Raw genomic sequence first — 71,379 nt, 5'->3', positions numbered from 1 at the left:
CAAAATTATTTTCTTATTAAAATCAGGGACATTTCAAACACATCAATATGTTTTTATTGAATGAGAAATCCTTTTTCATCTGACCTCATTAGACACTAGTGCTGACATGGCAGTCCTCTGCTAGATACACGTATTGAGCTTGTGGCTTCATGCTTTTTTCCATTCTCCCTTTCATTGCTGCCTTCTCTCCTTTGTTCTTCAACGGGTTTCTGAACAGCAGCTTGTTTTTCTTGGCTGCTGCTCAGGAACGTGAGTTGACATCGGATCACTGGATCTCATCTTCTTTGATTTCAGACCTATTTTAAACCCATTAAAAATCTGAACCATTTGTCCTGTGTTGTTCCTTCTCCTGCCTGGTTTCCAGAAGCTCAGACATATTTAGGCAAGGGCAGTAAGGTGCCAAAATACCTCCCAGTTTGTGGTCTGAGGTTTGTCCTGGCTGTCCCCTCCCTTGCAGGGCACAGTGCTGTGAGTGCTGCAGTTACACAAGGGTGCTGGAACCCATGGCTGGACCACAGCACAAAAAGGGACCCCACGTTCCTGCTAGGGTTGTTAGAAACTCCCTCCCCAAAGCAGCAGGTTTCTGGGGTGTATCAGGGGTGGATGGGGTTCAGAGCTGTTGTTTCAGTCTGTAGACTCCTGTGGACATTTCTGTGCCAGGTACCTATAGCAGGGGTAGGATATCAGTGGCCTACAGGAGCAGCAGGAACTCATTCCCACCACCCAGAAGTGCAGTGGTCCGTGCGAACATGGGGAGAATTTTGTTACCCCCTTGCACTTGGAAAATCCACCCTTTGCCAAAGACAATGTAAAGCCTGGCTGCCAGACTGTTTCCCTGCTGAACTTCTCACAGCTTCCATCCATGGCTCTGCCTAAGTCTCACAGTCACTCCAGCTGTTAGAAATGTCTAAATTTATCCTTTATGAAATGTGAATAAGTAGTTCTTATCAGCTCATATGTCTCCAGATGTTTGGGGATCTCATCTGCCAGGAATGTATTTAGAATTTTGTCTGATGCCAAAATCACAAAGCTATAAAAAATATTCCCAGCCTTACTAACTCCTGGATCATTCTGAATTTTCCTCTTAAGCACTGCTTATCTCTCTTCATGCTTTTCCAGTGCTTTCTGGTTTTAAACCGAGGAAGAACATTATCTCAGTCATAACTGAGTCATTCAGTGTCCCATCTCTGAGAATGGCCAAGACCTGGTGAAGAGCCAAGTAAGCCCAGAATGGAAAGCTATGAAATTATTTGACCATAGTTAGAGATATTCCCCAGTGTTTAGTGTCTGTTCTGTGTCTTTAAAACATTCTTTATCCTGCCTATTGCTACAGACTGTTCATTCATATGCAACTATGTATGTGTTTATTTGCTTCCCTTGAAAGTCTTAGCTCTGCAGGTCAGCACATTCTGTTTTATGGTCTGTAAAGATACAGAAATTGGAAATGAGGAGTCTCTCATGTGTCTCACTCTCTCAGTGCTGTGATATTCCTATATTATCCATTATTATGGTTTTTTTATGGAGCTGGAAACCCCCTAAACTTCGTTCATTTCTTCTTTCATTTCATTTTTCCTGGGATTCAGTTATGATTTTCTTCTGCTCAGCTGTGCTGTGCACTGTACTGCCTCAAACAACCACACTATGACTCATATACTGTCAGTATACCATCAGTATTTCTCCCCAGTTGTTGTTCAGCCAGATCAGACTTAGTCCTCTGTTCGTCTAGCAGAGGTCTGTCCTCCCCCTTTGATTCCTCCTGCTCTTCTACGAATCCCTTCGGCATGTCAGCATCTTTCCAACAGTGGGGATCCCAAGGCTGCGAACAGCCCTCTAGATCTTGTCTAAGGAGTTTTTCTGTTATAGAAAAGGTCTAGGGCTTAAGAAACGTTTGCCTGTGGTGTTGGTGGGCAGTGAGCCCCATCCCCCTGGCATCATAAAACTCAAGCTAAAGGCCGAGGGTTTGAAAGGCTTAGCCATGCTTCCATGAGTAGGAATGCAATTTCCACTGGGACTGGGGCCTCAAATAGACAGAAGTGTTGCAAATCTGAGCATCCTGTCATCTGCTTTTTAGGCCTCTTGCCACTTTCTCCTCCATATTGCCCTGAGTGAGCTGTCTGTGCTCCCTGTAAGGGGATGGAGAGCGCTAGGTGCCCAGGAGTGGGATTACAGGGGTCAGGGCATTATAGATCCAGGACATGAGCTGGTAATTCATCATGCTAGATGGATCAGTAGATCAAAGCAGCACCTACTCCACGCACGTCCAAGGGTTTTTTCTTTCAACTGTGATGTCCCTATCATGCATATGGCTCACAGCTGCTTGAAGGACCGGTTGTTCATATGTGTCCCTGGGTGCTGGAGTGCTGCTGATGCTCACCTGGAGCAGCCCTCCAGTTTAGTAGCCTTCGAAGGAAATCTCATTCTCAAGTGCCGGAATTGCTCTGCAGATCCAACCAGTGAGCAATAAGTGGAAATTATCAGGGAATTTGTTTAGAAGCAGCAATACTACTCCTGCAGTGCCAATACAACTCCCATGTTTGTCTTTCAGAGGTTTTACGGGCGTAATGGTGGAAACATACCACTGCGTTGCTGGACTTCATTGTTTTCAGATGCTAAGTACAACAGTTACTTTGTCACTGCAGTGCTGTGCTTGTCCTGTGAAGGAGGGGTTTCCAGGCTATCAATGGACACTTTCCAAGAGGTCTAGACTCATTTTATAAAGACAGCACAAAGAGTGATTTTCTCACATTTTTTAGTTCTCCATATCACTTGGCTTTTGGACTCATGCTTTATAGCACAAAGTAAGGAACGTTATAATGACCCAGAAAAGTACAGTCTGTCATGCTTGAGCATTTCCTTTATTATTTGATTGTCTAATATTCTTCAGAGGTAATTTCTTATACACGATCTTATAATAATTTGGTAAAAAAGATATCAGCAGAAGGAGAATGAGAGAAGAGAAAGAGATGGGGATGCAGAGGGCAGGTATGAATGGCAGATCAGGGATGAAAAACAGACATCAAGTGTGGGCTACAGGGGTAGGATTGGTTTTGTGAACAGGAGGGATTAAAGACCATGATGGCAGGAAGCAAAGGATGGATCTAGGCTACAACAGGGAAAAGCAGAGAAAGTTTGAGAATCAAGAAGAACTGATAGTAAGGAAGAAAAGGTGATGAGATCAAGAAGAGACACAATAGAAATGAAAGGTCATTTATTTTTATTTTCCAGCCCAAACAGACCATTTTTTTTCACCTTAAAGTATATGGCATGTGTCAGCTGATCAGTTTAGGACAAGAAGAAAAAAAATTCTCTGTCAAGGCTTTCATTCACTGAAAGATACAGTTTGGAGTAGCTGAAAATATTTGTGGATTAGGCACATAGATTTGGCTATAACAAGAAATAATGTTTCGAAAATGCTGGAATAAATATTTTCATAATATCCACAGCAACTTTTATTACTCACCTGTGATAAAGGCAAAACTTTAAATTCAAGCAGTAATAGTATCAACAGTCTGCTACTGGTGTCATCACAGTGGAAACAGCAGTCCATCCAGGATGCATCCTTTGGGATACAGAAAACCTTGATTCAAGCCCTTCTTCTACCTGCAGGCATTTGCAACTCCTACCACACTGCTCTGGGTTTTGGTGGGTATTTTGGGGTGTGCTGCTTTTGCTTGCTTCCACTGACACTGTGCCTTTTTGCGTATACATTTACTTTGCACTTGGATATACATCCTTGTAGAGACAGGTCGATCTTCCTGGTGTGGTGCCCAGTGCACCAGTTGATAAAGTCTTCCTCTCATTCACAACCTCTCAGCTGCAGCAGGCTGCAAAATTTGCTAAGGAAATAAGTGAGCAAGAAAAAACACTGAGAACTATTCAGCCTCCAATAGCTGGTTGGTTAGGATGCTTTCCTGAAAAGGGGGTTTAATTCTGCCCAGGACTCAAACCAATACTTTACTGTTCATGGGTGAGACCATCTTTCACTCCTTCAAGATGCTTTGGGAACTTGGCATTTCAGTACGCTGAAAACAGCAAATAACAGAACTTTCAGGGATCATGGCCAGTAACATCTAAGCATATGAAGAAAGGTGCTCCAAAAGTCAATGATTTTCAGATTTTCATTTCAGGAGTAAGAAACTGGTACAATTAGTGTTGTTCCATTTGTTTAATGTGAGGTTGTCCAAGAAGAAAACCACCATATTTCTGATCAGAAGATGAACTGAAAAAACAGCTGCTGACTCAGTCTTAGGTAGTGGTTTTGATTTTCTGGAAAATGATGATTCCATGGCCTTGAGGGGCTACAGAAGCACTGTTACCCTCAGTGATTTCAGGGGCCTGCCATTCAGACAGCTTGGAAATCCATGAGGATTGACATTGTAATGTCTGCCAAGGACCTTCAGCAGTCTCAGTAAATGAATGAGCTGAATCTCCCCCACCTAAGCATCAAAAGCAATCATAGCTTAAAGAGTAGCTTTACCTAAGGCTTAACAGCAAACCTGGTGGGGAACAGAATCAAGAGCAAGAGCAAAAAGAGAGCAACCCCATCCTCCCCCACCCCCCAGCCATCTTTGGCATATCCCAGGCTACGTATACGTAGCAACTCAAACTCCTTCAAAAATACTCTAAAAATATCCCATTTCCCTGCTGAATTAGCATACCCTTGTGAGCAAGAATGTCAGGGATGTTTATAGAATGGTCTCATTTGTACAAACTAAGTAGTGTCTGGCTGGTATCTGTCCCTTTTTGTGTGCTTTTTCCTCCCCTTCCAAGTACAGTCACAGTATCAAGTAGTGGTACTTGAAGGAGGTGCCAGTTGCCCAGCAAAAGTGGTCTTCAGCCACCAGCTTTCAAATTTACCCTGCAAATTTCAGGCAGAATTTAAAGCAATCACTTAAAAAAGGCTTGCCTCTTGAAATGTCTTTATATAGAGAGTCCACAGGTCCTTGTTGAAAGACCTAGATGAACTACTGCACCTGGCTGCATGCAGATGTGGCAGCCCCTCCTGCTCTTACATAGGACGCAGGCAAAATGGGTGACGTCTCAGTAGTGCCCAAAGCCCATTTGCAGAAGTAACTTAGGTATTTAAGGCCTCCCAGCCCTATAGCAGCTATACTCTCTGTTCCTCCTGTGAATTTATCAGATCACCCTGAGCGAGAAGAGGCTGTGCAGAGTTAAGCTGGCTCAACTTCTCTGAGAGCTCCTCCTAAACCTCTTGGGTAAAGGCACGTGGCCAGCATGTCCTCTGGCAACAATCTGTCATTTTACTAGTATATACTGCAAAATGCCTCCAGACCCCTGTGTTCCTGCTGGATGTTGTGGAATCAGAGGGCCTCAAATCTGAACTGCTTTGAGGAGGATGGAGATCCCCCAGAGGACTCTCTCAGAGATCGGGCTTCTTTCTGGCCATGCTGATATTTCATGTCTTCACTGCTGCCTGCAGCATGGTTTAGAGGTACCAAAAGTAGCTGTAAACAAGAACTTAATAGAGGCTAATTTAGCTTAATTGCTCAATTTTCATCCAGAGCAAAAGTGATGAGGCCCCTGGCATCTTCAACATATGTCAGGATAAGGCAGCTGGGAATAGTGTTACTTAGGCTGGTTCCCTGGCTGTCTTCCCACTCTGTACGTGTTCTACATCCACGGACACACTGAACAACCAGGGCTGTCATATTTAACTACCTATAAAAAATGATGTTTAAAAGCTCCCTAGTGATCCAAGCTTGAAAGCAGCCAAAGGGTGACTAGACTAAAAGCAGACTCATATGCACGAGTTACATGAAGCTGTAGCTCTGCTATATTTTGCTGCCACAACAGTACAGACACAGCATGTTTCACATTTAAAGAGCTAAGTGATCTTCAGTTTCCACTTACAAGAAGGTAATTAATTTGACTACATGGTGTACTCCAGATAATTTGCTAGATGCGTGTCAGACATACAGAAGAAGGAATTCCCTTTTTAAGGTGTTTTTTCCACTATAAATTATGCCAGCACTCTGTGATACTCACACCCAGTAACCTGTAGCATGAAGTACAACTGTAATGAGTGCACCTAGACTAGCATGAGCTCTTTCTGGCACCAAGTCTTTCTACTGCATCCCAATGTGATTAGTTTTACCAGAAGTATTTTTCCTGCACATCAGTCTCATATAGGTCAAGGAATCATAAATATGAAATGGCCTTGTCCTTTGCCTATCAAAAGAGAGGAGATTATTGTCAGAGACCAGAAATAGCCATGATGTCACTCTGTGTGTACATCCAGCAGAAAACAAAATGTCTAGAGTGGGTGGAAGGGCTGCCAAGACCCCATAGCAAAAGCAACATCTGAGTGGAGATTTTGATACTAAGGAAAGGAACATGGGGATAGACAAATTTCTCTGACATGCTGGAGGTCAAGATTTTAAAGACAGCCTTGTGGTTTGATCAAGAATGTAATCTCTCTGTCCCATATATTATTCACACTCTCCTTAGCATATACAAATTATCTCAGATGTTTAATTTTCTGGTGGGGATACTTAAGTCCCCTCAAATAAAAAGATCATAGTAAGCACTTAAGATGCCACTGTGTCACATGCATTACTTTTTACAATTTACCTGCACAGTTGTTAATAAGTTTGCACAGGGAGAAATAGAACTGTAGACCAGTTCAGTCCCAGTCTGTGCCGTAAGAGCTCTAGCTCTCAGATATATAGTATGACTTACCTGAGCCCAAAAAGAGGCATGAGCAGCACACCAGGACTTCTCTGTGCCTATGTGCCTGCATGGGTATCCTCTTCTGTGCCCGAGAGGTTCCAGCACATCCAGGCTGCATTTTTCTGTATGGTTCTGTATGGTTCCCCATTGCCCACTCTGCCTGCCTTGCAAATCCATAAATGCTGGCTATAAAAGCAGCGTTTTGGACCCTGAGCCAACAGGACAAAAGGTGATGTTGAGCCAGCAGGACAAATTACACCTTTTTGCATCTTCCACCAGCACAAAAGGCATAGTCTGAGCCCACTGTCAGATCCAGTGCCTGGTGCTCCACCATATCTGTGCTGCCACATTCCCTTTCTCTTAGCAACACTATGTGACAGTGTCATGGTTTAACACCAGTCAGCAACTAAGCTGCTTGCTCACTGCCTACCAGTGGGATGGGGGAGAGAATTGGAAGAGTAAAAGTGAGAAAACTCATGGGTTGAGATAAAGACAGTTTAATAGGTAAAGCAGAAGCCACGCACGCAAGCAAAACAAAACAAGGAATTCAATCACTGCTTCCCATGGTGTCGTGGTTTAGCCCCAGTCAGCAACCAAGCACCACACAGCCACTCACTCACTCCCCCCTGGTGGGACGGGGGAGAGAACCAGAAGAGTAAAAGTGAGGTAACTCATGGTTTGAGATAAAGAGAGTTTGATAGGTAAAGCAAAAACTCCGCACAGAAGCAAAGCAAAACAAGGGATTCATTCACTACTTCCCATGGACAGGCAGGTGTTCAGCCATCTCCAGGAAAGCAGGGCTCCATCATGTGTAACGGTTACTTGGGAAGACAGCCACCATCACTCCCAATGTCCCCCCTTCCTTCTTCTTCCCCAGCTTTATATACTGAGCATGACGTCATATGGTATGGAATATCCCGTTGGTCAGTTTGGCTCAGCTGTCCTGGCTGTGTCCCCTCCCAGCTTCTTGTGTGCCTGGCAGAGCACGGGGAGCTGAAAAAGTCCTTGACCAGTGTAAGCGCTACTTAGCAACAACTAAAACATCTCCACATTATCACCGCTGTTTCCAGCAAAAATCCAAAACACAGCCCCATACTAGCTACTACAAAGAAATGTAACTCTATCCCAGCTGAAACCAGGACACATTGGCAGGCAGGTGTTCAGCCATCTCCAGGAAAGCAGAGCTTCATCATGCATAACCGTTACTTGGGAAGACAAACACCATCACTCCAAATGTCCCCCCCTTCCTTCTTCTTCCCCCAGCTTTATATGCTGAGCATGACACCCTAGGGTATGGGATATCCCTTTGGTCAGCTGGGGTCAGCTATCCTGGCTATGCCCCCTCCCAGCTTGTTGTGCACCCCCAGCCTACGCACTGGTGGGGTGGGGTGAGAGGCAGAAAAGGCCTTGACTCTGTGTAAGTGCTGCTCAGCAGTAACTAAAACATCCCTGTATTATCAACACTGTTTTCAACACAAATCCAAAACACAGCACTATACCAGCTTCTAGGAAGAGAATTAGCTCTATCCCAGCTGAAACCAGGACAGTTACTTTCACTCGCAAGCGGACAAAAGGACCAAGCAGCACAGCACTGACTTAAGACTTTGTGTGTCTGGGGATAATGGAGGGCTTTTTCTTAGAGCCTCATGGAAAGGAGCAGCATTAGCAGGAAGATATCTGGCAGTGGGCACCTTCCACCATGCTGGAGCTCACCTGACTGCACAGGTAACAGACTAGGACTGGTAAAAGCGACTGTGTGAGCAAAGTGATGCTCCAAATAGAGATTCAAAAGCAAAGAAATCATCACACAATTATCGCTAGTAAAAAAGCAAAGGAGGCAAGGAGTGGGTAAGGACAAAGGCCAAGGGTTTCCAGCTCAGCTTGACTTTCAGTGCCTGGTTTTTTAATGTCCCAGAAGAGGCACCAGGAGGCTGCACACAAATTGTGGGTATTCACACTGCATGTGTTCATTTTGGGTACCTGAAAATAGTGACATTGCAGTGTGCCTGAAAGCCTTGGTGGCAAGGTGGAACCATCAATCACCATCAAACCTTTCTGCTGTTTCCAGCATGCTGAAATCAGCAATTCATGTGCAATAACTGCTGTCACGGTCATGCTCAAAGGAGTAGTTTTTAGGCTGTTCTATGTTGCATCCAGCACATGCCTACTCCTCGATGATACTTGGAGACTTGAGTGGTGCGCACTGGTTGGGTTAACACTGTGAAGGATGGCCCGGAAGCTTCCTCTGAGTGAGATTAACCTGCAATCTGTGTTGTGAGCCTGAAGAACAGCCAGAGCAGGACACCCATGGGGCCCCACTTACCCAGTCATGCTCTGCATCTCCCAGGCAGCCACCAGGTGCATTCCCAGAGCATCCCTCCATGAAACAGCCAAAGGCAAAGATGGTGGCAGGATGCAAGGTCCACTGTGCTTATGGCTACTTAGAAGCCAGACTTTCATGCCAACATAGGTGCAATCGTTAGAAGAAAGGACCTTTGTGTGACAGAGCTAGTATCCTCCTCTGAGCCAGGGCTCTGCCTCCTTTGGGTTCTTCCTCATGTCCTAGCTGCAGACACTTTGTTTTCCAAAGAAAGGAGGGAAAATAGACCTTCTACAACACACTTTTCTGTCAGGAAAGCTTTCCCACCAGCACAGGACAGACATAATTTCTGTCATACTTTTGTGGAGTGTCTACTAGACAGAGGAGAAGGAGGAGGGCAGCTGGTCATGCCCCTGCCCTATCTGGCCGTGCTGTCACGCTCAGGACCATGGCTCCTTCCATCTTTGCTGCTCATTCACTGGCACAAACTCCCCATAGCTTCTGTGCGGGACTTTGCCCGCCTTCAGAGGCTGCGCTGTATGCCCTTCAGCGAGTCTGCTGGGCCTGTAGGGTGAGAGCCCTTGCATTACTTTCCAGAGGGACTTAGGCTCAAGAAGGGACCAATGCTCAAGGTACCTTTTAGGCCCAGGGAGGAGCTTTCTATTTCAACAGCTCATTCAACCAAAGTGCAATCATTTAGTCAATGTTTTTCCACATGTCTGCCAGTCATTTCTGGTTTTTTTTTTCAGTGGAGTCCAATGAGATCACGAAGCAATAACCTACTTTCTCTAAATGCTGCCTTTATTGCTGTGTTTGATAAAATGTCATTATTTAAATTGACCTGTAATGCCTGAAGTGGGTGATTTACAACTGCCTAACCCTCCCCAAGTTTGCCATGAAACCACTGCCAAATGCTTCTTTGGGCATTTCTAAACTCAATTTGTCAGATTTTCATTGCTCATCCTGTTATTCGGGCAGATGGAGGCACATTTTTCCGGTCTTGCTTTCTACTAATACCATCTTTCCTCCGCATGAATAGTGATTGTAACTGAAGGCTATTAAACCTCATTTAATTCAAATGTAATGTGGTTCTCAAACGGTCCTGCTGGGGAGGCAGGTTCAGCAGCAAGTCACTGGCCTGGAGGAAGCCCTGACTGCCCAGTGCCTACTCCTGACTTACAAAGTTACATTTTAAGCCCATTTTCTAAATTATTCTGCATTTCTGTCTGAGTGTCCCTGCAGCTGTCTCTGCTCGATTACCTTTCTGTAAGGTGTGCTGCAATAGGCTTGTGCATGTGCTTTGGCACCAGATTCCCATCGATGGGGTCACCATGGAAGAGCTGGATGCTGTGACAGTCCCCAGGGTGCCTGGCCTGCTCGGCAGCCCAGAGGTGAGGAGAATGATGGAAGGGTGATGCTCTGCCTCCATGCACATATTCATGCCAGCTGGCAGAGGACACCTCCTTCAGCTGCCCTGGACCCCAGCTTTGGGGGTTTGGCTCGCCTTACACCAGTGGTGAGGCAGAGCAATGCTGAGCATTATTTTCCCATCAGAAACTGAGAAACAGGATGCAGTACGCTGTGGCTGGCCTGGCATTTCTTAGAGATGAAAGATGTGCTGACCCTGATGCACTTGGTGGCTTTCCAGCACGAGGCAGCATCCGGACCAGCTCCCCATACATCTTGGAGGGCAGCAGAGAGGTGACAGCAGCTGTCCTTGCCTAACCCCTCTCCCTCTGCCCCCCAGCTCACTCCTCCCAGCCCCACATACCACTGCTGTGGCTGCTGCTGGCTGCTGGGCTGCCCTCTGGCACCTCACTCCCAGCTTTTGGGCCAGGCGCCAGGACTCAAACAAGAGCCAGCAAGGACCCGGGAGGTCTGTGCCTGGCCTCATCCCACTGCCAGCCCCAACGCCGCTGGCCATGGACGGCTGCCTCAGCGCCCCTGCCGCCTCTCACTGCCCTGGCTGCTCTCCCTGGCTGCCGGGAGTGTTTCAGAGGCTTTATGCTGACTAGATGCTGAAGTTGGCAGGGGTGGCATTCAGGAAGCAGCTGGCAGGTTAATCCTCCTAATAATTTGTAGCATGCAGGATGGAGTGGAGAACTGATGTAGAAAGCGTTGGTGCTGTGGATTTCTATGGCATTTAAATTTCATCATTGTCTTGATATCTGCATATCAATTACCCAGGAACGGAGGAAAGGAGGAGGGTCAGAGGTTACAGGGGAGCTAAGAAAAAAGTGACAGCAATAATCCGGCAAGCACAGGTCCTATTGCAAAAAAAATTACACCAACTGCCTACCAACATTTTTCTTTCTTTAGCAAGTCCTCCCCACCTCTTTCTCTCTTTTGCTTTGCTTTTTTCCCTCCTGAATCCCCTGTAAATGGAACATGGGCAGATTAGCTGGTTCCCCTTCATTCCTCCTTGTCCAAAATGGATGGTAAGAAGGGAGGGGGAGAGAGAGAGGGAAAAAACCCACAAAATGCCTGGAGCCATTGCTTGTGGATAAAAACCAGCTGCACATGAAAAATAATTGATGTGGCTTTTGAGCTACTACAGTTTGAAGACTAACACACCAACTCAACCTTTACTTCCAGAAAGACAGCAGAGCCTTTAAAAAGTATTGTTGAAAATAGAGGTTTGTGCTGGTTTTTTTTAGCAGTGGATACACAGAATCCAATGCACCTGGATCCAGCCCTGTGTGCTGCCAGGCAATCCCCTGCGGTGCTGGGCTCGGGGGCTGACCTTCCTTCCTAAAACAAATCCCTGTCAGAAGGCATTTTGGTGCTGTTAGTCAGAGAATTGTAGCAGCTATCGGACCTCCTGGACACCTGAATGAGCCTTAACCCTCTCGTCCCTCCCATGAATCCCAAGAGGGGATTGTAAGTGGAAGCGATACCTGATTTCACAACAAGGTGATGAACCCTTGCTGGAGCACAGGCTTCCTTTGAGTGGTGCAGGGAGACCCTTTCATGCACTAAAAGGACTGATGCTATAACTAAAGGGTAAAGGATTCAAATCTTTACCAGACTACATAGTAAATGGGTTTGTATGTGCTCAATAAAGGGATTTATTGTTACGTGCAATGTGCAGAAGTCTACCCAAAGGCTGTGATGGTCTCAGCTTTGCCCCCATATCAAATGAACCACAGTGAGTAATGCCAGGGTTTCTTCATCCTTTTTCAGGTTCCCTACCAACCTTTTGCACTTTTCCCCATGGTGAACAGAAATAGGGTCCTTTCCATCCTCATTACAGACTTCCAAAGAACAGCGCTATCATTGCCATAATGCTTTTGTGACTTGACTTCTAATTACTAAATCCCATGAAAGTGCTGTCATTCTTGTATGCACACTGGTGCGGCATGCAAAATACTTGGCTCCAAAAAGTCAGTCAATGGCTACAGGGAAAAGTAGGGGCACTTGTGTTCCCTGGTTTTCTCCAGTTGTCTGTAGGGTGATGCCTTATACCAGAACTCAGCTTTAACAGGAATTTAAACAAGGAAATACGAACCTTTAACCAGTAATTACTCCTCTGGATTATTCCTTGGTTTATTTTCGTACAGAAAACTTAGGAATCAAGCTGTTTCAAAATACGATGAGTCAGTGAAACATTCTCATTGCTCATTTGGTAACGGTCGGAAGATTTTCAGTGATTAGTGAAAAAATGGAAAAGTGCAAGACGTAACAACAGGTTTTAATAGAAAGGATTAAAGATGTGGTACCAAAACAGACAAAAGGGAGGGGGCTTCAGACCGCATCCAAAATCCACTGATCAGATATCAACTTCCACTGACTTCACTGGACTTTGAATGAAGATCGTATTTTTTCTTGAGACAAAGAAATTTCTATTTCTTTCAACAAAGTTCCTGTAGCACATTTAAATGTGTATGCAGTACATTAACCTCTGTTCATGGCTGGAGGAGTGGATCATCTCTTGAAAACAGCAACAGCCACCATATCTGGATGAGTCAAATTTTCTCACAAGTCAAAAGGACTGCTAATCCAGCAGATCCCTTATAGAGACAGTAGCATCACCATCTCCCACAGGGCAGAGCAAAGGGCCAGTACCGTATCACTTGATACATTATGCTGGTCACCCAAAACATTGCAAAAAGGCAAAACAGATCAGTGAAAACAATATGGAGCAAAGCGCAGCTGCCATGGGGAGGGACTCTGTACAGGAGTGTGGCAGGTCGTCTTGCATGACACATCACATTTTGCACCAGTGTGAGGGGGGATCCTTTCGTCCCCATCTCTCCCAACCTACTGCTGAGCGGTGTGTGAGCTACATCCAGTCCTGCCCGGAGGGCACCTGAAAGGGTCCCTCAATGAAAAATAACTATCAAACTAAAAATAAGCATCTCTAGAGCTAAAGCAAGTAGGTAATTGCTCAGCTGGAATTGCTGCCCTGCAGTTATGCTCCTTGGCAGAGAGTGCTCCCCTCTGGTCTCTCATCTTCCCGCCGATGAGCGATGCTCCATTTGGGTATCGCCTCTGTTCCCCGCACAGAACCAAGCAGGCCATGCCCAGTCTGTGGAGGAGCAGTGAGTTCAGGGGCAGCCATAAGATGGCACATGTGACACCACTTAAAATAGTCAGGCATGTCTGAAGGACTGCGTCAGCCCCAAGGGCCTCCTGTTAAACTGTAACAGGAGTCCTGCATACTTACATGGATGCCGATAGAGAAAATGGTGATCTTTGAACAAGCCTCTAGTTAAAAAGTAAATCTGATTTTTTGAATTTTTGAGATTTTTATGGCAAAAGTCTAAGCCAGATGACTCTGGCTTAGTCTGGTGGTAGGTGAGGTATTCCCTCCATGGCTTGCTTCTAAAATTAGCTTCACACACTGGCTTGAAAATATTAATCCCAGCTCATCCCTCCCTTGGCAGGGGGCTTGGGGGAAGAGATTTGCAGAGGATCGTCTCTCATCACCCAGTTCAAGGACCAGGACTTCACCCTGACAGAAAAGGCTGAAGGGATTCTGCTGCCTCTCCCCAGGGACAGCATCACATCCTTGGGGCCTCTGCCCATGCAGCAGGCTCTGCTCCTTCCTCCAGGTGACCTCCTCAGCATCTCTGAGGAGGCAGAGGCCATCCCCCAGGCCTGTCACCCCCACTTATTCCCTCTAACTTACTCAGACACGTATATTCAGGGAACATCATCACTCTTTAAAGACTTCTTAAGTGTAATTGAGAAATGCAAACACCAGGCAAAGACAGGTGATCTTCATATTTCTGGGCCTTTTTATCTGCCTGGCTACCTACAACCACATTGCAGGAATGACAGCTCAAAACACCTCTTGCTCTTCCTTAACCAGCAGTACAGTATGATCTGAAAAGCGTATGATCCTGAAGAAAATTTGAGGAGAGGTGAACACTCTCCTCCTCGTAACTGTGCAATTTTCTCCTCCAGCACCTCAAGAAGCAACACTGACAGACAAAGAAAATAAAACTGTGCTGAAACATCTCTGTGCACTTCCTACCCTCTGCTGAACTCCCACCGGCCCTGCAAAGCAGCTGGCAATCACGCCTGCCCTGGGAAGATGGCCACAGCTTGTGGCCGTGCACAGCTCTGCAGGGGGCATTCACTGAGCCACCGGCTTGGGTGCACTCATGGATGCGTGCTTGCAAATGTCCCATGGGGTGACCAAGAGCCAGGGAGGTGGCGTCAGGATGATCTGAGCTGCCCACGGCCTGAGTTGCACACTGTCTGGCCTCCAACAAGTAAAGCAAATTCATCTAGGAAGAGCAAACAATTTTTTTTTTCTGGTTGCAGAGCTGCTAGGCAGGAAAGAAAGTGCAACTCAATTATTTGGCTTATGAGGACCAAGGCATGGACCAGCCACGCCTTGACGGAGCAGGCTTCTGCTACCAAGGTGAGGGGAGTTCATCAGCTCTTGCAAATTTTTGGATACTCAAGCTGACTTTTGGATGTCCTACCTATGGTTATCTGGAACTTGTCCTCTATTCTCTCCAGTCCTCTCTGCAATGGATTTGTTTAGGCGATATCAGACTTCCTGCCCCTGCCACTGCTGTACGCATGTCCTTACCACACACTCTTTCTCTCTCCTGTCCATGCCCATACCCACCATGTAGCCTCTCTCCTCCCATTTTTCCTCACTGGCCACTGCTCTTCCCTCTCATTTCTAACTGAAGCCCAAGCCTGCTTGCACACTCCCTCTCCAGCCATCTCCCTCAAGATTTTGTTCTGCAGTTTTTCCGTCCAGCTCATCTCCTTCCCTCCTGCCCCAGGGATTTCTCCAGAGCCACCCTCTGCCCTAGTCAGCCCCGTCTTCTCCTGTCAAGACAATTACTCCTCCTGCACATGGACCTCAACCTGCCCTGTGCTCCTGACGCCAAATGGGTTGACACAGTAGTGTGAGCTCTTGCTTAGGTCCGCCCAGACTTATCACCCTACGTCAGACTTACCACCTGGCAATTCTGACGCAGAGGGAACTATGAGTGATAAGTTACAATGGAGATAAATTCCTCCTCTGTGGCTTGCACTTTTCCTTTCCCAGCCATGCATGATGTGACTGCTGCAACCTGGCTGTAACAACACAAACCCTCGTGTGATTCCTCAGCAACACATCACCCTTAGGCAGGAACCCTCCAGAACATCCTCTCCCTCCACGGTCACCACCATGAGGAGGCTCAGAAGCGTGGGTGCAGCCCACGCTGCATGACGGGCAGGCTGCAGGACAAGCCCCTGAGTAGCTCGCAAGCGGCTGTGGGGGCTTGACGGGTGCCCAGGGGCTGGAAGTCCCTGTCTAGACGCGCTTATCTGGAGGGCAGAGAAAATGACAGCGGCAACGGGAGCAAAATGTTTCTCTGTGGTATGTAAGTCAGCACTGAAAAACTAGCAAGATGACAAAGATCAGCCTACCTGTACCTTTTAAGGTATAGATATAGAGGTAACACCGCCCTGTGAGTCAGACGGTTGACTGCTATCAGTAGGTTATGGACTAAATACCTCTCAGGGAGCATTTTGATGGTGGTATAACCCTGAGCAGCCCTGAACCTGTGGCATTTTTGAAATGCATTGCAGAAGACATCATGGTGGTCTTCAGATACCATCGCGGTGGCTTTTAAAACTGAGCTGTTCTTAAGTTGTGCAAGTTCAAAGCGCAGAGAAAACTGTAAAAAACATTTTCTAATGCTTACAACATTCTCACCTCCCAGGTTAAATTCAGGTAAGTGAAAAGAGTGGCTGCTCAGAAGCGCTCCACACGTGCTCTCCTCACGTCCCTCTGCTGAGACAGAGCGAATGAGACAGAAAGGAATGGTCTGGCGGTGAAAAGTAGATGTAACTCCATCGTTTCCTATTTTCAGAGCCCAAAACTTCTGTTGAGGTATGGTGGCCAGTGCGACTGAATTGATCAGACTACGTGGGACTTCATGGCTCTTAAGAATTGCGAGCTAAGCGGGGATTGCCGAGTCCCGGGAAGGGAGGGAAAACCTCTTTTACATGGCTCCATCGCACTGCGAGTCCTTCAGTTGCCAGAAAAGAGCCAAGAAAACCAGAAACGTCTTTGAAGTTTTGAGCAACCCGGGCTTAGTCAGCGTCTTAGTTATGTCGCTCTTTTAAAGCCGAGCCGGCCCGGAGGACGGCTGCCTTCCAATACTCACCTTCCAGCCTCTCCGCCCCGACGGCGCGGGAGCCGGCGCCTCCCGGGGGCTGCTGCGGGGCGGCCCCTGCCCCGGGGCGCTGGGGTCCCTCCCGGGCACCAGCCCCGGGCTGCCGCGGGGGGACGGCGGCGGGGGTGCCCTCCGCTGCAATACCGCGCCTCGCCGCGCACCGGCAACCGCCCCCCCGCGGCGCGGCGGGGGGGGGGGGGGGGAGGGGGCTGACGGGGGAGGGCGGGGCGGGCGGGGACGGGGGGGGAGCTGTGGCGGGGCGCCGCGCGGCGGGGCGGCGCGGTGCGCGGCGGGGCGGCGGGGCGGCGCGCGCCCGCCCGCCGGTGGCGCGCGGGGCGGTGATGCCGCGCGGGGCCGGTGGCGCCGCGGGGCGGCGGCGGGGCGCGCAGGGAGGGCGGCGGGGCGCTGGGCCATGGGGCGCTGGGCCATGGGGCGCGGGATGCGGCTGGCGCTGCTGCTGCTGCTGCTGCTGCTCCCGCTGCCGCCGCCGCCGCTGCTGGCCGCCGCCGCCGCCGCCGCTGCTGCTGCAGGTGGGTCGCGACCGTCCGGCGCTCGGCGTCGTCCGTCCTCCGCGGGCGTGCGGGGGAGGCGCGGGGCCGGCTGCGCGCGTGGCCGCGTGTGCGTGTGCGTGTGTGCAAACGCGTGTGCGCCTCCCTGCGCGCGTATGTATCCGCGCGCGTATGTCTGCGTGTACATCGGAGCGCGCGGGTGCCCAGGCTATCACGCGTGTGCGCACTGGCTACACACGCGTATGTCTGCGTAGGCACGTATATGTGTACACGCACATACGTATATATATATATATACACACACACGTGCATGCTGTGCTAGCGTGTGTCCGTACACGCTGCGTATGTGGGGTTGCGGTGTGCGTGCGGAGGGGCAGGAGCACCGGTGGGGGCCGGGGCTGAGATCCCCGCCGCGGACAAAGAGGGGTCCGGGCCCGCCGAGGCTGCGGCGGGGGGAGCCGGGGCCGGGGGGGCTCGGCCCAGGGCCGGAGCGAGGGGGGAGCCGGGGGGTGCCATGGGGGAGCGGGGCCCGGCTGCCTCCCCTCTGGGGAGCGGGGGAGCAGCGGGAGACGCGGAGGAAGGGAGCTGCGGGGTTCGCAAGCGCTTTCGGGCGGCGGTGCCCCGAGCCGGCGGGGGGGCGGGGGGCGGCAGGCGAGGCAGGCAGAGCGGGCAGGACAGGCTGGGTTTTCAAAGCCCCTTCCCGCAGCATAAACGCTTTGCGCTCAGACCCGCCCGCAGCGGGGTCCTGCCGCGCCGCAGCAGAGACAATTGGGAATAAACAGTTTGCATAACGCTTCCTCGGCCGGTCGCAAGCCGGGTGCCAATTTTCTTCTTTAAAAAGAAGAAAAAAACCCAGATGGGAAACACACGTTTAATCAGGCACAAGATGTAAATGAAACATCGCAAGGCAAGTGTTGCTAAAATGCTTAAGCAGGAAGCATATGATTTTCCATGGATGTTTTACAGGTGAGTCATGGTATTCGCTGCATGCTCTTACTCATTACTGAAGATCCCAGTCCGGTGGCATGTACAGTGTATACAACGGGAGTAGTTAGCTGGGTAGAGTCATTAAGTTGAGTAAGGAAAAGCACCTTTTCCAGGGCTGTGGCAGAGCAGTTGTGAGCTTGGGGCTGACGGCGTGAAAATCTTTATGTTCTCATTTGGCCTTTTACTGAATTCCTGCGGCAGGCAGCATTACATTAGAAAGCTGTCACTTTTCATAACATGCGGTGCTCTGCATCCGTCATGCAACTCTTTCCAATTCAAGTGAAAACAAACACCCTTTCAAAGGGGTTTTCCTCTCCCCCCTTCCCACCGCTGGGATGGGAAGCGGGGTCTGTGTGCCAGCAGCATTTCTCAAATGCTACTGAAGCCAAGGTCCCTGGCCCCAAATCAGGCCCCAGGTAAGGAAGGGACCCTCCATGCCTGGCCTGAAGACAGCTGTAGTCAGTGACCGTGGGTGACCGGGGCCGGAGCATAGCAGGAGCTGGGAGCAATCAAATACCCTCAGCTCCCAGGGTCTCACATGGGAATTTGGTAGCCAGCCCCTCCCGGCCAGGCTCAGGCAGAGCCTTGCCTCTGCCCTGGAAACAGCTACGCACGCAGAGCCTTGCCACCAGGGCAGTCACCGGGACACCTCCCACTGGTCAGGTCCTCCTCCGCTGCCTCCCTGGAGACAGTAATCCATGATGTGCAAAATACCAGAAGGACTAGATGAGCACAAACAATAATCTCGACCTGTCTCAGGGTGCTGGCTGAGCCCTGATCTATTTACCTCATCCCTTGCCCCACCTTGCAATCCCGCAACTGAGGGAACCGCAGTAAATGTTCATCTATTTGTTTAGCGGCTAACTGTGCTGTGTTAGGTATAGCCAAAGAATCCTGGAAAGCAGCCAAAGACATAAATTAGGCTAACTTGTGGCAAGCCTAACTGATAATATGGTAATAGCACTTACTTACCTACCTACCTCTCAGGAGAGCTGCGTAGGTTAGTTAATGTTTAGACAACGTTTTGAAAAGGATGTTCAGGACATGTAAGTGATATTACATTGATTTTACAGTTATGTTTGTTTACTTTTCTAGAGTAAATGTATTCTGCACAGTTAATATAGATCATCTCAAACATGTTTTTACCAGGTCCCGGTAGAAAGCCAACTTGACGGAGTATTTCTTGTTCACTAAAAATTTCCCAAGACTGTTTGCCCAGTGAAATCCAGAGACTGGATTCAGAAGTGCTTTTTAATGGGTGCATAACAAGCAACGGTCCACATCTGTTCTGAATAATCAGTGTAGAAAACCTGTATAGACCTTTGGTGGTAGAAATATTTTCTTTCCAGGGTGTTTCTTGAGGAGCAGGAAGAGTGGGAAACGCTGTCAGGCTCTGAAGGCTTAGCCTCTGCTAGTGCGTAATATAGCTTAATTGCAACTGTGACACTGTAGACAAAAGCTGAATAAACCCCAAATAAAGGATTTATTGGATGCTAAACTGAAACGACCTTTGGACATAACAAAAACGCCAAGAAGAAGCCATAATAATTGGTGCACAAAGCTGACTGTGTATGACTGGGCCGGTGATAAAGAAGACATTATGCACCTCAGATGGTTTGGCCTGCCCACATCCAAGTCATCAGAGCTCTTTTTTTTTTTTCATGTTAAACACTTTTGGTTAATCAAATACAGCCTTGACCTACTGTTACATTTATTAATAAAGAGGCGGAGAGCCCCCTAATCAAACATTCCTGCACCAGGAGGGTTACATTGCAGATGGTTTCACACCAAACCCCATGGTGATTTTATTTTCCTTTGACACTTTAACTGTGGATTTTTATAAATCGACAAGGCTTCCAGAGAAACTTGAACAAAAACCACAGAGCCTCAGCTGTGAGGCAGCTTGCCAGCGTCATTTCAACCAAGGATTTTTTTTTCTTTTACTCCCTTAACACACATCAGTGATAGCCTTCTCAAACTTAACCAGTGCTTTGATTCAACACTGACCTCAGCAGCAGTCTGGGACTGTCGGGAGGTTTGGGGACCGGGTGGAGGGGTGGGGAAGGGCGGTGAAGATTTGGGGTCATCCATGGGAGGAGATATTCCTACCAGCTCTCGTGCCCCTGACACCCCATCTGCTGCACGGTGAGCTGGGGTGCAGCAATTCTATCCCCCATGGCTGTCTCCTGGCCTCTGCCAGCATGCCACCTTGGCCGCCCCAGTGTCACTGGCAGTCCATCTTTCTTGTGCTTTTCTCACCTTCCCCAGGACCACCTGGAGCTCCTTGGAGGCCTCAGGGCAGGGGTGGCATGGCCATGGCCACTGCCCCTGAAGCCTCAGCCTGGTTCTGGGTCACTCAGGGTGGGAGAGCGAGGTGGAGGCATCCCTCCTCCCCTGCTGCCTGCTCTGCTCTGCAACTCTAGGTAGGGATTTTCCCAAGCACAGGGAAGTCCTGAGGGGTTTTTGGTTTGTTTTGCTATTTTAGACACACTGAGCTCCATGGAGGAGAGCTGAGCAGCAGTGCCGTGCTCTCCCTTGGTCCCTCCACGGGGTCTCGGGGGGTCAGCATCCCCAGAAAGCATGCTGTGGAGCACGTCTGCTCCCATTGGGGTGGTATGCACCTGCCTTGGGAGCCAGCTTGAGCCCCCCGCTCTCTGCCTTACAGGTCTGGGCAGTGCGGTGGGAGCAGGCAGCCCCTGCGAAAAGGCCTGCAACCCTCGGATGGGCAACCTGGCGCACGGGCGGGCGCTGCGGACAGAGACGGCCTGTGGGCGCCACTCCACCGAGCCCTTCTGTGCCTACACCGAGGACGCCCAGCATCGCTGCAAGCGCCCCGCCTGCGGCCGGTGCAGCGGGGCCCACGCGGGGCTGGCCCACCCCCCTGCCGCCATGGCCGACTCCCCCTTCCGCCTGCCCCGCACCTGGTGGCAGGCAGCCCAGGACGCCCCTCGTGAGACCATCCAGCTGGACCTGGAAGCCACCTTCTACTTCACTCACTTGATTTTGGTCTTCAAGTCGCCCAGGCCAGCCGCCATGGTGCTGGAGCGCTCCCAAGACTTCGGCGAGACATGGATGCCTTACAAATACTTTGCTGCTAACTGCTCAGCCACCTTCGGGCTGGAGGATGATGTGAGTCAGAGGGGAGCCATTTGCACTTCCAGATATTCAAGTCCCTTCCCTTGCACCGGAGGAGAGGTAGGTCTGCTGGGGTCGGGAAGAGAAAGCCCTTGCTCTAGCCCCCTTTCCCTTTGCAATCTCCACTCTGGTGTTTACGCTTCTTGTTTTACTGCACTGGCATCCCTTGTCATCAGATCTGTTTCACAGGGTGAATTAACGTAATTCATGCCGAGGTGATGTAGGCACTGCCCTGCCCCTCACTTTGCTGAGATTGTAATCCCCCTCTTTCCCAAAGAACTCCTCTCCCCTCACCTGGTGAAATGGTGAAACCCTCTCACACAACTGCAAAGAAGAGGGATGCTGCTGATTCCTCAGGAAAGCCAAAGGGAATGTTGCTCTTGACGGTCTTCTGCACCCCTTGCAGTTGTGTGGTTTTGGGGTGATGCAAATCGGTCCAACTTTGGCCAAAATGCAACTATGTTAAAATTAACGGTGGCCAGATTCACTTTAAATAGTAAATACCCTCACTGAGAACTAAGAGTGTCAAAATAGCTACTGACTGCACTGAAGTAGAGTTCCCATAAGCCAGAGTAGCCAGCTAATTAAGAAGCCTTATACTTAACCTTTTTTTTTCCCTGTGCACACTTACTATTGTGTGAAAGGAGCATGAAAAAAAATGATGAAAACCATCACGTTTGCTAAAAGGAAAAATAGATGTGAAAAATCTGATTATTTCCAATATCAGAAACAGCAGATAATAAATCATGTGCTTGGAGGTGCTACCAATAATACTCTTCCCTTTGGTGCCTAAGCCTGTCCTGCGGCACTGGAGACCCTCCCCTGGGAGCCACGGCTGCAGGGCTGCCCCCCGAAGACCCCACTGGTGGGGACGCATCCCCAGTGACCATCCCTGGACTTTAAAGGCTGCTCCCTCTAGTGGCCTCATATAATGAGCTTGTCTGAAGGTTTAATCAGACTTAAAATTGCCCTCTGACCTAACACAGAGAAAGGAGCAAATTTGATTAGTAATCAGGTTATATAATTTTAGATTCTGCTGATAACACGTTTTGAGGTGAAAGCGTGGTTCTTGGAGACCAGCATTCACATCTGAAAAAAAATCACCTGTTCAGATCCCTTTGCAGTCATTTGGGGTCACCTCTAGCCATGCTCTGGCTAGGAAGCCACTCTCTGCAGAAAGACTGAGGGCTGCTTGTTCACCAAAGTGCACCTCTTAGTTAGGTCTTGGGAGGCAGCTGGTGTCCTGCTGTAGGAGAAGCTGCTCCATGCTCTCATCAGCTCAGAAACAAGGATCTCCACACCTGCCAGACATATCCAGGATGATTATTTAATTATGCCAGCAAAGAGTTTAAATCAGATGGCTGGTGAGAGAAACTGCTATCTTCCTCTCTTCTCCTGCCTCCCTTTGTACATGCCCCCAAAAAGCTGCCTGAACTTCATTTCACAGTGAAATATGTAAAGGGGCTTATGAGAAAGATGGAGGCTTTTCACCAGGGCCTATTCTGACACAATAAGGGGCAATGGTTTTAAACTGAAATTGATATAGATTGGGTATAAGCAAGACATTTTTTATGATGAGGGTGGTGAGGCACTGGAACTGGTTGCCCAGAGGACCTGTGGATGCCCCGTCCCTGGAATTGTTCAAGGTCAGGTTGGAGGGGGCTTTGAACAACTGGATCTAGTAGGAGATGCCCCTGCCCATGGCAAGCAGGCTGGGCTAAACGATCTTTGAAGGTCCCTTCTAACCCAAACCATTCTGTGATTCTGAATCAGGGCTAACCACGATGTGGGACCTACAAAAGAAAAGCATTTTCCAGGCCCTCAGCACTTCTTCCGCCTGTGTCCCACCACCCAAATCATAAGGCTATGCCAACCTGTGATACAGCACAGGGACTGAAATCTATAGCTCTCAGGCCAGCCAGGGGGACAATTCTGGAGTAGTGTGACTTGCTTCCTCCTTTTTCAGCTTTCCCAGGGATTGTTCTTCGGGATAAGAAACCCAGGGCATCATCTGGGGCAGTATTTGCCTCGTTTGTGCTGGTCCCCACGTAGCTAGGACCCCGGCGCAGTTTGCACTGCGGTCACTGTAGTGATGTATGGGCTCAGCAGGACAGGGGCTGTATCTGGCAAGAACCTGTGCAAATCCCAACCTCAGGCTGGCTCCTCTACAGGCTGTTGAAATGTGTGGGGACAGTAGGTTCAAGGTCTTGTGTGTAGAAACTGGTGCCTCTCTAAAGAAGGAAAAGGATTTGGTGATGTTTGATGCATCTGCAGTAGCATGCTGCAAAAGGAGGCTGTTTACCGAGCTTGCTCCCTGTGGGATCTCTTCTTCTGGCATTGTTTTAGTTTGTGTTATTGCAAAGAAGCTATAAAAATCAAGATCATTTAATTATTCCAGGTTTTAAACAAAGATTGAGTCCAAGGGGCTGGAGCTTATAAGTTTCTATTTATATGGCACACTTCAGTTCCCTGCACTTAAACACCACATTTTACCTGCAAAGTAATAACAGCAACTCTCTGGCGACCAGATGGCAAGCCTGCGTGCTTAGCAAATATCACATTTAATTTATTACAGTGTGCTACATTCCAGCAATTACTTGTAACTGCCAATAGCAACATGTATCTCACCTAAAGAAACATCAGAGTTTTGTGTTCTCTTTGGAGTTATGTTGTGCTTTACTCCCACTTCTGGTAGCACCTAATTTCAGACATATGGAAACAGTAATTTCACTTGAAACAGTGGTTTCAAATATGCAGTCATCTGAAATGTCCAAGTCTGAAGGGTATTATTTAATTGGAGCTCAGTTTCTGCAGTTTGCTTTAAAGCACAAACATAAATCCTGCGAGTGCTACTGGTTTTCTTTTTTAACCTTCTTGAGTTTTTTAGCTGCAGTGTAACAACAATAACGTGTGATCCAAACTGTGTATCACACTGTCTGTATACCGCTTTCTCCCACTTCAAACATTTCAACACCACATGTGCATTTCCAGGCACAGAGTCAGGGCTTGCAGGGTTTTGTGGCATGGTGGGGTCTCTGCATGCTGCTGGCAGCTCAGTCGCTGCTGCCCGTACCCCTGGATGAGCAATGTGCAAAGCTCAGGAGAGGCCTCAGGAGATGGCAGCTCACCCCAACCGGCACCAGAGCAGATCCGCCCGTGTTTCTGCTGAGCATTATGGTGCCTGCAAGCCCTGTTTCAAGGCAGCATCATGCAGAAGCTCATAGTACTCAGGGGCTTACGGCCTCTTTTTAATAAATCACATGTGTTAATTTGGAGCAAAGGTGTATCTGCTTCAGTTCTTATTGAAAAGAAAAATCAGACTTTTTACATTTCTTCTGCCCTCATCATCATGAGTCATTCCTTAGATGCCTAGTTCAACTCTTATGAAAAAATCCTCCCTCATCACAACTTGCCATGATGTTGTTCTTGAGGAGATTTATGACACCACAGAAAGCAAGCTGCCAAGTCTCCGGGTTCATTTCAAAGATCCAGAGCTCAGAGTTGGTGGAGAAATGAGAGATGCTGAATTGGCTCTGGGAGACACCTTTCATCTTTCTTCTTTAGTAGAGTAGTCTGGGCTTTCCCTTGCAGTGGTGGGACCAGGGTGGTGGAGGATATTGGGAGAGTGGTCTTCATGGGGAGGCTGCAGGCTGTCACCATGCTGCAGTTACCTGAGCTAAAGGCCACCACAGCAGTGGGAGCCAGCCATGGTAATGTCACATGCCATGTGTGACACTTGGCAGGTCTACTAATAGGTAGAGTCACCTTGGGAGGGACTTGGCAGCTGTCTGCCCTTCCTTGCTACCTGTCCCTGATGTTGCAAAACTGCCAGGCATGGTTGTCCTCTGCTTTGGGTGCATCTGAGTCCTCCACTCTGAAGCAGGCGTGAGCTGGAGGATCAACAGCCCAATGGTGGGATTAGGAAGGAAAGGGCAGATCTGGACAGAACTGTAGAGGAGAGAGGTTGAAGGCTGCATGGCACAGTACTGATGTCAGGAACACTGCACAGATGCCCTGGGTTTGGTCTTAAAGGCTTTCTCGGTAGAAGTAAGCATGAGTTCACAGGTCAGCACGTGCTCAGACGCTTTGCCAAGCTGAACCCCGCACTGGAGCAGCCTGGCTGTAGTCTGACCTCATGCAGAGAAGTACCACTCTTTCAGCAGCCAGGAAAGCAATGGCTTGTCTGCAGAGATCCAGGAGCCAGAGAAAGTAACTGAGCCCCTCCTCAGTAGGGAACAAAGGAAAAGAGGCAGATGGTGGGCACCTGCCTCCTGCCCTGGCATCCGCAGGCACTCACTGCATCCTGTTCAGAAACCCACTTGCAGACTGGCACTGCTGTGGGGAGCTCCCCCCATCATGGGGCCCATCCAGTATGGGAAAAAGAGAAACAGGAAGGAGAAGGAAACCTCAGTACAACCAACCCAGGTTTCCAGCAAGCTTCAAGCGTCTGCCAATTTGAGGGGTCAGACTTGCAACACTGTGAAGGCGACAAGAAACTCCTTCCCTGTCAGGGAATAATTTTGGATCAGCTGCATGCAGAGGGGTCACTGAAGACTTTCCCCATGCTAAATTCAGTGAATTAATTGTTTCACAGCAGCAGTTTTACAGGGTAGACAGAAACCCCTAAATGCTGGCCTTATCTGTGTTTTAAAAGAAAGGCTAAGACCAAGTTTCAGCCTGGACCATACAAATGTGCTGCAAAGACAGAGTATTTCCACTGTTTTCCAGGGTGTAACCCTTCAGCCACGTTATTGCAAGGGAAATCAGAACTGGATTTCCCAGCCAAACATAATCTAAGTAAACAAGATGCAGAAATAAACTCCTCCAGCTTCATGCTCAGACAGGAATGCCAATTTTATTAGTATGCATAAAAGGCTGTATTCCCTCCCATAGTTCAGATCATATTAATATCTCTTCCTTTGCAGCTTAATCTGATCGCTGTTAAGGGCTGATCGACAAGGGGCCCTTAGCAGATGTTAATTCTTTAACTGTGAGCAAGAGTGACTGTCCACTCTGCAATGCAGTTAATCTCATTCGCTTTACAGTCCCATCTGTGGTCAACTCAGATTAGCTCGCCTGAGTGTCCCCATTTAGACAAGCTCCAGAATAAAAGGACTTACTGAAGTAGAGTCTCCTTGACAAGATTTTAGTAAATTATTAACTTATTTTTGTGTTCATCTATTCAGAACACTGCTAATAAATCACTTGGAGACCTCAGCTATTGTTGCTGTTTGCTATTAATAGGAGAGGCATATTTGCAGCTTGACTATATTCCAGCAACAAATTCTAACGTGCTTTTAACTTTTGAAACGTCACATACCACTCTTTTACTGTGGGGTGTGTGTCTTACTGACCATTTTATTGATCTCATGTGCCTTCTATAGCAGAAAAACCTTCAAATGTTTTGCTTTGCACTGTTGCTGCATGCAGCCTGCTTCTGTTCCTTAAGGATTTGAACACCAGTCCTACTAGTTCTACCTGAAATTAGCTGTGTAGAGAAGTAAATTGTGTCCTGCTACTCACAGGTTTGGCCCTGATAGGCAGCAAGGAATTGCAACACCCACTGACACAAACAGGAGCTAAAGATGTTCAGTGATTTTTACTTTGGAGCCCTAATTTTGGGTTGTAGAAACACTCTGTTGCAGCCTGGAAGCTTTTGCCCATTTTTTGGCTTGTCTTTTAGGCCTGAATAAGCCGGGGTTTTAAGCTTATCATTGCTGTCCTGAACTGAAGGTTCATCTCCATTGCTCGGAGATCCTCCGAGGATCTCATGGGTCACGGGACATTTGAGTTCAGCCACTTGCAGGACTTAGGACTCCACAAAGAGTCTGGGCAAATATGCAAGAATAACCTCAAAACAGCGTCGGATGTCAGCCCATTAGAGGGCTGCAAATGGCTTTTTTAATCGTCCTCTGTCACTGCTGTCTGCACAGAGAGAAAACAAAGGCCCAGACTGACGAGAAGGAAAAAGGGATCCTGGCTGGTGTTCAGCAGTGCTCAGGACACGTGAGGACATGGCTAGGGAAGTATGTTTTTAAGTCCCATCTCTACGCTTTGTAGAAGTGTATTTTGTAGGAAAAAAAAAAACCTCTTTAACAGCACCTTCCTCATCATCCTGTCTTTGGAAAAATGCAAATTGTCAGGCTCTGTATAGAAATGCCATGTGTAAAAGAGGGGGGAAGGGGTGATGGGGGTGATGGCCAGACCCAGCCCAACTCTTTGCATTATATCAGTGAATTCAGCAAGATGTGGGGACACATAGCACAAAAATAATGATTTCTAAGGGAAAAGTTAATAAAACAAAGTAAATAAAGCCAGGCCAGAGCCAATGTAGTGATGTAGGAACCTAGAAATCCTGGGCTGTAGAGGCTGACCATTAACTGAGGGGTGGCTGGCAAGGGTTCATGAGAGGCGAACAGGATGCATGCCTGCCGGCCAGCACAGCACAAGGCTCGCTGCTCAGCAGTGCTGTCAGCAGCAGGCCAGCAGGACACCATCCTCCCACCAGCTGCCTTGCCCATGGCTGTGGCGAGGTGCATCTCTTGACTTGGTTCCTGAGCTTTCCCTCCCATCTTCCCAAGCCCTGTGCAACGTTTCCACTGGCTTTAGCACTGTCGGGTTGCGGGGAGCCTCTCCCTTTAAATAGTGGGGCAGCAAAAAGGGGTTTCAAGGAAAAAGGGGAAACCTGAGCTTATTTTTTAATCTGTGCCTGGGAGGTCAGGAGACAGGGGCAATTCTGGGCACATGTGGAGACAAACCTTGGGTCTCCATGGAATTTTACCGTGAAAAGTACTTTCCCTCCAGAGACTGGGCACCAGCAGGGCTGAGCAACACAACTGCTGTTTTCTGGGCACCCACACCTGCTTTTTAAGTTTTCCACACGTGGAGTACCAGGGATGACACTGCAAGGTCTCTGGCCCAGGTTGTGTCAAAACCTTCCCTCTCTGCCGTAGGCAGTCCCAGAGCAGTGACATGTCCCTTTGCTGGGCCTCCTGGGTACTCAGCATCTGTGGAGGAGCAGGGCATGCGAGGGGCAAGACACTTTAACCTGCCTGGTGATCCTCTGCATGATTCCCCCTGTTGCAGCTAGCCCACAGGAAAGTCTCATTGTCTCCTTTTCTCCCTGGCTTTCCCAGTGCTTTTGACACTTGGAGGCTGGCCTTCCGCTTGGCCAGCTCTTGAAATGCAGCCGCCCCTGGGATGGAGCATAGCCAGTGTTTAACAGTGCGTATCGTCAGTGCTTCGTTTAGAACAGCAAGTTTCTGACAACTGTGGATCAGGGCTTCTGGATTGGCCTCCACTTATGGCTAAAACAAATTATTCCTTGGTGTGAGCTTGACCGGTCTGTGAAAGGGGGTATATTGTAGGCTGCCAACAGCAGGAGGGAATAAGTCGCAGGGCTCCAGGAGACCCTTTCCAAACTTCTTATGTAGGAGGTGAAGAGCACTGTACCCACATGAAACGAGGAATTTGGGTAGGCAGAATTTAATTCTCTAAATTGGCATCTGGCCTTGTTAGCGGGACTATTGCTTCCCTTGAGAAGAGTGCTACGGGATTTTAGTGGGGCAGCCAGAGCCTCTCTTCAGGCACTGCACCCCACTGCTTCATTTCACAGTTCATTTTTGGCATGAAGGGAGGACTGGCTCACTTATTCAAGCTCCCCAGTTCGCTGGCTGGAAAGTAGGGCTGCCATATTTCTGTTTGTGATTCCTGGATACAACCGGTTGCACAGGAAGTGTGTAACCTAAAGCAGTGAATCAACACATCTCAGAAGATTTGGATCAAAAGTTCATGGGGACTTAATCTGAGATTAATCACCATGCACAATGGGTGTCGGCGTGAGATATCCAGTCTACCAACGTTCCAAATCCTACACAAATGGTGACGTCCTCAAATTCTCCCTGGGCAACATTTCCAGGAAGAAAAGAAGTTAATGTCCAAAAACAAACTTACTAGACACATATGCCATGACTCTCTATCACCAGTCTCTATGCAGCATCCCTCATTGCTGTGGTCAAAATCTGTAGCCATGAGTTGAAAGGGCAGTGCTGTTTCTCACGGTCTTTTTGATTATGTGAATTTACATATAATTCAGACAGGTGTTCTTTTTCCCAAAATTCAGTGTAGTTCATGTAACTGGATGGTTTAAGCAACCAGCCCTATAGACACAAAGCCTTTTCACCATAGAAAAGAGCAACTGAAAAATATTCATGAAATTGTATTACTCTTAGGCTGAAAGAAATCCCCTCGATCCCTAGTACGCAGGCATTCTTGCCTAAACACTAGCCTGCTGCCTTGCAGGCTTTTGCAGTGGTGCATCATGCTCAGGAGCTGTTAAAGGAGTTGTTCTGCAGCTCTGCGGGGTGAGCCAGCTTTTCTTACAGCCCTGCCTATGAACAAGCAAATCCAGTTCTCTGTCTGGTTCTTTGGAGGTAGCTCCAGGTTTTCTTGGTCTTCCATATGCACAACAGGTATTGCCAGCAGGCCAAGGCTGAGAACATAAATCTTTGTGGGGATAGGGAAAGGAGGGGAATTGCTGGAGGGAACAGTATTTAAATACCATTTTTCTTGCTGATCAGTCAAAGGACTTCTTCATATCATCAGCTGAAATGTGCTGGTTCATTTTCCTGTGAGGGATAATGCAGCCTTGGAAACAGCAATGCTGAAGATGAGAAAAAAGCAATAATTATTTTCCTTGATAGTTCATAGCTGATTATATTCTCCATCTGCAGGGTTTTGTGAGGCAAGAAACTGAGTGTTTCTATTTGTTTGATGAGTGAAAGTAGTGATTAGGCAAAATAAAGTAATTGTGGAATAAACTATCCATTCTTGGAGAAGCACTGTTAACTGGAGGTGAGGAAATCAAAATGTTTTGGGGTGTTTTGAGCTGGAGAGAGATTTTTCTGGAGAGAATATTACTTCTGTGATCGTCATCTGCATGAAGACAGGCATGACCTAGCAGTGTTTCATTTTCATCTAATGAAATTGTGCGGTGGGATGTTGAAAGGAAGCTGAGAAGATGGCTCTTGGGTGATTGATTATTGCCAGAGAAGTCTAGGATCCTGGAGAAATTCCAAGGCTCTTGCCTAGCTCTCTTCATGCCTTTCCCAGCCCCTCCCCGGCCAGCTGCTGCGCATGAGTAGAACCTCATTCCATATGGGTTCTTACTTTTGAGAATGGTGGAAGAATGCCATGAGTTTCCCAAAAAATAAAAGTTGTCTTGGCATAAATTAACTTGCCAAGGCCCCCGCAAGGGCCGGTCGTTTGAAGTAGTTGGATTTTCCTCCTGAAGTCTTTGTAAGATTGCCTAACTTTTGAATGGTGAGATAAGGGATTATTTGCCTTCTTTCATGTGCTGTCAAAGATTGCAGAAGGGCTGTAGGCATGGGCCAAAATACAGTGCCATTTCTCCAGCATCTCGAGGAGCTCAGGGGGTACCATTGATAGTAGACAGCGGGTTTCTGTCACCATTGCTTTCGGACATGGACAGAGCACTGTGGCCCAAAAGACAGGCCCCACTGCTCAGTTTGACCTTAGTGTCTCCAACAGCCACCTCTCTGCAGTGGTGAGGCAGGTTTCCCGATTTCTCTGTTTTATCTCACCCAGGTGATGCTGAAGTGTGCACTGTGAATATGCATGTGCCGGGAATGGTCAGACCTCTCAGTGAGAAAGAGAGAGGCTCTTCTTCCCTCCAGTCCACTTCGTCTCACAGGCAGAAAAACAAAGTATATTAGAGGTGATGATACCTGCCCAGTTTAGGTTGATGAACTTCCCACACCATGTGAATTATTTACAGCATCTGCCAAAAAGTCTTTTTTTTTAGCCTAGGGTCATTGCAGTGGACATAGCACAGAGATACACATGGGTTTCTTTCTTAAAAGCTCTTTTGCTTGGTGTGGTAATACATCAAATAAGTGTTTTGTCACTCCCTCCTCAGGGGGAGGAGTTCACGAGGCTTGATTTTGTGAAGGAACAAGATTGTTTCATAAAACTTTTAGGAGCTGAACGCCTTTAAGATGTAGCTCCCAAATGTGGTTGAAGTTAGCCAGTGGTTTCAAAAGTTTTTAGGGTGGGCTGATGGACAGACATGTAGATACACATGCAGTGCAATGGCATAAGGTCTCTTTCAGTAGAGAACTAACCTAAAAGATATGGGAAGGCTTGACAAGCAAAACACTCCTCTGCAGGCACAGCTCTCCCCTCTGGGAAAAAAGCCAAGGAGAGAGCCTGGCAGAAGTTGACCACACTGATGCAGAAAAATCCCTGGAAACTAACATACTGACTGGGAGAGTAAGTGCTAGCATGGGGTTGAGCCCTCAATACTGAAACTGGAAGACAAGAAAAACCTATCTGCAGAGTACCTGTCTCTCTCAGAGGACGTATGTGGTCAGGGAATACATTGGTTGTAGGCACTAGGTCTGGTGGTTTGACCATGCATCTGACAGACAGAGCACCTGAGCTGCTCCTGCACTGGCAGGGCTAAGGAAGCCCCGTTGAACCAGGCAGCTCCTGTGCCTGATGCTTCCCACTGTAAAAAGGGGTCCCCAATGATGCTGGGGCAGGTAGGACTGTATCTGCTCCCTGTAGATACCAAATAGGATTTATTGCTGTGGCATGAGTCTTGCCACTTGGCACGGCAAACCTTGAAAGTCAAGCCATCCTCACAGGTACAGTGACAGTCTCACCTCAGGCTTTCTTGCGTAGGGTGTTAGGCTTAATTAAGCTTATTTAGTCTTTCCTGGGAAGGTGCAAGGGGATGAATCTCAAGACACCCCTGCGCCACCAAGAGGTGACCAAGCAGGGATGAGGGAAGGAGGTTTGGGGACATCCTCTTTGAACCAGGAGCACCTGGCTGGTGCTGAATTTCCACAGCTAAATTTATATCTGATTCCCTCTGCAAGTGAAAAAAAAGAAAAGTCTAATCAGACTTTTGTGGTGATGATGCAGTTTCTTGGGTGGAAGTTGAAATCAGGCACTGTGGCAGGTTGATGATATAGAAAGCCTCACTGGGCACATACATGTTGCATCATTGTTATGATTTTTTAAATTACCCATTTCTACAAATCAGCTTTATTTCCCCCTGGAGCTTTCTGTAACCCTTACCAAGAGAAATTACTACTTTTAACTTTTACATTTATTGAGAAGAAAAACTTAATCAGCCCAATAAAATTTCCCAGCTAAGCTTCTCCAAACAAGACCAGCCAAGGCTGAAAGCAGCCGCTACTTTTGGGTAGTCCTTATGGGAGAGGGCCTGGGCTGTTTGATGGGCTGGGCTGGCTGTGGAGGGAGGCACGGGAGGATGGGGCACAGGCACACAGTGGCTGGGGATGGCAGAGGTGTACCGTGCCGTGGGTGCAGCATGGAGCATCTCAGCTTGAGCTGCAGTTGCATGCGGCTGCAAGCAGCAGTAGGGGGCTGTGGGGACAAGTAGATGAGAGGCAATGCTGGGCAAGCAGTTGGATACCCTGGGGCCAGGATGTGGAGGATGAGGGCTCTCCTTTGCCTTAGCCCCAGTGCCTGGCAGGCAGTGCCTAATCTCGGCCACTTGCTGGGCTTGAGGGAAATTTTTCAGGAGGCAAAGAGACGAGGTTCTGGACACGCTGGCTGAGCTCCACCAACACCTTTACTGCCTACATTTTCAGAGTGTTGTCCAGGCAGTAATTGAACCAGATAGCTTCCAGTAATGTGGAGATTCAGCAGGGCCCCATAATACAGGCCAATTAGCCACATTTATTTAGTGCCTGCATACCAAGAGACACTGCAGACTCATAATGCAAACCTTAACTTTTCCGTTAAGCATGTACCGAGACCTCACATGCCCTTTTGTATGGTGGTGCATGCCCCTCATTGCTTTTGCCATCTCTGTATTTGGAGAAGACATAAAACCTTACATTCTTTTTGTTCTTATTATTTTTTCCTGTGCTCCTGTAAAATACGTTGAAAGGAATAAAATCACCAGCAAAAATTAAATAAAGCAGTACTGAATTTATCAAATGCCCATGAGCCAAATCACTAATATGGATAAGTCATTATTATAGGGTGCTTATAGATGCATTCTCATGCATCCAGGTTGGATGACAGAGAGTAGAGTCCCTCAATCTCAATCTAGAGATCTTGTTGGGAAGAAAACACAGACCACTTTGTGCAGTGTTACCACCTTGGTTTTCATTTGCAATCAACTAAAATGCAGTTATGTTTTTAATATTTATTGCTTTTATTTCTGCTGTATTCCCATTTGTTGGCTTTTTCCCATGTGTATATGCTTCTTGAGTCGCCTATCTGTTTATTCCCTCTGTCTATAATTTACTGGTGGTGTCATTTTGTGAACCATCTCCTGATGTCTCCCAGGCTTGGGGGCAGAAGCACTGGCTGAGGCTGGTCTCCCAGTTGGAGGTTGGAGCGTTGTGCCTCTAGCTGGGTGCTGGGACCTGAGGAAGGGGCACACACACGGGGACTGTGGGTCCCTGCCCATGGCCTCTGCGGCTGTGCCTAATTCTGAAGGTCTGTGAGGAAGAAGCTTCTTGTGGATCACCTGTGTCTCTTCAGTGTCATGGGCATTTGCAACACAAAGGGCCCCATTTTATTGCTGTGGACACTTGTATCTTGACAAAGGTCCGGGTCCCTGCAGCTGTGGTGGGTGGAGGCTCCAGTGATCCGAGATGCACCCGTGACTCATCGAGAAGGCTTTGCTGGCAGCAAATCTTTCACTGGTTTTGTTGACTTCCTCAGGCAACTTTGACTTCAGAGCCTATTTTGTTGCTCTCAGCATCATTCTTTAGCATTTTCCTTCCCACTGTGGATATATATAAAGCTGTCCTTTCATTGCCTCTCGAGTGTAAACATACTAGGGTACTTCTTGCAAAGGGACTTTTATGATTTTATAAATTGAGATCATTGTGGTGCAAACGGTTACTTGAGTGCACCATGTTCATGGCTGCTGTTTTATTTATATATATAGCTACATTATTGCATCTGCGGAATGACAAGTAGCTAAGGCTTCTTGCACCACTAAGACAAAATTAAGTGAAGTAATCAACAGAGGAAGAGTTGCTCATGACAGCCCATAAGGAAATTGAAATACTGTGGAAATTTATTAAAGGGTGTCTGTGTAATGGTGCGCCCAAGCTGCAGACAGCTGGAGCAGTCCAGCTGAAAAGCAGAATATTTTTACTCTATGACATACACAAGGCACTGTGGGACAGCTTCTCTGCTCCCGCTCCCCTGGTGGAGTGGGCTCCCTCCTGCCACCACTGGGCATCGCACCGGGAGGGCCAGGTGGACCCAACCCTCTCAAGGCATAGCAGTGGCATTCCTCACTCAGGGACTGCAGTCTACAATTCCTATTTGGCTGCGTGGAGACCTCTCCCCCACCAAAAAATCCTCATGCAAGTTTTAAATCACTTCGCTATTGATGTTGTTTCATGCAGATGTAGCATTTATAGGACATGGGATCCGACAGCATAATTCCACATGACATGGAAGTAGCATTACCCCAAATATTGATATTTCGTTTTAAAGACAGAGGTTCTTTTTATTTGCCTCCTGGCTTGTGACATCTACTCCTCAGATATGAGATATTGCTAGATACTTAGTTTTAAATGGAAGCTGAGATAAAGATTCCGTTCCTGGGATTATGTTCAAGAAGAATCCCAAGCACCCTAAGATTTATAGTGAGCTAGCAACACTGGGAATGAAAATATCTTTCTGATAGGATATGTTATGGCATGTCTAGCATAGAGTTCCATGGGTTTTCAATTTATTACTTCCTACTTGTTCTACAAAATAGAAAATTTGGATTAGTGCATGCACTATAGAGCTGCTGATTCAAAGATCCAGGCCTTCCACCCTTTGTTATCATATGCAGTGCTGACTACTGGGAGAAGTCACACTGCCTACCCAACATTGTAATGCTGGGCTTTGACATATTGTCAGTAAGACCCCGCATGCAGAGAGACTTCAGTGGGAAAGCCAGAGGTCTGGTTACTGTGGAGTGCTTTCTGGTGAGACTCGTTGCAGGCAAATGGCCAGATTTTGTTGCCATTGCTCCTCTCCAAAGGGGGGTAGGTGCATTCCCCTGTGCATGGTGGAGCTTTCTCGTGGCAGAGGCCTTGCTCTGTGAAAACAGGAATGGCGTCATTTATCAAAAAGGTTGTTCTTCTGTACCTCACTGACCTGTTTATCCCCCTTATGTAATTGCAACAGAGCTGTCTTTGGCAGGACCTTCGGCCTTGACTTCCTTCAATGCTTTTGAGATGGGAAGAGTAATGGACTTGATGGCTTTGCAGGCAGTAACTTCTCTGGGGGGACAGTAGGGAACTGCTGTCCCCCTGTCACGTCTGGCAGAGGGGTGCCCCAACAGCTAAAAAGCTGTCATGACACGTGCCAGGACCACGACTGCAGCGGCAGAGATGCTGGGGAGAGTTTCTGTCCCTGTGGTTTGAGCCAGGCGCGCATGTTTTCTCTGTGTTTTTAGCAAGATAAACCCAAAGGGCTGCAGGGAGCTGTTGGGAAGAGAAAACGTCAGCTGTGGATTGGGCACATCACCACGAGTGTCTCAGGGCGGCTGGGGAGTGCTGGCCCAACAGAGTCGATCAGAGGAAGTCCTGCCCAGTGGCAACAGGGAGATGATAGGCTTGCAAAACCCCATTGTCAGATACACATGCATGTTGGCAGCGTGTTCTTCTCAAATCCTGCGTACGTGCTTCCCCTGCACCATTAAAACTAAACAATATTTTGGCTGAGGAGGACTCTGACTGCAGTGGCCAAGGATTGCGGCAGAACTGGAGGTGTGAAAACCCAGTCAGGTTTGCTGTGCAAACCATGGTTCGTTCACAGATGTGATGCTGCAGACCAGGGCTGGTCCTATCAGTGGGGCAATTGCAGAGAAAGGTCCGAGAGAGGTAAACACAGGAAGGCTGTTACCGGCCCGTGTGTGTACGTGGGGCTGATGTGCTGGGCAGCACAGGGGTGCAGACCCATAGCAGTTGTATGAGGGTGGTGTGGCCCCAGCGACAGGCTGACTCCCAAGATAGGCTGGGATAAATCAGCGAGGTTAACAACTGAACAGGGAGATCTTGCTGGGAAAAGCGTCCTTGACCTTATGCAGCCTCTGGGGACTACAGCTCAATTGGCCGGGGCAGAGCGGAGAACTGCTGTTTGTATGGCATCCTACATGTTATAATGACTGGTTTGTATTTTATTAAAACAGAGCTACTAGCGTCTGGGACAGAGGGATGAGGGAGTTTACTGTGTTGGCAGCACTGAGACCAGGCTCACCCTGTTACATTGCAGTGCTGCAGGGTGCAGCAAGGCTCTGAAGCTGGTGCCGGGGCTGCTGGGCACAGCCAGAGCAATACGGGGCGGCCAGCGGGAGTGGCTGAGAGCCTGCAGCCCCTGGGAATTACAGATAGGGTTCATGTTTAGCATCACTGTTTTCAAGTAGCCATAAAAAGAAATGTTTGTAACATTTTAGGGCCTGAGCAGGAATACTGGCCCCATTGAAATCAGCAGCATAACTCCTCCTGAATTCCACCCAGGCAAGACGTAACTCTTTCAGCACAAAGCCACTCAGGGTTATTGATTTCCTGGCTGCATTGTCTTTAGTAGAGCTACAAGCATCAGTCACGTGCATTAAACAGGGGCAGATAAACAAGAAAAACTGAAGATTATGAGAAGAAAGTCTGCAGCTGGTTCTAGCACAAATTTTTCCCTTTTATGTATTTCCTTTGTTGCTTTCATCTGACTCAGGACCAACAAAGAATTCTCTGAGATGCAATTTATGTAATCACAAGGAACCCGAACTGCTAGTTTTTACTGAAAATTCTCGGTGCAGCATTTTCTATCATCTCCACCAAAAGGAAATCAATGTCACCAGTTTGGATGTTTCCCAAGGAATTTTCTTTTCATATCTGAAAGCGTCTTGTGTTCACAAAGCCATTAATGAGTAAATGTGATCAGAATGACATTGATTTAAATTTGGGTAAATAACAAGACTTGGGGAGAGGTGCAGGGCCTGAGAGTTGGGTTCACTTGGGTTTCTGTTCGTATCTGCTTGATATTTTTTCTTAGGAAAGCAGAAAAAACTTAGTATGTCCCTGAAAGAGACGAAAAAAAAGCCCTTTTGAAATACGTTACTATTTATTAATATCCCTCATCAGACTCAACACTTCCACACGAGGGGCGTACCGCTTACCAGCCTTGCCCTCTGACCACCTCTCCCGGTTAACCTTCTCCCTTATCAATGTCTTTCCGGCAGAAGATGCTGGAATACCTTTGGGAGGGAGCATCTGCAGGATGGCAGCACAGGGCTGCAGCTGTGACGTGCTTGCCAGCGCACGGTGTCTGGCACCAGCACGCCCAGGCCCCGCTGTCACTGGCATGCTGGTGGCGACCATGCTTACCAAGCCAATGGGATGCGCAAAAGCACACTGCTGCCATTCAGCTCTAAAATGAGCTCTAAATCTCCTTCCAGGCCAGGACAAAGCTTGCTGTGGCTGGATCCTGGCAGCTCTGGAGAAAATCCAGGTCCCGGCCAGGAGCGGTGCCAGCAGTGGTGGGGCTGGCAGAGGCAGCAGTCAGCAGGCAAAGCCCGCAGGCTGGCGAGCTGGCAGCACCGGCATCATTATTTCAAGCATACACGAATCCTGGTGAAACAAAAGAGAAGCCTTCATCAGCTGAAGCGTATTAGCCGCATCCTTTGGTAGGACTGGATTTAGGGAGAGGAAGCTGTGATCCCTGTAAGCGGTGCCAGCAGGCTTGCCCACTGCCTGTCTCCAGGCGCCCTGCAGCACCTCCTGGCAAGAAACTATGGTCACCCTTCACTGCTGCACACCTCCTTGCTGTCCAAAGGAGGCTGGCTGCTGTTTCACGTGCCATGGGTGGTATCAGCAGGGCAGCGGGGCAGTTGAGGAGGTTTTAAACGGCTGCTGGGAGCAGCGCATCAAGCTGTTAGGCTGCGTCACACCCTCAAACGCTTGACGAGCGACTGATGGAACTGACATTTACAAATATTGTAGTTCATCAGGCCTTCGGCAGCTACTCAGTGAAGAGCTATTTAACTCTTTAGAAAGTGTCACTATAAGTTAATGTACCAGTAACTAATACATGTGTTGTAAATGTGTCGTTTTATGCCAATAGCAGCTATGTGAGATATATGCTATATGGCACCTTGACCAACAAGTTTAAAATAAACCTCTTCAAGAAGATGAGTTAGTGCTAATTTTTTTAATCTAGTGCTCTCAATTTTCAGCTTGCGACAATATTTACCTATTCAATCAGACCCAAGTTAAAACAATGACTGACTGATAAGTATTTGTTTAAACTTTAGAGGCCCCCCACTTTTTTTTCTTTCTTATCTTGGTTTTCTCGACTATCAGCTTGCTGTTACTAATTGCCACACCTAATCACTTTTCCACTAGGAAGCAGCCTGGGACTCATAAGAGCCAAATATTTGGAAATCTGATCTTTATTTGTTAAAAAACCTGCCGATTCTGGGGGAGGGAAGGTTAATGAAGAGTCTCCCACCTAGCATCATATGCAGGACTGCCGGTCCCTGCGCTGGGCCACACCGTGCACCATCGGCACTGACCTCTCCTTTAAGTTAATGATGAAATGTCACTTGACACCCATAGGGTCTGGACATCATGTGGAAAGGGACATAGTGGGTCACAGGGGGTCACTTTGCGCACACCGGGGTGGAGGTGGATTTGCTGCTTCCGCCGCTTGCGAAGGGGGAAGAGCATCACAAAAGCCTGGTGCATGCTCCCAGGGAATGTTCCCCCTGCCATCCCACACCCCAGCCCACCACAGGGCTGGCTGACATCCTCCTTTCTGCTTCCCATGCTATGTTTCTCTGCCCAGGTGATATACCGAGCCCTGTCACCGCCTTATGCCATGGAGGACCCGTACAGCGCGGAAGCCCAGGCGCAGCTGAAGATTACCAATCTGCGGGTGCGGCTGCTGGAGCGGCAGGGCTGCCCCTGCCTCCCGGCAGGGCCGGCTCCCTGGACCCTGCAGCCCCCAGCACCCCTGCACTACGCCATCTATGACTTCATTGTGAAGGGCAGCTGCTTCTGCAACGGCCACGCTGACCACTGCGTCCCCGTCACCGGATTCAAGCCCATCAAGGCAGCCGGTGTTTTCCATGTGGTATGTACACACGCCCAGCAATGTCTGCACTGCAGGAGAGCAGAGTTTTAAAAATAGTAGGGAATGGTGTAGAGTGTGGTATAGGTCCAAGTATATGGTATTTGATGTGTGATGCCCTGAATTCCAAGCACAGTGAGCAAAAGCAGTGTTTACAGGGGAGGTGGTCTGAGGCTGAGGTGCTGGGTCCACCAGGTCACTCATCACTCACTCATCAGGTCATTCAGGGGTTCTCCACAGTAATTTAAGTTTATTTATTTCAGGTTGATCCTTCAAATAAATTAAAATTGCTGACTCCCTTCTTCCCCCAAATGCTAACTCTCAATAACAGAATATCTAAAAGATAATAAACACAGGTCATCTTGATGACAGAGAAGCAGGAGAGCTTCCCTGAATGTCCTAGGGATCTTCTGATTGCCATTGCTTCTGGAGGATCCTCAAATACTGGGTTGGCTCCTGAAATGAGAGGCAGAAGAGCTGGGGGTTCCCCTCTCACTCCCAGGCTTTCCATTGCACTTTGCAATACCCTTCTCTGGATAAAAACCCTGTGCTCCAGTTTTGAGGGGACTCCCATCACAAGAGGTCTGAGCTCAAATCCCTTGGGACTGACCAAGACCTAAACCCCAGTCCTCCCACATCACAGGGAAGCAAGAGCCACTAACTCATTGGCAAGGTGATGGGCACAGCAGCAGCCAATGTGTTGGATGCCTGAGGCATGGCATGCCTGCACCGTGCCAGCCCTGGGACACCCTGGGCTCGCTGCCCCCAACACATCTTGTCCTTTCTGCCTGTCTTGGCTGGCTCTGAAAGTCCTGGCTTTGCTGGCGGAGCAGCAGTAGGGAAATCCAGGGCAGTCAAGCATATTGGCTGAATAACGTTAGAAAGGAAAAGATCATTAAAAAATCATCAGGCAGTTACTCGAGGTAAGGAGGTCTGGCATCTGTCCAGCTCTTCAGGGAACTCTCATTTCACCTAAATTATGGTCTCAGACGTGAAGCAGACAGCATGTTTTCCTTCTAATAGAGCTAGTCTTGCAACATCCTAAAATACACCAATTTGAAAGCGTACAGCTTTATGATTGATAAGGCTGTTTCAAGTAGCACTGCTCTGCTTTCCACAGATGTTCCCTGAGCGAAAGTCTTTGAAAGGAGCTGTCTGCTCAGGATTATTTTGGTGGGATACAATTGCACAGGAGCGTGTCCCGGAGCACCACTGAGAGTTGTAGCAGAGCCTGCAGCCAAATACGTTTCCGGTACAGCTATAGCCTATGGGAACTGTAGCACGCAGGTAACAGGCGGTGCTGTGGGAAGGAGTCAGGTGCCAAAATTGCACTGAAAACCAAAGCAAGAAATAGAAACAAGCCCCTGCGCTGGCCCCCAGGGGACTGGAAATTCAACTCCTATTATAAATATGTATGTGGCAGGAGTCCCAAAGGTGACGTTTCTGCAGTGAGGCTGATTCATTTTACGGTGCCTTACAGCTTATTCCACATGTCCCAGAAGGGATGTGCCAGTGTGGGGGTGACATAGCCCCGTGGTTTGTAAGGAGGGTCAGGGAGTGGTAAGATGTTTCCTCTCCCAATACCACCTTTTCCATCATAGGACTGGGGCAGCTTGGGCTGAGCCCAGTCTGTGCCAGGCCTCTGCCTGGCACAATCCCCAAAGGCTGCTGCAATTTGGGGGCTCCAGTGTCACCCAACTTGTGCATACCAGACAGGGGGTTGCCAGTGCATTGCTTCAGGAGGGGAAGAGGATTTTTTCCAAGATGATAGCAAGACACGTGTGTGAATTAACAGAAAAGGGATGAAATATTGTGGGGTCTGTGGCTGCTTAGCTGGGAGAGGTAAGAAAAACTTCTGAAAAGAAAGTAGGATTTCAGAGAGGGAGCATTTTTGTATGTTTCACCTGAAAAAGTCACAGAAAAGATAATTCTGAAGAATTACGGTCAGTCATTCAAGTGTGAGACGGGGACTTCAATCTTGTCTTTATGTAACAGTATCTACATGGGGTTTTAGCAGAACCTTCTCTGTAAAACCGAGGACATGAAAGCTGGGAAGCACATTACCATTTCACAATATGATTATAAAATCTGACTCTGTTTTTATATTTGTTTAGACCAGATCACTCCTGAGGAATATCCCCTAAGTTAGAGCATTAGCATCAAAATTTAAGCAAGTTTAAGATCCCCTAAAAAAACCCCAAACTTTTAAAAATAATTATACACAAGTTTTCTTAACCCCTACTTGGTCTTAGCCCACAGGCAAAATGCTAACTGCGGGCTTAGATTCAGTCCCTGCTGGGCCAGTGGAAGAACTGGATGTGATATATTTGTTTTTCTCTTGGGCTGCTCTGGGCAGTAAGCCGGGGTGTCCTGGCAGCACCGGGCATAGCTGCCAGGTCTCAGACAGATCTCGCAAAGTGACCAGAAGCATTTCAGCCATCAGTCAGAGAGGATCTGACAAAGCCACGTGGGGATGCATGGGTGCTGTCCAGGCAGGTTTGGTGCGGGGGCCAGGATGCTCCACTCAGCTTAGGACATTGGCCCAGCTCACTGCCACGGGATTCCTACCACGGGATGCATTTTTTTCTTGACAGCTGGGCCCTTCTGTGCTGGGAGTGGCTGAAGGAAAGCTAGAAGTCCAACTTGGCCATGAGATAATACTGACACGGGACATCCTCAGGGCATGGGAGTGAGATGCAAACAGGGTGGCTTTTGGACAGTGAGGGGCTCCTTCCACCCCAGCAGAAGCAGCTCTAGCTTCTTCACTGGGGTGGGATAACCTCTGAGTCAGATTAGAGCAAAAGTGGACTTTACAGAGTCCAAACATTCACTGTAAGAAAAAAATTATTTCACAGTAGCCCCAACAGCAAAGAGCAATAGCCAAGACCTGGTAAGAGAAGAGATTTGTTTCTGTGCTTTCACTGCTGTTCAGCTGCAAAATTCTCCGTGATGCTCCTCACCGCGGAGGTCACCATGTGGGTACCACAGAGCAAAGCTTACAGGTCATTTCCCTCACCCAGCCTTTCTCCTAAAGGAGAGAGGAATTTATTTAGGGAAGCACTAGGTTCTTTTTAGCATCAGAAATGCCATGTCAACCTGTGGGGGAATTCTGAGTATACAGGTGGGTCTCCTGCTCCAGGGGAGTGTACTTCTCCACGAGCTGCACGGGCAGCCTATGGAGAGCACCTGGCTGCCTTCCAGCAACAGCAAGGGCTGCTTCTCGTAAGTACTATAATCCTGACTGTTACTTGTTATACACTTGCATACAACAGACAGCTGTCAGGGTGATACAGATACACTTTCTTCTCTTCCCCTCTCCTCCCAAATTTATGCAAAGCATCACTACCCAAACCTCATCAACAGCAGCCCAATGCATGCCCAGGAAAAAATGTGCATGGACAAACGCACCTCATATCATCTATGCAAAGCAGTTGGATCAGTTTGTGAGCTGCATTACATGGCAAAACACCCATGCGAATAGAGAGATGGATTCACAGACACAGGAGATCCCTCCTGACCTTCAGTGGCTGTGAGAAGACTTTTTTTGGCTGATCTGTGGCACAGGAGCTTCTCACCCCTTGCCAGTACCTCTGTGCATGGAGCCATTGCAGTGCATGCTTGGCCCCTTACCAGCTAAAGCATTCCCATGGCCTGCTTGCAACTGTGGCAAGGGTCGTGAAAGAGGAGACAAGCCTGGATATAAGTAGGATCTTGCAATATAGGACTCTGAAGTGGGGAAAGCAAACCCAGAGATACCTCACCTGGCCTGCGCAGCTCTGTCTCAAGGTGAGGGCAGGAGTTCATCTATCTCAGAGACTCCTTGACCCTCCCTGACTGCAGAATCCTGCAACAGCTAAGTGGTTTTCACAGTTGGCCTGAGTTATCAGCCTTAGAGGGCTGTGTCCTTGCTGGGGCTTCCTGCTTGTACCTCTATGAGATGAGATCCTATTATCAACTGACAACTTCATTATCTCATTGATAATCCAACATTTTGAAATATCTAATGTTTCCCGCTCTGTCCTTCCTTTCCTCTCCTGCACTCCCACTAGTGCAGCCCTAGTTACACATCTTTCACCCGCACTGAACTGAGTGAAAGCAGATGAAGCGGTCTGGTTTTGTTCATCCTCTTGTTCTCTTTTTCCCTCAATGACAGCTTTAATAACATGATACAGCAGCTGTCTTTGCTCTGAAGAAAGGAAGTGGGAAACTAAAACTTAGGGATGCAGAAGAAGACATGTGCCCAAAGCAGTTTGTCATAGTGCTGCTGCCATACCGAAATGGTACTGCTACAATTATGCTTATATGCTTCTTTAGTAGTCCAAGGTGCTGCATCAGTGTGTCAAGGACTTTTCCAGGAACTGGGCTTTATTTTCTAGGCTGAACAGACAAACCAGTTCAGAAACCTGATCAGTGAATGCATCTGAACTTGATTTCTGGCAGCTGCCTGACAATTAGGCACCAAACCCCACATATACCTCACCTAATTTTAGGCATGTGTCTGATGTACCCAAGTTAGCCAGCTGATCTCCCCAGGCTCCTTCCACAGTTATGAAGGGGTGGAGGGATACAATATGGTTGGGATCCTGGGTAGACTGAGTTACCATGCTAAGGCACTTCTGTATAGTCGGGCAGCATGAATATTCCTCCCCCTTCCCACATGGCCAACCCAGTGGCTGTTATAAATTGTTATCATGCTACTGACATCAAAAGATGCTGAAGGTCTTCTTCAGCAGCACTGACAGAAGCCCATTGTACACAGAATTTAAAAAAACCTACCAGACAGCCCCCACACCCTGGACAACAAGCTTTGTATTCTTTCACAAGAACGAGATAGGATATGAGAATTTTCTCATGCATAAATTTGGTTGTCTGGTGCTTTGGGAAAGAATACCTCCCCGTGTGCTGACAGCAGCCAGTAAGCAGCGGTTCTAAAATTGGCACAGTGGCTCAAGCACAACACAGTTTAAAAAGCTATCGTTAAAGGCTCGATGTGAATGCTGTGATTTTCCTTTAGACTGATATCAAGCCCATTTTCCATGAAAATAATAAAAAAAAAGAAAATACAATTTTAGCAGTTCCAAGAAATAAACTCTATTAAAAGCAGTTGCCCCTCCCAGCTATTCAGCCTATTTAGACCATCAGGTCTTTACAACATTGATTTTCTTTTAGTGTGTGTTTGTGTTGGACTCTATATAGTGGGTAGTTCTTGCAATATAAATCAATTCATAACAGGTGACTGAAAGCATTTTTCTCTCGACACAGCATTTCTTTGTCACTGCCCAACATTTTGGAACATGATAAATAGGGGCGAAAGTATTTTATAAAATTTGACTAAAGAAAAAAAACCCATGTATTTGCAATCTGAAAGGAAGTGCTGGAAGGTTATAATTCAGCAACAAAAGACTCTGGAAGGAAGCATGCCCTAGCAACTGTCTTTTTATAGAGAAATCAGTCGCTCGTTTATCTTACAGCAGTCAACTTTTGTAACACTGTTTGCATTGTGCCCTCTAATGACTGACGTTGCGACGGGGCTGTCGAGCTAAGAAGGGAAACAGTGTGAAAGTGAACTGGGATGTAAAAACCCCATGACAAAATGAAAAATGGCATGAGAAGGCTTTTGCTGCTTAAATGAGTCAAGAGCCGTGTGAATGCTTAAAGCAGTGAGACGTACTGGGAATTGTGTTTGTGTACTTAGCAATGCTCCAGAATGACCCAAGTGAGTACGCCTTACAGTTAAATGTAAATTGAGATGAATAAAAAGGGAGGAAAAAATGTCTCTTTCCCTTGTCGGCGTGTAGGGCTTACATTCTGCCTTCAGAAAGGTGCTGAGGTGGCAGAGAAATCCCCGAGGCTGGGTACATCATTTCGCTGCTCTACTTTGGGTTCCAGCAGAGCTGCCAGGCTGGTTTCTCAGCCACGGCTCCCAGATGCTTCCCAGCACAACAGGGAATTTACAGGGCATCACAGTCTTGCATCTGGCCCTCCTATGGCTCTTATGTGCATTAATTTCACCTGGTGTAGACAGTCTGTTGGCTGTTTTTCACCTGCCGCCACTTCTCCTTTCCTTCTGTTACCGCTCCTTCTTGTCCTTCTGTCCTCTTATTTTCAGCTGTCACGGTATTTCTTTATAACTAAAAAAAAATACCTGTCTGCCTGAGGGCTGCAAGAACGGGCTTGCTAATATTCACCTTCTTTTGTTGTTTCCGACACATGAAAATCTTTTCTGCCATGTTGGAATTATGTAGAAGAAAAAGATATTTTCTTGAATGGGATAAAATTAGGATGGAGAGATGTTTGAAGCAGAACTGTTTTGGGGGGTAATCATTAGAATGCTATTGAAAAATAATTAATACATGAGCCTGAGGCAAGTTTTCTGAAGCACTTAGGTCCAACTTTCATTAAATTTCTGGAAAAAAGGAATAGGGAATAAAAGGTATTAACTAAACAGTTGCACTGAGAAACAACTTATAAAAAAGCCCGTTTCCCTTGCCTCGCTCAGTTGAGATGGGCCATTTAGCTGTTTAGCTTGTTCATTAACAGGTCTGCACCCTTTTCTGGCTGAGAGGGGTCAAGGCCACCGTGGGATGAGGGGGCACCTCACAGAGGCAGGGTTTTCTCGGGGTCCAGCCTGTTTGAGTAGCGGCACAGTAAAGGCTCGGCACCACAGGAGTCGGGAACGCAGCTGTCTTTTCCAAAGCTTGCTCCCAAAGACCAGAGCCTGAGCAGCTGCATCTGATGCAGAAGCAGGACCAACCAGGCCATCACATCCTGTGCCCCCATGGGCACCCAGACACGATTCCCGCCAAGATTATGAGTCCCTTGCCCCATGGCAAGCAGGGGCACATGGTTTTGCAAAGAGCACATGGTAGGCTAGGCCACTGAATGTCCATCCCTGCCCACGCTGAGCTGAGCATCTCCTGCAGAGGAGGTGCAGGATCCACAGCTGGATCTGGACTTGGAAGGGAGCGTCTGATGAAGATACTAACGCAAGTGGTTGTAATAACCCCTGGAGGAAAGGAGAATGCAAAGCAGCACCCTTGCAATAAAGACTGGGAATGCGTGGCTCCTCCTGACCCAAGCTGTGGCAGCACCCACTGGGTGCTCAGCACTGGCCCCAGGAGCAGGTTTCCAGCCCTGCCGAGTCGGCTGGGGAGCCTGCAACTACAGGCCTCTGTGCTGGCCTTGCACTTGCCATCATGCAGAAGTCAGGATCACACTATTCAGTTATTGTTTAATCTTTTCAGCCAGACCACTCGTTTCTTTCCCTCCTGGATGCATTGTACATTTACAAGCAATCAATACAAGGAACATTATGCCCCGCTCTACCTCAGGGGCTCTGTAAACAACAACTGGCTTGATTTGCTTGATTCAATATTGTTTTTTGAGTTTTACAAAACTCTTCCTTTAGAGGTCACATACAGATTAAGAAGTTTGGCCAACAGCTATTCAGTAGTTTACTTATTAGTTCTGCATGCCAAATTAACAGCTGCACGTCACAGCCTTGGGATACCCATCCTCTTCTGGTTTATTTTCGTGCACCTCCTGCTATTCTGGCAACACGGCATGCTCTATTATACAGTACTTGGGCTTTCAGAAAATGTAGGCTCTTATGCCTTGGGACTGTGAATGCTCCTCAGCAGGGAGTTTTGCCTTGCTCTCTGCTGGTGTCTTAAGATGCTTAATCCTTTGAGGGTTTCTTAGGTGCTGCTAAGTTCCAGAGCCATATATTATTAATGTTGGGCAGCTGCTGGCTGATTGATTAAGTCCCCACTGATTCTTTGTGTGGCTTTGGCAAGGGGGGAGCTGAATTTGAGGGGTGAGGATGAAGGCTATGGGCACAGGCAGGAGGAGCGCACATCGCTGCAGTAATCCCAAGAGTCCCCATGTCTAAGACAAACCCCTGTTTGCAATTCTTCTCCCACATCCTTCTTACTTTGGCTCCGTGATCGCCAAAGCACCAAGGGACCACCTGGTTTTGACCGTGGCACTCTCTGGCTGCCTCAGGTCACCTTCCCCTCCTGATCACCCACATCCTGGGTCTGGTGGATCCCTCTACCCTAACAACTGGGACAGTCTGGTGAGGAACAAGCCAAAGGGTTTCTCTGGCCACAAATGTGATTCAGGCTGCTGCAGCCTCTTTAGCAATAACCATTCGATGGCCAAAGGGCTTACGGGAAATGGCAATATGGTATCAAAGAGTTAGAGCTCCACCAAAACCACCAAAAGATGACGACACAACTACGAAGTTTAACGAATTTCTGTTTCCATGTGTGTGGATTCTTCTAGTGTGTAAAGTGACTCTGTAACATTGGTTTGTATGTAGACTTTGCCTAAAAAATGTAGAAGAGAGAAAGAAATTTTATTGCAGAGTGTTGATTTAGGAAAGTGAGGCATCTTAGAGTTTGAAGAACATTTTGTAGGTGGTAGCAAAAATGAAAATATGAAAACACAAGGCACACTTTGAGAGCTAAATACTCCCTCTGCAAATTTATTTTTTCTTTTCTATATTTGCTTCTCATTCTTCTCAAACATTAGCACACATTTAAGCATATATCAGTATGATAAGCCAGACACCAACTGATATCTGCAATGAGGCCAAAATAGCACAGAAAGTGATGTTATCTTACTATTTGTGCTTTAGCTTAGAGGTTTGCACATTCTGTGGGACTCTGTCTGTATCTGTCCATTGCTTACACAGTCCAGTTGCTGTACTGTACTTTGCTTATTTCTGCTTTGATGATCCAGACATTTTAATAAGGCAGGAAAGAATCACTTGAAAAGTTTTTGAAAGATTTTGCATTGCTGCTGAAAAATCTTTTAAGGACTTTCAAGGTCAGTTTTGAAGTTTTATCTGTCCCGGTTACATCTGACTCCTGTAAGACAGCAGCTGAAATCTATTCATTAAAAATAAATAAATCAGAAAGTCATCATTAGCCAGGAGTGTGTGTGGTGCATGTGTGTGCACCTATGTAACAAGCAGGAGCTGTTTACAACATGTTCAAGGTCCTCTTCTGTTTTGTTTACTGTTCAGGTTTTTCACAGGAACCTTTTGCATGGCAGGTCTCGGCAACAAGTCATACAGTTAGGAACAGCACACTTGTAAAAGCACAAGTTAAACAGAGTGGAAGGCAGCATTTTCCAGTAGCTGTTAAAGCCATGCCCCAGCTCTGAGCCCCCCGACCACCCTGTGTTGCTCCCAATGCCGAAAGCAGTCAGTGGGCTGGTGCCCAACTGTGCTGGTTTTATGACCTACCTGTGGCATGAGCACGGGGCGATGCTGGCAGGGCAGGCTGAGGTCTCCGGTTCGTTACTGAGCAGCAGGAGAAGCTGAACCGTGCTCAGTTTATTGCCTTCCTTTCTCTACCACTGGTGAAGGAAGGGGCACCAGGGTGGTGAGGCTCTGCTCAGCTCATGTTTCAACAAATGCAGGACATTGATCGTGCCTTGAGCCTGCCCAGGTATCAGACATCTGGAGAGACTTGCTGCTGAAATGCTGTTAGTAAAGCTGTATTTAAAAGCAAAACTTCAAGCAGAGTAAAGTTGCAAGCACAGACAGCCACAGAAATAGCTATGGTAGCCTGCCACGCTCCACAGCAGAAGGCAGGGCCGTCAGCCTTGCCGGCAGAGCCATGCTGCTTCAGAACTTGATTTCATTGTCTCTAGGGGATGCTGGGCTGCTCTTGCCCTCTGGCTACATCCTGTTTTCTTTGCGTTTGCCAACAGCATGAGTAATGCCAGTGGCTGACAGGGCAGCTGGCACCCAGCGTGCTACGCTGGCTTTTCATCTCTAATTACACCCCTACTTTAGGCTGTCTAGCTGTTAAATTACCTATCTGTCATGAAGATATCCAAGTATAGACACTCACAGTCTTTGTGCTGTCCCTGGTTCTTCCTCTGTGGGGTAAAAACACTGCCTGAGATGAGTAGATATCTATGCTTTGGGGGGTTGAATTTCTTTTTTTCTCATACTTTTTGATGTTGTTGATGGCTGGGCACACAGAGCTGAGTGCTGAGTTTGTGAGTGCTATTCCAGCAGTACTGCAAAGGTGTATTTGTGTTTGGGAGGGAGAAAAAGAGAAAGGTTTTACAGTGTGTCCCAAGGATGCTTTGGATCTTGGTTTTTTTTTAATCTCTCCTGGAAATTCATAGAATCATAGAATCATATAATTATTAAGGTTGGAAAAGAGGTCTAGGATCATCAAGTCCAACCGCCAACCCAACACCACCATGCCTCCTAAACCATGCCCTGAAGTGCCACATCTACACAGGTGGTGACTCCACCAGCTTTCTGGGCAGCCTGTTCCGATGCATGACCACTCTTTCAGTAAAGAAATTTTTCCTAATATCCAATCTAAGCCTCCCCTGATGCAGCTTGAGGCCATTTCATCTCGTTCTATTGCTAATAATTTGAGAGAAGAGACCGACACCCACCTCACTACAATGCCCTTTCAGGTAGTTGTAGAGAGCAATAAGGTCTCCCCTCAGCCTCCTCTTCTCCAGGCTAAACAACCCCAGTTCCACAACCTCTTGTCACAAGACTTGCTCTCCAGACCCTTCACCAGCTTCATTGCCCTTCTCTGGACATGCTCCAGAAACTCAATGTCCTTGCAGTGAGGGGCCCAAAACTGAACACAGTATTTGAGGTGTGGCCTCACCAGGGCCCAGTACAGGGGCACGATCACTTCCCTACTCCTGCTGGCCACACTATTCCTGATACAAGCCAGGATGCTGTTGGCCTTCTTGGCCACCTGGGCACACTGCTGGCTCATGTTCAGCCGGCTGTCAACCAACACGCCCAGGTCCTTCTCCGCCAGGCAGCTTTCCAGCCATTCTTCCCCAAGCCTGTAGCGTTGCGTGGTGTTGTTGTGACCAAAGTGCAAGACCCAGCGCTTGGCCTTGTTAAAGCTCATATAGTTGACCTCAGCCTATCAATCCAGCCTGTCCAGATCCCTCTGCACAGCCTTCCTAGCCTCAAGCAGATCAACACTCCTGCCCCATTCATGCTGCAGTTGGAAACTCTCTGCTAAAGATCCTTTTAGCTCTCAAAAAAAAAGGTGTGATTATACAGTACTATAACATGCAGCTCTGCAAATAGTAATCTAATCGAAAATGTAACTGCAGAATATTTGTCTGGTTGAAGATACCAAGACAGACATATTGCTAGCCCTCTTTCTAGTCTATATAATAGCATCTAGCTGGTGCGGTATCTCCTCTACCTGGGCATTGCTCGTGCCCCAGAGACACTTTGGGTTTTTCTGTGGGTGATCCTTGATCTCTTTCCCCTACTAGGTCCATGGGAAATGCATGTGCAAGCACAACACAGCAGGCTCCCACTGCCAGCACTGTGCCCCACTCTACAATGACCAGCCTTGGCAGGCTGCTGATGGCAAAACTGGAGCCCCCAGAGAGTGTCAGTGTAAGTAACCAGCTGGAAACAGCATCTCCAGAGCCTGTGCTGGAGCAAAATATTTCCTCTTTGCGCACTTTTCTCCTTTGTTTCCAAGAGGCGGTGGATACTGGGGCGATGGGCAGGTGTTTGCTCAGCAAGTGTGGAGCCAATGCCACGCTCCTGCCCAGTGCCCACCACATGTTTGTATGGTGGGGACGGCCCTGTTCGCAAAGCTCCTCGCTTGGAAATCCTCATGAGACCATGGTATCTGGTGGTGTAGCCTTTCTGTGGGACTCAAGTGCATCCATCGCCTTGAGATGAGGTCTTCAGTTGCAGGCAGACTGCGGCCTGCCAGGGCTGCCAGCATTGACCCCTCCATGGGCACTGCTGATAAATGTTTGCGGGAGGTATGGCCTTCTGCTGCTGGACGTGGTCTCTGCTCACCTCCCGGACACTGGGGGCAGGAGGAGCTGCAGGTTGTGGGGACGTTCGAGGACTGCTTCTGTGGTGCCTGGGAGAGATGCCTGGGATGAGTGCAGGCTGCAGGGGACCGCAGAGGTCACGAGGTGATCTGCTTCCATAACAGCAGCAGCTTAGCCAGCAGGGCGCTGAGAATTAACCACACCATGCTGGGAAGGTTTGAAGGCATGCTAAGCACCATCCTGCTGTGACTACCATGCTATCAACACTTAAGCTAGTATCAGCCTGCCGATGTGGGCTGTGGTCACACCTTGCTGCAGTGTGGGTGTTCCCCAAGGGAGTCACAGTGAGCCCCTATTTCCACCAGCAGTATTTGATATGCAGGGGTTGGAACAGACCTCACTTAGCCCCTGACTTCAGGCATGTGGGCATCCAGACTTCCTCCACTGCCAGCACAGGGAAAGAGAGATGTTCACCCTCTCTCACACACTTCCCCTCCACCTGCCTTTTCACTCCATCACCTGCAGGAGCATCCTGCATGGCAGATACTGTATGGAGCACTGCTGATTTCTAAAACAAGGAGGGAAGGATTCAGCCCCAGCAGGACCAGTGAATGTGGGAGGTCTCCCTGCAGCAGCCTGACCATGTTGCTGCCCTTGTACCAGAAATAAGACTTAAAGAAAGTATTATTTTCCTAAATGTCTCCTCTAAAGGCTGAGAAGTGCGGATGAAAATGTGATGATACTTCATGCACTTGCATGAATAATGGCTTCATAGGTCAAGTCTCCCATTCCAAAATGCGTTTTGGGGTTTTGTGTCTCTTTTCTATATATCAATATCTTTCATGACCTTAATGAGACTTTCTGTTCCCTTTGGCTTTGTCTCAGCATGCAAGTGTAATGGGCATGCTGACACTTGTCATTTTGACATGGATGCGTGGCTGGCGTCGGGAAATCGCAGCGGTGGTGTCTGCGACAACTGTCAGCACAACACAGAAGGGCAGCACTGCCAGCGCTGCAAGCCGGGCTTCTACCGGAACCTCAGGAAGCCCTTCTCTGCCCCGGATGCCTGCAAACGTAAGTCAGTGACCTTTTACTAGTAAAAATGCTTCTGTTAAGTGGGAGGGTGTCAAAGGAAAGGTGAGATCTTCCTGTTCCTCCTTGGAGCAATCTTCTTGCTTCAGTGAGGGTCAGGGATTTCTTTCAATTCCATTACTGATGCTGTTTGCAAAAAGCAATGGTGCATTTTGCAGGGCGAAAGCCTGCAGGTGCTGTTGATAAATCTATCCCAAGGATCCCAGTAGCTTGGGCACAGGGGAAGAGAGATGATTCAGGGACTTTCTCCTGCTATTTTTGGAGAGCAAAAGCTGCATCTTGTTTGCATGTTCTCCTTGTTTGGTGATTGTCACAACCCCAGAAGAGGGGTGCCTCAGCCAACAGGGGTACAGCTGATAAATAGCATCGCCCACCAGCACATGTTCACAGCAGCAGCAGGTGGGTCTGAAGGGAAAGACAGGAACATAAGTTAAGTGATATTCCAGAAGGCGTGACACTGAGGAGGCCAGGCCAAAGGCAATGACTTAGACATATGTGAAATTAAATATTTCCCAAGCAAAAGCAGTGATCCAAAAGCCATACTCCCCAGGGACCACTGTGAGGATGGTGACTCACCGTGGGGGACTCCGGATCCCCAAACTGCACTAAGCACATTACACTAGTCAGCTAAATATAGGGCACAGGCATGCCCTCTGCTCTGTACCTACAGCCACCCACTGCCTTCACAATATTTCTCCTCACTGACCCAAATCTGGATGAGAACCTTCATGGGAAGCAGAAAAAGATCTGACTGAGACCCTGCTTGTGTCATTTGAGGGGAGACTGAGCTCATCTCCCACCTCCAAAGGAGAAGTGCCTGCATTTAAAGGAAGAGAAACCCTTCTGGGGTGGGGAGCTGCACTGTGGGCTGGGAGGGTGTGTGCAGTTTCACTTTTGTCTGGAGGGTCCGGTGGGGATTGTCCACTTTTGTCCCTCTCCCTCGCTGCGCATCATCCTCATGAGACTCCCTGTGGCCCCACCGTCCTGTCGCAGAAGTCCTCCTCTTCCCCTTTCACTCGTTGCAAGGAGGAGCAGTAACAGCTGAACCGCCTGTGTTACAGCCCTGATTCCTTTTACAAAAACAGAATTGACCACAGTGCTCCATTACTTGTGTAAATAATTATTTCACTGCTGTAGTATGTACACAAATTTGGCTTTTTAGACCATGAATTTAATAACTTTTAAAAGTTCTTTACCTACTTGTGTACATTGAAGTCCCAAGTCTTGTCGTCTTAAACATCACATGCTTTCCCTCCATAATTATTGCCAGAACTTATTCAATTAACTTTTGTTTTAGAGTCTCATTAGCAAAAACACAGGTTTAAATCTTGCACTTAGAGCCAAAGCAGGGGCTTGAGGCTTTTTTCCTAATTCTCATGGATTGATCCGTGCTGATTAAGAAAAAAACCAACTGGATTAGTTGACTCCTGCTAGATAACGCAGGATGAAGGACTGAAATAAATTCTCTATGGGACCCTGAAGCTCCAAAATGTGCTTTTACTGCAGCTGTGCTACCTTCACTGGGATTGTAATTCCTGATGCTCTTTACGTGCCCGTTCTCGTCACAGAAAGCGCACACTTTTCTGAGGCCATTGAAGCCAAGTCAGGCTTTGGCACTGATTTGAGTGTGGTCTTCTGGACACGTAAAAATAATGCCCTTCACCTTGGAGGTGGTAGGAGTGGCTGCCGTCTCCTGCGATGTCTCATGCAGCCCATCAAGGAGATGGAGTTTCACAGGGGACCTATTGTAGGGTTTTCCTGGTTTTCTTTGCAAAACCAGATGGAAACAGAAGTCTCAGGATGTATCACTGCAAAACGGCCACAACCCAAAGGGAAGGCTGCCAACAGTGTGCATGTGCCTGTGTGCAAGTTAGATCAGCACTAATGAAGTCAGGCATTACATCACATCATTAGCTATATGTTAGCCAAATCCCAGGAGACTTGATTAAAAAGTTTCTACCAGCCCTTCTGGGCAGGAGGAAGCTGTGGCGATGAGATGATTAATGGGTATTTTTGTTGATGTAATGGCAGACACAAATGCCGATGCTCGGTCCTCTCAGCTTTCGGCATTCATCTCTAAATCACTGGCCTGTGGCATTCCACTTTCCCCCCCACCCCATATCCCACCCCCCAACCACACCCCCCCGCAGAAAAGTGTGCCTGACATAAAGACTATAAATTTGTTTCCGATACTCTTCAATGCAACAATCTAGCCTCTTTATGGGTCACTATGTATTCATGAACTCTGGTATTTAAAGGTGAAAGGTAACATATTTGACAAGAACTGTAAGATAGCCTTGAGTACAGTGCAGAAAAAGTCTACATTTATTTACCTTCTGCATTAGGTACATCTACTCTGTTGCTCTTTTTTTTTTTTTTCGGTATTTATGAATTACAGAGCATAAAGTACTCAAGTATCTCAGGGAGACAATGTTCCCCAGCATAAACTGGCTTCCACAAAAATGTAGGGATTATCTGAATGCTTTCCTTTCAGAGACCCTATTGACACAAGCACACAGATTATTTCTCTCTGGGCTTTTCAAACCCTCACAAATGCTCTCCTCCCTAAGACCCCTTTACCCTTTCCCTTCTGGTCTCCTGCTGCCAGGGCAGCTCCCTGCACATGGGGACCTGGCGTCTCATGGGGGAGCCCAGCAGCTTGCAGGGCCATAGCAAATGACTAATGACTGTTAAATTAAATTATATAAGACCAATTACAGCCTATGCCTGGCACATTTCCAAGGACCATGCCATGGTCTGCAATAACAAGGGACGTACGTGGTACCCTGTTATTCTTCCCAAGAAGGCCACGGTGTTGCCTGCTTGCTTCTGGCTGAAGGCACCATTATTGCTCAACCATGGGATAGCATTGAAAATTTTAAAATACCAAGGTCAAAGTAAATAAAGGAGTTGTTAAGCCATAATCTTTAAGGATACTTTAAAGATTCTTGTAGGCAAAGAGTGTATCTAATATTTGCTCAGCAGTAGGTGTGTACCCGATAAAACGAGATGTTCTGCCACTTAAAAGAGCAATCTGATGACTCTTTCCCCTCGCCATACCTATCGGCCCTTTTCTTTACATCCCTCATGAATTTTTAAGCCGCAGCTACAGTATAATTGCAGACAATAAATTGGGTTTTATAATTGCTGAGTTTATTTTTGCTTTTCAACTGTAGGTTTTTGAGGGTAAATATTTGTCATTTCCAAAGATTAGCTGGCAGCTGAAGAAACCACAAAAGTATCGCCAATCCAGGGCAGAGAAATCCAGCTCCACTGGGGTCCCGCTCACTGGGTTTTGATCCCAATCAGCACACGCAACGCTGGGACATGTGGCTGTTAATTCATACATGTATGGAAGTCACATACAAAATATAGCAGTGTAGTACAGGGTGGTAAATTGGCGTTTTAACGATGCAGCTTACAAATCAAAAAGAAAGCAAAAAGATCAAGCTTGTGGAAGGTTTCTTTTGGCCCCAGGCTAGTGGTGCCCAGCCAGCCCTTCTTTCACTGGAGCTCCCTTGGCTGTGTAAACCCCCAGCCTCCCTCCCTGGTGGGGTGGCCATGGCACATGATATAGATACTGTCCTGAAGCCTTGCACTGAGCGTCTCATGCTCTGTGCCTGTGCATCTGCCATGAAATGCCATCCAACACTGTCTGTAGCTGCTTTATCTGCTGCTCGGCTGTTCCGCTCATCTTCCTGGAGGTGGGTCTCCAACTACTTGTGTACAGTGAGGTGCAGATTGGGTGGAAGGAGGAAAACAAGGTCTAAAACCAACACAAGGTGCAGCAGCCCATGAGGGAGCAGTAGCTGCAACTGCCAGGTGTTGTATAATCAGTCCTGCAGTCCCTTTCTTCCTGTCATTGCCATAGTATGGAAGCACTTGGTCCTATTTTCATGCATTTCTTTCTAAGTTGGTACAACGTGCTCACATTTGAGCTCTAGTCTTATTTCTGTGCTTGGTGTGTAGTGATGGTCTGCACTTGATGTCTCAGCACATTCCCACTGCAGCACATCACAAATGTTGTAAATTTACCACCCAAAGCATCCAGATTAATGCCACTTAGTGTCATCTTGGACATCCGCCTAAGATGCAAGATCAGAAAACTTCCATTTGCCGGCCACCAGTGGAAAGCAGGTTGGCCTCTTGGTAGCTTATAGGGGAGCAGCCAGGAAGGATGGGGTCCATGGAGGTGGGTGTGCAGCCCTTGTAGAAATGACCAACCTTTACAACACATGTCTTTGCAGCTTCTATTCAAAAGTATAGTCAACTACATTCTCATTTTTAATTGCTATTTTAATTGCCTGTGAACTTGCCGCTCTATTTTTCTTAACAGCCTTTGTAAATGTAATACTCTTGCCTCACCGTGGTGTTGCCACTGCCATTAAATTTCCCATTATGAAAAAACTTGTGCGAAAGCATTGTCTAAAACATAAAAAACTCCAACCCCAATAGGGTTGGGTATAAACCTCAGCTGAAACCTGACCAAAACAGGACCAAATCTCTGCCTGAGCAGTGGGTTTAGCTCACTGACTGCAGGAGAATAGAAGAGCTTTAAGTGCTTGATATTTCCCCTGAAGGGGCTGAGGAATGCCAGAAATACCCACCACATCCAGTAGGAAAAGAGAGCATTTGGCTACATGTGTCAGGTGTAAAACACTTCACAGACTTCAGGAGAAAGGTATGCAAGTCTCAGTGAGCGCTGTTGAAAACTATGCTATTAAAGGTACCAGAGTTCACTGCCTGCAGCTAGTTATGCAGTTTGTGGAGAGGTTTCTAATCTTTTAATTTTATATAATTATATTTGTTTGGGAATGGAGAGGGTGGGGAAAATTTAGGGATTACTTTGGCAAAGATTTTGGAATTGTAGTCACCTCTAAGTTAGCTGCCAATATTAATCTATCCGTTAATATTTTGAAACGACACTCCAGGTATGTTGAATCCCTGAAACCACAAAAATGTTGTCAGAGCAAAGTTAAATATATCTGTGCAGCAATAAGTATTTTAAGAGAAAGAAAGGTTGTGGTGCATGCAGTGGCTTTTTTTGCTTTATTGCCTTCACAGTTGTAAAATAAAAATATTCATATTAGAATTTGAAGCAAATTTTTCCTCCAAATGAAATTTTCTCAGGAAATCCAATTTTTATGTAAATGGAGTTTTAGACAAAAGTCTTTCGGCAGGAAATTTTTTGCCATAATGCTCAAGGCTGACCATAACACATCCTGGTCAGAGAACCAAACTCAGGAGGGCCCAGGTCACCCAGTAGCTGGTCCTGCAGGGCACCACGTTGCCTGCTGGCCAGGCCAATGGTCAGAGGTTTGGCTCACTCTTTTGATAACTGTATTTCTGATCTTTGAAAAGATTAACATATTTGGTGGAGAAAAGACTCTAATCTTTCAACAGACACAAATTACATTTATGCGAAAGAAAAATCCTAAGAATTAGGCAAAGAAAACTTCACACCACCTAATTTAGGGCAGCCTTTCTGATTTGTGAGAATGGCCATTTCTCCCAGTGTGTCCCAGTACGCTTCCAGTGCATCATTCTGCTGCAAGGGGCTGTGGGGGAGGGAAGAAGAGCATCTGGCATTTCTGACATGCACTCTGCAAACCCCTGTCCCAGAGTATATGCAAAAGCATATCTCTAAGCCATTGATGTCCTCATTCTTTTTTTTTAATGTTTTGAAATTATGCTTTAAAAGAAAATCAGACAGAGGGCTACTTTTTGCTCAGCCTCCACTAATTAAAATGATCATTCTGAGGGGTTTTTTTAACCTCCTGGATGCAAGACAGTTGTTATTACTTTAGAAGGCAATTATGCTCTGATTCATTTTTGCAATAAAGCACCCGCAGCTGCTTAAACATCACTGCGAGCCAGGCACATCCCTGGGTACTTGGCTGGACTAGAGTCCAGATGCTATAAGGAAAGTAATAAAGGCCTGTTTGGCAAAACATAACACGAAACCAGGGTAGGTTGACTAATTAAGATACCTCACAAAAGTTGAAGTCATAAAGTTTCTAAAGGGAGATTCTGGACAGATTTATATGGGCAAGAAGGAAAAAAATCCCAGAAACATCATTGTCCCCAGGCCGAGCAGCAGTTTCGCAGGCATCTCCTGCGCCTTTGTCCCGCAGAGTTTTTGCATTCACAGACGCTCTCTCTTCCCTGATGGTGTCCCCCACAGCCTGCTCCTGCCACCCCCTGGGATCGGCCATGCTCCCTCTGGGCCCCCGCACCTTCTGCGACCCCAGCACCGGCGACTGCCCCTGCAAGCCTGGCGTGGCGGGGCCCCGCTGCGACCACTGCCTCCCTGGCTATTGGGGCTTTGGTGCCTACGGCTGCCGCCCCTGCGACTGCGCCCGCAGCTGTGACCCCCACACTGGTGACTGCCACAGCAGCAGGTGAGTTGGGGGTCCCGGCCACCCACCCCCCCCAGCCTCAGCAATCTCCCTGCAGTCTGCACCCCAGGGAAGGCACTGCTCCAACACAATTTATGCATGGCACACAGTCTGAAAAATATCCATGATATAAAATATTTGGGTTTGGTATGGTCAGGAATTGGGAATGGAGTGGGAGCTGAGTCTGCATTTCACCTGGGTGCCTGGCACACCATGGGCAGGGCACTGGCAAGGTTGGATTATTGGCTCTCGGTGCTGGTGTTAATGCATGGGGCATTCTCCACAGCCTTCACCATTGCTTCCTCTCCATGAACAAAATGTGAGCCTCGCGGTGATCTGAGTGAGAGGAAATCAAAGGGTTAATATCGTTCAGGTGCAACTCAGCTTGCATTGATTGCGCTGGACTTAGAGTCAGGTCTGACTTGTAGAAGACAGCACATTTTAATAATAGCCCACTCTTCAGATCTTACATATTGCTTTTTTTTTTACCACATTGGGGATATTTATAGCATATAAATCCCTATAACACATTTTAAACCCAAAATGGATTCATGACCCACTGTGACAACACTCAACCTGTTCACTTTGCAAAATTGGCCCTTGCATTTAACACCACCAAGTCATGCAGTCACGTTGCACCCAGAGGACAGGTTGGTAGTGGCCCTGCTTTTCACCAGCTCCAGGAGGAAGGCTAACCATCTCCCTTTCTCCCTAACAGCTCAGATGTGACCTGGCACCACGAAGCACCTCCTTTCCAGGTGGTGCTTAATGAGAGTGAGCCTGCCTGGGGCTGGGAGGACGAACAGGGCTTCTCGGCGCTCCGGCACTCTGGTAGGACGGTGGCTTCACGCATGTTTCCTTGTCCCATCCCTCCTGCCAGCAGCCAGCGCAGATAGAGTCCTCTGCACTGGCTTGTAGCTAGTGCCCTGGGAGTTGCAGGAGGGGATGGACATTACCCCATATATGTCCTGTGTGACCACCTCCTTCCCCTCCATGAGCTGGAGGGGCTTTACTGCTTGTCCCATAAACATGAGGATGTGCAGACCCTTTAGGCAGATGCTCCATGCTGAAAGCCTGCACCCAGTATTTAGCTGTTGGTAAGGCAAGAGTTGCCTCCCTGAATTTGCAGCCCCAGCTCTGAATTTCAAGGCTGAACGCTCTCTCTACTTTGTCCATCATGTTTTAAATGTGTCTTTGTATCCACTAGAACGACTACATGTTGGACAAACCAGCAACATTCATTAGAGGATGGGTTTTGCCACTTTATAACCAGGGAATTGGAAATTTCCAAATAAGAATTTATTTCCCTGATGGCCACAGTTTTGGCACCAGCTGCAGCTTACGATGCAATTCAAAATTGCCTAACATTTCAGCTATGGTTTCAGCTGGAAAAGTTATTTCCCCCCCAGTCTGGAGGAGGCGGGTGCTGCGAGAGGTTGCGGTGAGGCAGTTTGTCCCCACGGCACAATGTCAAGCCATCCTCCCTTGCAATCGTTGTATGCAAGCAGGCAAGCGTCATTTCCTCCATTTTCAGAAGGCAGCATGATAAAATCTCAAAGATACAATAATTGAGTTAATTGAGGGGAAAGCTCCATCATTCGTCTGGGCAACTTCATTTTAAACATAAATAAGTATATCATGTTATTCTTTGTTCTAAGATCACGGAAGTCATTAATCTGCCTTAACCTCTGCAACATTTCCTTTTAAATTTTGTCTGGTACATTATGGTGTGGAAAATACCGCAGGGAAAGACATGCGTGTTATTTGCATCCCGAGGCAAAATAATAAGGCCTTTGTTTCCCTTCTCTTCAAATTGTAAACAAGGAATAATTGCCCTTGGACTAAGATTGTGTATTCAGCCTGGATCTGAAAACAGGGCTTTTTTTGCACGGGGGGTTGTGGACCATGTGGAAACCTCTGGCAGGCCCCAGTTTCTGCCCACAAGGGCTCCCAAGTTTTAAGTACAATCCGCGGCTGTTTGCTTCCTTCTCTTTCCCCAGGTAAATGCGAATGTAAAGAGCAAGTTCTAGGGAGTCCCAAGGTCTTCTGCGGGATGAAATACACCTATGGTGAGTTTCGGGTGAGGTGGCAGTCATGTAAACGGAGGTGCTGCGAGGCGGTGCAAGGGTATAAAGCATGAGAGATGCTGCTGTGCACATCGCTCTGTCCCTGAAAACCCATGGGGTACTTAGTCTGGGGGCAGATCTTTGACCTTTCCATACCATGGTGCTAAGTCAAGGTGGGTCACGCATCTTGCTCTGTTACCCACCTTTCTTGCTACCAAAATACGCCAGTGCCAAAATCACTGGAGGACAAGAGCTGGAAGAGGTTGTCTAGGTCGGAGCAGACTGGAAAGCACTGTTGCCAAAAAGGGGTCACTAAAACTCTGTCTGTAGACCAGGTGTCCCAAGAACAGTCTAGAAATCACTAAATCTGAATTACACTGAATGTAAGGAGGGACAGTGATCACCACACAAGCCACTATATAGAGAAGATGGCTCTGGCAGCTACTGTGAGCTTCCCCCTGTCAACAAAGCTCAGCTGTTGCAATGGGGTGATATATATTGTCTGTGTGTCTGTTGGATTTAAATGAATGAGAGGAGGCACATTGTTTCCCAAGACCTTTCCGGTGTGTGCCAGTGAACCGCCTCCTTCATACCACAGCAGAGCAAGGAATGTTCTGTGTAGCACTCCCTTCCTTCACAGTCTTCACAGGGGTCTCCTGCACCTGTTTCGTCTCACACCGAAGTTGAAAATGCACAGAGAGATAACCCCTACCTCTGCAGGCTGCGGAGCAACCCACAAAGTGGAGTTCAAGGGGCCGCCAGTTGTTGAAATGTAGCACTGGCTTAGCGATATTAGGAAAAAATCTGATTCTGTTTTGCTTTGCTCCTGGCCGCGATAGTGCCCGTGTTTAATCTTGCAAAAGATAAGAAAAGAAAAAAAAAAAAGTCACAAAACCCCCAAGTTAATAAATCTTATCTAAAGTGCACTCAGGCTTCCCACCCTTTCATCGCTCAGCATGCAAAGGTGTCAGCTAAACTGGAGAGACAGATGAAGTATGGTGCTCATCACAAGCTTCACGAGGCCATGCTGTAGGAGGAGAGGTTTTGCTGAGCTTCCTAATGTGCAGCACTGAATAAAGCACCACCATACGGTGATACCTACCAGTGTAGGCATCAGCATAGTTGGGAGGAAGCTCACATGTGGGACCCAAGCCCTGAGCCTCCACCTCAGAGGGGCTCAGCAGGTGGGATACTAGGCAGCAGTGGGGTGCTTGTGGGTATCTGTGAGCTCAAAATACTCCACGACTTACCTCAGTCCTCACCAACATCTCAGTCTCTACCACTGCATTTGGATTTGGCAATTCTGCAAAGCAGGAGGACCAGCAGCAGGAGTGCTCACCAGGGTAGGCTGGGAGCAGCCCCTCATGCTCTTGCCTGCTGCCTGGCCTACCAGGGCTGAGGCTGGTAAAGTCTCCAGGTCCATCCCTAAAAGTAAGGATTTCCACTTGATTTCCAAAAGCACTAAGGAAGCCAAAGTCTTTGCTGAGCTCTGGGAGAAAATGGGACCCTCACAGGTTTTGAAAATCAGGCCACTGGACATCTCCCACAGCCTGCGTGGCAGGTCCAGGGGTCATGGCCAAACCAGCCAGCAGCATTCCTGCCCACGGGAATGGGGATGTATGTGCTCCCTGAGTGGCTTTGCTGACCCCAGGCTCCACAGCAAGGAGCATCGGACTAACTCCACTGTAATGAATTGTCCTCACTGCTTCACCCAGACACCTGCATTAGACCAAATAAAAAAAAAAAGAGAGTACTGTAAACAGTTTATATATTCCTGGTTTTGAATTCGTGTCTTCGCAGTGATCAAGGCAAAGGTCTTGTCAGCACATGACAAAGGCTCCCATGCAGAAGTCAATGTGAAGATCAAGAAAGTCTTGAAATCTACAAAGCTGAAGATCCTCCGGGGCAAGAGGATGCTCTACCCTGAATCCTGGACTAACAGAGGCTGCACTTGTCCCATCCTCAATCCTGGTAGGTTTGACGCCCTGAGCAGTTTACCCCCACCACGTTTACAGAGATTTCATTCCCATCCCTCTGTCCCTTCATGCCAATGAGCTGAGATTGCAGCCCAATGTTCATTAAATTATTGGCTGTTACATCATTTGGATTCCAACAGCAATGTCCATCAGATTTGAATTTTGTAGAGAAAAACTTTATTCATTCTATAGTCTTTCAAACACACATTTATCTTTATGAAGCATAGTAACAGTCTTAGAGCTTTACCAGTCTCAGTCTGTTCCCAGAGGGAGGGAGGTACATACCACGCCATGACTACATGACATACATTTTCAAAACTAATGCTAATTTGAATCCATAAAAACACGTTTAAATCTAATTTGAGTCATGACATTGTACTGAAGTTCTAATCTAAACTCAGGGGAAGATGGCTCCTTGGAAGTAACACTAATTTGCATCTACAAGATTTGGAAGAGATTCTCTTATGCAGTGAGAGGGCAGCTTTGGCTTCACAGGTTTTTCCTCATCCTCTTTCACTGAAATGGAGGATAACCAGTGGTGGTTAAACCTGTCCATGTAGTCTCTGGTACGGACGAGGAGATGCAGACTTAGGGTTTCCTTCAATAGAGCAAAACTAAGCTCCAGCTGACACACCTTTCTTTACAACTCTGAGATAAACCAACAGTTACCAACTAATTCAGAGAAAGGTGGGTTTTTTTCCCATAACACGCACACATCACTTGGAAATCCCTGATCAAAATGTCAACTTCAGTGCTGAGATGTCGCTTACATGTGTAGCACTAGGAACTTCCTTTGGCGGGGAAAGGGCTCTCTGCAAAGCTGGATCACACAGAAAGGTTATTCATTGATGAGGTGTTTGCAGTCTTCTTTCATCTCCACCAGAGTGACCGTCTTTAGCTTTGAAGGCAAGCTGCTGTGATAGCACAGCTGTAGTCAGGAAGTTTTGTCAGGTGCAAGGGTCAGATGAATCAGCAGCGTTAGGCAGAACTCTGCTATTTAAGCACAGTAAGACTTTGGATATTGGTAAAACCCCATAAATCTGTAATTAAATAGATACAAGTGTTTTATTTTTACATATGCTATGCAAACACAAGCAAGAAAGCTTTAATATGAACATGGAGGAATGACACAGAAGCTGCCAGACACTGATCATGCAGGGCAGTCCCACACCTGACTTTTCAACTCCACTAACTTCAGAGGAGCTTCACTGATTTTCCCCAGCAGAGGAAAAGACAGCATTAATCACAGAATCGATGAAGATGGCTTGGACATCAGCAGAAGGGTGGAGGTACAATTGCCTTTAGGGACAATCCAGGCATCTGACACATTGGGTGTTACCCCTTGCAAGCTCTCATGATTACACTGCAAAGCTTGGTGTTTTCTTGAAATGCAGCTGCCAGAGTCCCATGAATATATAAATTAATCTCAGCTTTCATGTTGGAAAGAAGTTGTGAAGTTTGGTCCTAACAAGAAACTTGAAAACATCAACAGAGTGCATTTTTAAGATTCAACCATTTCAAAGTGGGAAAAAAAGGATCCCAAATATTTTTTAAAATTTCATTATTTTCTTTAGCTACCACATTCATTTCTGGATGGTCAGCAATACTATATTAGCAGATTTATCCCTCTCTCAGAAAAAGAGCTTATGACCTCTGAATGAATAAACCAACAACAGCTGGATAAAAAGCCAAGCTCACATAAAACAATTTCCTGACATATAGCTATGATGGAAGCTCCAAGCATTTATCAAATCTGCATGGGCCATTTGCAGATGATAAATGTGCTTAAGTTCCTACAAGAGGATATTCACTACCCTTGCACACCTACCCCTGTGCACACACCCACAGAGGCAGGTTGGACTTCTGGGGGGACACTGAGATGAAAGGTTTAAAAGTCTCAGCTGAACGCAAGGGAAAGGGAGCCCTGCTTCTCCTTGGCTCTTCCAACCACAGACACAAATAAGAAGAGAGCTGCCTGCCAGCAACGCAGGGCAAAACTCACAGCCTGAAGAGCTGGCTTGCAGCATCTCAGTCGTTTGATTCATTTTTACACTTCTGTAACATCTGGTTGAAAATCTAGAAATCCCTACTGGATCAGCAACTACAGCAATATTTGCTTGCTCTCTGAGGGTGCATGCCACTTTTCTGTTTCAGGGGAGGTAGATTTAGGAGCCCTTGAAGAGTGATGTTTATAACAGTAGGCTTGACATGGCCAAAATGAATGTCTTGCAAAGGGTGATACTGCCATACACATATCCTGTGTTTACTTGGCAGAAGAGATAATGTGTGTGCCCAAAAACTCAGATACAGTAGATAACAAATTGTATTGAATTAAAGAAAAACATGCTTGACCTTTAACTAGGGGACACTCTCCCTTTATTCCGAACTACAAAATGAAAAACCAAGAAGACATGAGCAGACCCCCCGCTGTGGCCAGGGCAGAGCAGGGCGGCCGAGAGCACTGAGGGAGACCCATCTCTCCCAAGCTAGTTTGTACCTCCATGTGGTGCTCCCCAGACCAGTGCAAGGAAGAGGATGTATGGGGAGGGGTCTCATGCTTGCTGTACCCCACGTGTGCTGCAGCAGGATGCTGGCCCTGGCAGGGAGCTCCTCCTGCCACAGGAGGAATTATCCTCCTGGTTATCCTGGTTTATGGCACGTTTGTGACCCATTTAGGCTGTTGGGATCTGTGGCAGTGTTTCTTTAGCTAATTCAGCTTAGCAGTTATTGCCTGGCTCCAAGCGCTCTTTGAGTTGTGCCCCGAAAGCCAGGAATGGACCTGGATGCCTGGGGCAACCTGTGCAGCGGGACGCTATGGGGCTGCCCTTCCGCCCTTTCTGGCACCTTCTGAACACCAGAGAGGGCTTTGCCACATGCTGCTCTAAAACATCTGGGAGAGGCAGAAGTTAATGCAGCTACTTTCAGTGTGGCTTCCACCCCTCTCAGGCTCTTCTAGGGTGTTTGTGCTGGCAAATCTAGTATCGCTTCTCGGCAGGGTCTAGCGTGCCGTTGCCTGCAACAGGGCACCGCCATTTGGAGCAAGACACCAGCACTGGGCCATCCTGTGCTGTCACTGCTGGGATGTGCTGAACTGACCGATCTCCAGGCCCACGAATATTCAGGGAGGGGTGAGGTACGTGGCTGCCAAATGAAGGTGGTAGCAGTTCCGAAATGAGGTACGAAAGCTTGTAGTTCAGCTATCAGAATTCAGCTTCCATTTATATTCTGAAGTTAACAAAATCGAAGTTTGTATACTGCATCTCACCAACATAAGCGCCACAGGGGTCATTTTTCCATAGATATAGATAGAGGTATAGATACACAGATATATGAGAGAATCAATATGTATAAGTATTTCTTCATATAAGTGCATTTTGCATGGGATTAGATATCCAGGCTGACTTTGCAGTGTCAATAGGCCTTTTAAGCATAGTGCTGTGCAGTCCCTGACCACTTTGCTGGTTTGCAGGCTTGGAATACCTCGTGGCAGGACACGAGGATGTCCGAACTGGCAGACTCATTGTCAACATGAAAAGTTTTGTCCATCAGTGGAAGTCAGCTCTCGGAAGAAAGGTCCTGGAGATTTTGAAAAGAGACTGCAACTAGAGGTGCACAACTGCCTAGTGCATTTCTTTATGCATCAAATGCAACAGCCTTCACAGAGAGAAGACCTCTAGGATGAAAACTGGAATGTAAGAAAATAGTGCCAAAACATGTAGCGAGGCATTCAGAGTTGTAGGCGCTGTCTAATTTAACCCTTCCCGGCCAATGTTCATTCACTCGCCTGTAGCTTCCTTGCCAGGGGCTCGCCTGAGCCCAGCTCATCGTTATGTTGAGGGAAACAAAAGGAAGGGCGGACGCTTGTCTCGCTCCAGTGCAATGTTGGAGCAACTCCTATGAAGCCACTGATCACCCCGGACTAAACTGCCACCCTAGAGAGGGAAAGCGTGCCCACGAGCTAGAGGTGAAAAGCAAAACACAGCTGCTGGTGCAGATCCTGGGTGACTTCCAGAGGCTCCCAGAGGATGCTGTGGGGAAGGTGATGGCTGCAGAGGCAGGCAGGCACTGACAGCAGCATGGCAGCGATGACCGCTCTTTAGAAACACCCCCTCAGGTTAGGACACAGCACCTGTCAAAGAGAATCGGGCACCAGGTGCTTTTAACCTGGTGGACCCACGGAAGGTTTCGGGGAGCTACATTCTCTGCCAGTGCTGGTGAGGATGGAGCTGCTGGAGTGAACCGAATCCCTCTGCCTTGGCACAAGCGTGGCACAAGGCAGAGGCCAGCTCTCTACCCACCGCATGCCCACAGAGAAGAGCCGGCTCTGGAGGGTGCAGTGTCTCTGAGCTTTTGCCCTTGAAGTGTTAAAAAACAAACTAGTGTAAATATTTCATTGTATAAAGCACTTTACTACCTGCCTCTTCACGGTGCGGGAAGTCTAATTGTGTTGGGAGAGAAGAGCTTGAAGGTGGCACATGAAAAAAGCTCCCTGAAACAGAAGCACTCCTGAAGACCCTCCCAGTTGGACGGTGTTAACGGTATAAAGGGAACGGCCAGCCTGGCACTGGCCACTCAGAGTATCTGAGGATACAATCTGAAAGATAAAGTATTTGCACTGAAGTCTCAGCTTCAGACCAGCACTTGGACCCCGTGGGCAGGACTCCAGCAAGACTTCGCAAGCAGCGTGAGAAGAAGAGACTTTGAGACAAAAAATGCAATTGCCAGAAGAGAAAAACTCTGCCTGCAGGAAAAGGAGTGGATGTGGAGAATGAAAAGGACTCACATTTGCATATCACAACCCAGCGATTCATGGTGGGCCTGGAGTTTATTTTAATTTTATGTTAGTATTTAAAACTGAACTTTTTCTTTTTCTGTGTTACTGTTTGCAATATATACGGCCATTATACTTCCTCATTAACACCAGTATGGAATATAGCACAGTTTACTACAGTTTTCAGCACTAAAATATATCTTTTCTGATAAGCATCTTTAAACCACATTGCATAGAGTATTTTGTTCATAAGTATGAGGGGAAAGAGAATGAAGACATGCAACACCAGAAAAGTCACGAGTCTACCAATCTGCTTTACGTATGTATTTTTCTTTCAAGGTCCCGTCCTGTGGACTCACAAAAAAAAAATGATACTATTTTGGTAATTTGTTTTTGTATCTCATGTATGTAATATAATAAATATAATATGATTTCAACATCTTAATCTCGTGTTACTGCTTATGCCACTGGCAAAGTAGTCTTTGTGCCAGCACTAGAGAGCACAGTGAAGATGGAGCTGGATAGGAAGAAGCTGCCATGGGGGATATTTTCCTCTCTGGAACATAATATTCACCATATGGTAAAAAGCCAGGTAGCATGGATGGCTCACAGAAATCCCATTTCAACTCTATTTTGGGAGGCTTATAAGCTTTTCTCATAAGAAGGGGAATTGTACCTAAATATTTTCAAAGCCGGCCAGTTACTGCATCCACACAGGCCTGGTGGCTGAGATGCAGAGAAGTTACCCATAAAGCAAGCCAGCAATGGCAGAAATCAGGCTCACTCCCTACATTTGAAACTGTAAAGGAAAAAAAAAAGGCTGTGGGAAATGAGTGTTGTGGCAAAAGGTCTATAAAAACACAGCAGAGTGAAGTCAAGCATCAGAAATGAGCAGCCAGGGGGTCGAGGCATAGCACAACATGGGCAGCACCTCCCCAGGTGGGCAGTTAATCAGTGACCACACTGCAGCAGCACCCATCTCGCTGGTGGCTGGAGGAGAGGGCAGGGAAAGACGACTCCTGTGGCGACACTTGGAGACTAAGCGCCTCCAGTATCTCCATTTTGATTAAAACTTTGCAGTTTTACCTGCTTGACATATTTTTAGCTTAATTTTATTTTAGTGTAATTAAAACTGCATTTGCAATGGCTAGTTGGTTAATGTGGCATCATGAAAGCCGGAGGGTGTGAGTGGAGAGGCCCACAGTCCCAGCCAGCTTGAGCACTGCAGGGAACTGGGATGGCTCCAGCAGTGGCAGACACTGCTTATGGAACCTTGTCTGACCCCAGCCCTAGCCTTGGGTCTGGTCATTGATGGTCTTATGAAGGAAAAGGATTAACTTCCACAGGACAAATCTGCCCATGAAAGATTTCTGTAAGGGGATTTTGGCTGGAAGGAGAAATGTCCCTTTACCGTGAGCGGGCAAGCTGCATATCCCTCCATCCATATGAGGTCACCTCACAGTGACAAGATGGCCAGCCAAGCCCTTCTCAGAGAGAAAAGCTTGTTTGGACAGTAAATCTTTGCAATTGAGTGAGTTCATGGAAGCAGCCTGCCTGGTTTTTCTGTTTAATCCCATCTGTTACATGTATAAGAATAAGATATCTTTCCCTACCCACCTGAAGAGTAGATTTACTGCTTGACAACTCCAGGAGTAGCAATGCTTTGACCAGTCGTGCTGTGTGACAAAAATCAGCAGCAGGAAAACCAACCCAGTCATAATCAGAGTTGGCAGCAGCATCCATGAAAGGGTGTTTTCTTCCAGAAATACCCCTCTGGCCTCACATACAAGAGTTTCTGATGGAGGCAAGGCTGGCAACTTCACCAGAGGCCAAGCTGCCCCTCTCTGGACCCTGTTGCTCTGGCATGAGGAAAGCAGAGGCGGGTGCCGGGTTTTTGGGGACCAAAGTGGTGGCAGCAGCACCAGGAGCTGCAGCAGCTCTGCCCAGAGCATCCCTGTGCTGTCCTCATGCCTCACCTGCACCTAAAGAGCAAGTACCTCCCTGCCACTGAAGGACGCATGGTGGAGTCTTCAGCCATCCCTATTTCCAGTGCAGGAGGCTAGACGTAAGCAGTGGCCAAGGGTCAGTGATAGGGGCTAGGGCTGCCTGCCAGAGCCCCCATGCTCCTGGTTGTGTGCCAGCATTGCAGGAGTGACACGGCTGATGACACGCACTTGGGCTGGAGGAGGTAAAGCGGGTGGTTAGAGCCAGCTGCCAACACATCACAGACCAAAAGCACACATCACAAATACAGCCCATCCAGTGTGTCTGCATATGATCCATAGCAGATGCTACAGCACAGAGAAGGGGAACACCCAGCCCCAACAACAAGTTTTCAGTCCCTCCTTCCACCGTGCATCTCTCTGAGCCCAAATACTGTGCCATGAGGGTTGTCAGGACCAGGCACTGAGCTAAATTCATGTGCTGCTGTGCAAGTGAAGCTTTCTCCACTGTCCTCTGCCACCACTGCTACTTGTGGAAGAAAGCAGGACAACCACACAGATCTGCCCATCAGTTTTCACTAATCTGAAGCCAGGTGCTTGGAGGAGGCTATACTCAGAGGTGTGGCACATTCACCCTCGGGAGGGCACCTTACACACTCAATTGCTTGCTAGTAAACATCTGCAAATGGGGTGAGCGCTCCCAGGCTCTGCAGAGCCTGTGGGCTGAATACCTCTACCCACTCATTTAGCAGGAAGCACAAAGTGATGGGACAGAGGTGTTCAGGTGAAACATCTGCTTTTATTCTGTTAAAGAGCATTTTCTCTTTGGACCACCTTAACAGACACCATCCATGCCTACCAGCTGCGAGTGCAAGGAAGGGTAGGGGAAAACCTGCCTGCAGCCCCAGCCGCATCTTTCCCTGCAGCAGCAGCTGGCCATAGGGCGACCGGGCAACCCATGGACCCCGACAACTTGTCCCATCACCTCCCAGGAACTGATGATGATGGGGACCTACTCTGTCCTTGCAACCTCCCAGAGCAAGCCCCAGCGAGCTGCAGAAACTGTGTCCCCTCCTGCCACCACGAGAGTTGGGAAGGGCTCGGGACTGTGCCAGTTGCACATGCGTGGGGCCCGTCCAGTCAGCCATCACTTGCCCCAGAGGAACGTGATCTTCCATGCAGTGGAAAATTACAGGCATGTTTAATATAGTTGCTCCGGCAGGCTGAATCTTCTGGGATATGACCATGTTGCTGAAAATGACTGAACATCTGGTACTACTAGCCTGCCTAAATGGAAAGCCAGGCTGGTATGGGTAAACATAACAACTCAGGAACAAATAGCTGCAGTGTATTTTTTTTTTCAAATCTTTGTTTTTAGTTATGGTATTGACTTCAGTATCAACACTGGATAGAATAAACATCCCAAAAATGTCCAGTGGCTGCTGCCCCAGCATCCAGAGGAGTCTTCTGTCTGATAAGGCAGGAGGAGATCGGCTGCCTGTGGGCCTACTGGGCTGATGTGTTGATTTTTCGATGACGGTGTTTCCAAAGCATGCCCTTGCCCAGGGGTCACAGCTTCTTGCTGGTCTTTTCCCACAGTTCAGCACAGAAACATCACAAATGCCTTTTATTGCTTCAAGGGAAGGCAATGAGCCCTCGGCAAGGCTCACAGGCTGGGAAATATACTATATATGGGAAATGTTTTGGTATATTGAAAATGTTAGCATGGCCAAGAGGCCAACATGCTGCAGCAGGCATTGGGAGAACCGCTCTATGTCCCCCGCCCAGCTCCAGGCCATGTCCCTTTCCTCACTCTTCCATTACCCCGGTGGCTTCTTTGGAGCAAAAATCATTCTGGGCTGCTCACAGACATGATGTGTTGATCGGTGTGGTGTGCTCATGG

The 71,379-nt window shown here is 47.7% G+C and overlaps 1 protein-coding gene across 2 annotated transcripts; it reads left to right on the top strand.

Annotated features, from left to right (window-relative positions):
* The first annotated feature begins 16,977 nt into the window (after positions 1–16,977).
* Positions 16,978–67,974, top strand: NTN4 (netrin 4). 2 transcript variants are annotated; one of them, XM_064451167.1, is made up of 10 exons: positions 16,978–17,174; positions 20,806–21,335; positions 39,135–39,422; positions 50,709–50,835; positions 52,116–52,304; positions 58,507–58,723; positions 59,439–59,551; positions 60,721–60,789; positions 62,587–62,757; positions 66,232–67,974. In XM_064451167.1, exons 1-10 carry the CDS (start codon positions 17,057–17,059, stop codon positions 66,366–66,368), a joined length of 1,959 nt encoding a protein of 652 aa, XP_064307237.1. In that variant the 5' UTR covers positions 16,978–17,056; the 3' UTR covers positions 66,369–67,974. The 2 variants fall into 2 exon arrangements, with proteins under 2 accessions (XP_064307237.1, XP_064307248.1); XM_064451178.1 differs by lacking the exon at positions 16,978–17,174 and adding an exon at positions 17,788–18,119.
* The last annotated feature ends 3,405 nt before the right edge of the window (positions 67,975–71,379 follow it).

This window comes from Phalacrocorax carbo, chromosome 1, assembly GCF_963921805.1.
Source record: "Phalacrocorax carbo chromosome 1, bPhaCar2.1, whole genome shotgun sequence".
NCBI classification, from domain to species: Eukaryota; Metazoa; Chordata; class Aves; order Suliformes; family Phalacrocoracidae; genus Phalacrocorax; species Phalacrocorax carbo.
This window is presented reverse-complemented; position numbering and strand designations above follow the sequence as displayed.

Excerpts from the sequence above, each read along its gene's own strand:
- NTN4 (XM_064451167.1), top strand. The coding sequence starts at position 17,057 with ATGGGGCGCTGGGCCATGGGGCGCGGGATGCGGCTGGCGCTGCTGCTG. Across the intron at positions 21,336-39,134 it reads TCCCTTGCACCGGAGGAGAG|GTGATATACCGAGCCCTGTC; the intron begins GTAGGTCTGCTG and ends TTCTCTGCCCAG. Across the intron at positions 50,836-52,115 it reads AGCCCCCAGAGAGTGTCAGT|CATGCAAGTGTAATGGGCAT; the intron begins GTAAGTAACCAG and ends GCTTTGTCTCAG.